The sequence below is a fragment of the Malaclemys terrapin genome, chromosome 4, assembly GCF_027887155.1.
Source record: "Malaclemys terrapin pileata isolate rMalTer1 chromosome 4, rMalTer1.hap1, whole genome shotgun sequence".
NCBI classification, from domain to species: Eukaryota; Metazoa; Chordata; order Testudines; family Emydidae; genus Malaclemys; species Malaclemys terrapin.
The window spans coordinates 6,534,947-6,599,397 of record NC_071508.1 but is presented as its reverse complement, the minus strand read 5'-3'; the positions used below and the strand labels follow the sequence as shown (position 1 = coordinate 6,599,397).

Here is a 64,451-nt window from a genome sequence, read left to right as displayed (position 1 = left end):
CGGCTACCCCCTGATACTTAAGGAGTTCTGTGTGTATTCTGCAAATTCGTTCTTAGTGTGTGTGTATCACAGCGGGAGGTTTCCTGTGTATTGACCTATGTATTGACGTCTCTCTCCCTTGGGATGGAAACTATACCCGTACGCTAACACTGCCGGCATACTTGCATAGGAAGTCAACAGAGAGATGTGAAGTGAACAGGGGAGAGCCCAGAGGAGGGTTATACTGTCTCCGAGGTCAGACAATGAATTTCGGGGATACAAGCAGAAGGCAAGAAAGACGCCCCTATATTCTGTGCCTATGTTACCGAAATATCGGGTCCACCTAGCTGAGAGCCAATAACAGCCAGACAGGGAGGGCTAAGGAAGAGTTGCTTTATTCTGCAGAAGAAAGGAGAGCTTTGCACCTTAGTACAAAAACTCTGTCTTACACACATTTTACAGATCCTTTATACACATTCAGGTCCTTGCAGTGTTAACACTTGATTGGTGGTTGTCAGACCCGTGCTTTTGCTATCTGGTCAGTGAAAACTGGCTTGGGACCAACTCCAACTACCTTAAGGCCTTGAAGGGAAGACAGTTGAAAAGTTCAGGCTACTGTGTACTTGAAAAAAGAACAGGAGTAAATTTGTTAGTCTCTAAGGTGCCACAAGTACTCCTGTTCTTTTTGCGGATACAGACTTAACACGGCTGCTATTCTGAAACCTGTGTACTTGAAGTGTCTGCTTCCCCCTAATGGCCACTGGTTGACATAAAGGCTGCTCTGTTAAGGGGGGGTCACTAGTAACTTTCACAGTCCCCCCTTCGGGCCTGACAAATTCAAAAATTGTCAGGCCCGTTACGCAATTTGCGATCAAGCTGGAGGGACAGATACTGGGTTTTCTTATGGACAGCAGAGCTTTTGATCATAGCATTACACAGGCATTTGGCACATTGTATCATTGTCCAAATAACACATAGAAAGAAAAGAATCCATTTAACAATTGTTTGAAAGAGCCTCGTAAACCATGACCCAAGGTCTGGAAGGAGGTCCTCAAAACTAAAGGTGTGATCAAGAGATAAAGCACGGAAAACAACAGCAGCATTCTTAATGGCTTGTAAATCCTGCTCAATTAAGCCAGAATGATTAACATAGAAACAACATTTTTCCCCGATGCGAGCACAAGTCCCCCCCTAATTGGTTCATATGCTTGGAAGGAGCATTGAGAATGTTTGTACTTCTACCCAGAAAGTTTCCAAGTATGTCTCCATGGCCACAGATCAGATGGTACTCCTGATGTGTCTGTAAGCGCAGTGGGCCAAGCCTGATGCTCTAGATCATTCCAAATGGCCATTAGCTGGTCATTCAGGAAATCCTGAATTTCTGAACATGCTAGATCCCACTGCAATGCCTTCCCAGCCTCAGTGATATTCAATACCATCTCTGTCAGCAACTTCTGGGTCATAGAACTAAGGGCAGAGATAACATGTAACTCACCATTTCCAGCCTGTACCTGGGTTAGCTGTGCTCCAATTTCTCATCATGTTCTTGGTTCTTAAAAATATTCCAAACTGCTGCTGCACTTTTGGCCCCATCCCATAGGGATCCGGTCAAGTCACTTTTCTTTCTAGAGGAAATAACCCAAGCCCTCTGTTGTGCTAATCTAATGGCAGCCCCCTGTGAGCAATTTGGGTATGTAGAGGTGATCTGGAAACTGAATAAGGGTAATGAAAATTTAACAGTCCCTAGTGTAGTGTTAATCACAGTTCATTGCTATCCTAATACATTTCTTTTTGGTGTATATTCTGTGCCTATGTTACCGAAATATCGGGTCCACCTAGCTGAGAGCCAATAACAGCCAGACAGGGATAAGGAAGAGTTGCTTTATTCTGCAGAAGCAGGGCCGGCTCCAGGCACCAGCCCACCAAGCTTGTGCTTGGGGCGGCACCTGGAGGGGGGCGGCGCAGCGCTCCGGCCCATGGGGAGAGCGGGGCCACGGCCGGGCTCGCCGCCCTCCCCCTGGCGCTCTGGCCGCCCTCCCCCCCCCGGCGCCCTCCCCCCGGCCACCGGGGGGAGAGCGGCGAGCCCTGGCTGGGGCTCGCCGCCCTCTCGCCGCCCTGCCCCCTGCGCTCTGGCCGCCGGGGGGAGAGCGGAGCCCCTGCCGGGGCTCGTCGCCCTCCTCCCAGGGCTCCGGCCGCCCTCCCCCCCGGCGCCCTCCCCCCCGGCCGCCAGGGGGAGAGCGGAGCCCCCGCCGGTGCTCGCCGCCCTCCCCCGGGGGCTCCGGCCGCCCTCCCCCCCCCCCCGCAGGGGGGGGGCGGCCGGCGGCTTTTTTGCCTGGAGCGGCAAAAAAGCCAGAGCCGGCCCTGTGCAGAAGAAAGGAGAGCTTGGGGCTCCAACTACCTTAAGCTCCAACTACCTTAAGGCCTTGAAAGGAAGCAGGGCCGGCTCCAGGCACCAGCCCACCCAGCTTGTGCTTGGGGCGGCACCTGGAGGGGGGCGGCGTGGTGCTCCGGCTCCGGCCGCCGGGGAAAGCGGAGCCCCGGCTGGGCTCTCTGGCCTCCCCCCCGGCACTGTGGCCGCCGGGGAGAGCGGAGCCCCGGCCGGCACTCCGCCCTCCCCCCGGCGCTCTGGCCGCCACTCCGCCCTCCCCCCGGCACTCTGGCCACGGGGGAGAGCGGAACCGCGGAGGGCTCGCCGCCCTCCCTCCGGCACTCTGGCCACCGGGAAGAGCGGAGCTACAGCGGACTCGCCGCCCTTCTCCTGGCGCTTTGGCCGCCGGGGAGAGTGGAGCCGCGGCGGGCTCTCCGCCCTCCCCCCGGCGCTCTGGCCGCCACTCCGCCCTCCCCCCAGCACTCTGGTCACGGGGGAGAGCGGAACCGCGGCGGGCTCGCCGCCCTCCCTCCGGCACTCTGGCCACCGGGAAGAGCAGAGTTACGGCGGACTCGCCGCCCTCCTCCCGGCGCTTTGGCTGCCGGGGAGAGTGGAGCCGCGGCGGGCTCTCCGCCCTCCCCCCGGCGCTCTGGCCGCCACTCCACCCTCCCCCCGGCGCTCTGGCCACCGGGGAGAGAGGAGCCGTGGCGGGCTTGCCGCCCTCTTCCTGGCGCTCTGGCCGCCTGGGAGAGCGGAGCCCCGGCCGGGCTCTCCGCCCTCCTCCCAGGGCTCCGGCCGCCAGCGGAGCCGCGGCAGGCTCGCCGCCCTCCCCCCGGCACTCTGGCCGGTTGGGGAGAGCGGCCTGCGGCCAGGCTCGGTGCCCTCTCCTGCCGCGCTGGGTGGAGCGGGGGGCGGTGGGAGGCTTTTTTGCCGCCCCAGGCAAAAAAGCCAGAGCCGGCCCTGAACGGAAGACAGTTGAAAAGTTCAGGCTACTGTGTACTTGAAGTGTCTGCTTCCCCCTAATGGCCACTGGTTGACATAAAGGCTGCTCTGTTAAGGGGGGGTCACTAGTAACTTTCACACCTAGGAGGCAAACGGGATCACAACCAGCCTTGGCTGAAGATGCTGCTGAAGGCTTTGGGTGAGATAAACCTTAGTCCCTAGAAAGCAAGTTAGGGATTTGGTTTATATGTAACCTTTTGTTTCCATGATCCTTGCCCAGCGTCTCTTGAATCTTGGTAATAAACTTCACAATTTGCCTGCCTGGTTTTGACCTGCCCCGACTAGGGTGACCAGACAGCAACTGTGAAAAATCGGGACAGAGGGTGGGGGGTAATAGGAGCCTATATAAGAAAAAGACCCAAAAATCGGGACTGTCCCTGTAAAATTGGGACATCTGGTCACCTACCCCTGACGCCAATGGTCCCTGTTGAACAGGTTCCGGACCAGGCAAGGTCTCTGTGCGGCCAACCAGTATCGCTGGGGCCTTCGTGACAGGCCTGTGTGCAGCTGTGACACAACACAGACGATGGTGCACATTGTCAATGAATGCCTGCTGACTAGGTTCAGCGGTAGCCTAGAAGAACTGTATCATGCCACTGAAGATGCCATCACTTGGCTAGACGACTATGCACATGCTAAATAAATCAACTTCCCCTTGTTTTCTCTATAAATTAGGGCTGTCGATTAATCGCAGTTAACTCACGCGATTAACTCAAAAAATTTAATCGCAATTAACAAAATTAATCGTGATTAACCGCAGTTTTAATCGCACGGTTGAACAATAGAATACCAATTGATATTTATTAAATATTTTTGATGTTTTTCTACATTTTCATATATACTGTATTCTGTGTTGTAATTGAAATCAACGTGTATATTATTTTAATTACAAATATTTACACTGCAAAAATGATAAAAGAAATAGTATTTTTCAATTCACCTCATACAAGTACTGCAGTGCAATCTCTTTGTCGAGAAAGTGCAACTTACAAATGCAGATTTATTTTGTTACATAACTGCACTCAAAACCAAAACAATGTAAAACTTCAGAGCCTACAAGTCAACCCAGTCCTACTTCTTGTTCAGCCATGTCCTGGGGAATGGTGGTTGAAGCATGAAGGGATATATGAATCTTTAGCGCATCTGGCACGTAAATATCTTGCGACACTGGCTACAACAGTACCATGCGAACGTCTGTTCTCACTTTCAGGTGACATTATAAACAAGAAGAGGGCAGCATTATCTCCTGTAAATGTAAACAAACTTGTTTGTCTGAGTGATTGGCTGAACAAGAAGTAGCACTGAGTGGACTTGCCGGCTCTAAAGTTTTACATTGTTTTATTTTTGAATACAGGTTTTTTGTACATAATTCTACATTTGTAAGTTCAACTTTCATGATCAAGAGATTGCACTACAGTACTTGTATTAGGTGAATAGAAAAATACTATTTATTTTGTTTTTTGTACAGTGCAAATACTTGTAATAAAAAAGAAATATAAAGTGAGCACTGTATGCTTTGTATTCTGTGTTGTAATTGAAATTAATATATTTGAAAATGTAGAAAACATCCAAAAATATTTAAATAAATGGTATTCCATTATTGTTTAACAGTGCGATTAATCGCGATTCATTTTTTAAATTGCTTGACAGCCCTACTATAAATACATCTCAGGGCTGTGATATTTACCAAGGAGCTGGTCCTAAGCAGAACCAGACAAGCTGGGGTATACACTGCTCCCTTGGGGATAGCAGCGCTGCTATTCCTGTGAGTGTCGGTGGACCAGGGGCTTGGCACGACAGGGGAACGCTTTACAGGGGCTCAGAGACTGGGGTGTCCCATTGTTAACCCGCAAGGCAGAGTAAAGGCTGGCAGAGCTCAGAGGAGAGTGTGAGGGTGGCTCACAGCCTGGTGGGGTCAGGGTGCTGACACCAGTTAAGCACAAGCAAGTCTCCCTCATGCTGGAGGCAAGGGGGGGTAGTAACAAAGGGGGGATGTTTCATAATATTTTGTATGACTACAGTGTGTGTATCAGTTCCCCTATGTGCTGCATGGTTAATTAGGTGGGGAGAAAAGGCTGTTTGCTCTTTGCAGAGACCCAGAGATACAGGTGTGACTGTCGCCTAGCTCTCTGGGGCCTGGGCCCAGACAATGGCTCAGCCATTTGGTACCTAGCAACTAACAACCACGGACAACAGACCCCCTCTGCAGGAAGCCGGCAGGTTTGGCCAGCTGGAGAACAAAGGGCCAGGTGACCAAGTTTGCCAGGAAACTAGAACAAAGGATGGAGGAGGGGCCCTTGGGGGGGTTGTTATGTGTGGGTCGCTGGAAGCAGGACACACTCTTCTGGACTGGGACTCAAGGCGGGTCAGAGAGAGAGCCCTGAGCTCTGGACTGACCCAGATGCTGGAACTGTCCGTTCTCGGTGCTAACCTAAGGAGTTTGTAGGCTGTGTTCCAGACATCTCAGAAACCCTTCTGCTTTAAAAGTCCCCCCTGATTCAGTTGGGGGTGCATCGTTCCCTTGGGGGGTACGAGTCTTCCCCAAGTGACCAATCCAGGTGGACTCGCTGCAGGGAGCTCACGGCGGCTCCGAGGTTCGGCCCCAGGAGGCGGTGAAGCCAGGGGCTCACCCCAGTGACCGAGTGTGACCCTACGGGGGCTGATGCACTGAAGGGCTTCTCCCAGGGACTGTACCAGAGCCAGATGAGAGCACCAGATCTGTTGATCCGTGACAGGGGTAACAAGGTGATTCACAGTCCTGAGTACCCCAAGAAACATCACACCCCTAGCATGGCCCCCGAGGTTGTCTCCCGCCCCATAGCTCATACCCTGCATGCTGGGCACTGGTGCAGACCCCCCCAACCAGGATCAGGACCCCCAATTCCCATTGTGCCAGGTGCTGTGCAGACCCCAGCTTAGATCAGAGGCCCGTTGTGCCAGGTGCTGCACAGACACATTGCAAGAGATAGCCCTTGCCCTAGCTGAGATCAGGGCCCTGCTGTGCTGGAAGCTGGACTGGAAGGAACATCAAGAGGTCATCAAGTCCAGCCCCCTGGCTGAGGCAGGACCAAGGAAAGCGAGACCATCCCTGGCTGGCATCTGTCCAACTGTTCTTAAAAGCCTCCAATGACGGGATTCCACAACCCCCCTTGGAAGCCTATTCCAGAGCTGAACTATCCTTATAGATAGAAAGTTTTTTTTCTAATGTCTAACTTAAATCTCCCTTGCTGCAGAATAAACCAAATTACTTCTTGTCCTATCTTCATGGAGAACAAGTGATCACTGTCCTCTTTATAAAAGCCCTTAACATATCTGAAGAGCGTTATCAGCTACCCTCCCTCCGTTTTCTTTTCTCAAGACTAAACACGTCCGTTTTTTTAGACCCCGAGTCTTTTACGTGGCAGCCCCAAGTACCATTCACTTAAGACACACTGCCTTTCAGAATGAATCTGCCAGGACTATGTGCTTGTCTAGAAAATACATACCCACCTTCACAGCTGGATGTCCTAACTCTAACCATAGACCCCACTCCTCTTTGAGAGTCGGGGAGAGAACCCAGGAGTCCTGACTTCCTCCAACTCAATAGAGCCCAATCCTCTCCCAGAGCTGGGAATAGAACCCAGGAAGCCTGAGCTCTATCATTCTACTGTTGTCTAACAAATAGTTGTCGTGTGACTCACTGGCAACGTGTGCTCTAGTGCTAATGAACGTATAGGGTAACAGCCTTCTAACACTATCTGTTTGCCGACTCCTAAGCTGGGGTACAAGGCCTTGCTCGGCAGTGAGAGGTGTGAAATGCACCGAATTATTAACCCAGGCAGCAGGAGAGCGGAGATTGGCCTACAGGCTCCCAGCTCAGTGCCCTTTCCCATTCTGAGAGGGGTAGGGGGGAATTGGATGCTACCACCCACTTCCCTCTGGTGCAGGGAGCTGTATTCTTGAGCAGCCCTTGACCTAAGAGCTCCATGTCAGTGCCTGTCCCAGAGGATGGAGCAAGCGGCGCAAATCAGAGCATATGTCCCCAGTGACTGCTGGTGCTCTGAGTTTCCTGCCCGAGGGGTAGATCAGACAACCTTCCCCCATGCCGGGGAGCACTTATTCATGCAGCAGTGGGGCTGCTCGCGTGAGTAAGAGCGACAGCTGCCCTGCCCAACCCTTGCTGAGCTCCTGCTGGGTCCCAGGAGGCCGCGGCTGCCTGCCCCTGTCCCCCACCCTCACCGGAGCAGTCCACACTGTGGCTGGGGGCAGAGCCTGCCCACAATGAATGGCAGGCAGTGGGCGCTGGCTGTTCCTATTGAGGACAAAACCCCAGCCCCAGCTGATCCCCTTCCACTTGGGCTTGTTCTCTCCCTCATGGGGTCACGTTGTAACCCAGGCCCTGGCCCCTGCTGCAGCTGGCAGAACACTGCCCAGGGAGAGAGACGCCCACGGAGAGGGCAGGGGCTGGGAATCTGCCTGAAGAGGCCGTGGGAAGGCGGCTAGAGATGAAGAGATGGTGCTGGGTGAAGAGGGGATTTGCTGAGGAAACTGGACCGCGAAGGGCCGTGTGCCAGGAGCCCGGCCACGGGGGCACAGTGCGTGTGACGAGGGAGGGTTACCCCGGTACCCCGGCGCCTGTGGAACGGGGGTGGCCCTGCAGGTCATTGGTGGGGGAGCTGCTTATAAGAGCTGCAATCATCGCAGCGGTGAAGCAAAGCAGCGTGGCAAGCCAGAGGGAGGCGAAAACGGGCCAGCAGGGGTGAAACTGGACTTCGCAGCCAGGGGACAGGACTTGAGTCCTTGGGGTGATGCAGCAGGGGGTGGAAAAACTCCTTGTCCTAGGATGGTATTTTACAGTTTAGTATTTTCCTAAGCAAGCACTTGATGTTACTTTCCATTATTTCTTGTCTATTATTATTCGATTATTTCTATTCTATTATTCTGCCTGCCAAATTTCTGGGGGGTTCCTCTATAAAGTTTAAAATATAAGGGTGTGTTGCTTTGCCTCTGCCTCTCTTCCCAGTAGGGGCAACAGGCAGCGGCAGGCCTGAGCTAACCCGCAGTGTGGACTCTGCTCCGAGGGCGATGGCGCCTCCTGCTGCCTCATTGCAGTCTGGCAGAGCTGCCTCCAGCAGGGGAGGGAACAAAATGATGGTTGTCTCCTAGCGCAGGGACAAGGGGGTGATCAATGGAAGAAAAAGGGGGCAAACTGAAAATCGCTACCAGGAAATCCCTTCTCCCCCAGCAGGTGATTGGCTTGTGGAACTCCCTGCCACAAGGTGTGAGGGCCAAGTGCTGAGCCAGGTTCAAGAGGGGACTGGATGTTTCTGTGCAGAACGAGAATATCCAGCATTGGACTAGCTGATGCTGGCACACATTCTGAGCCCCTCTTGCTTCAGGACGTGAGCCCAGTGCTGTGAGAGACCAGGATGAGACCTGTGGGAGGAGCAGATTATCCCGCAGCTGCTACGGTGGGGGTCCTACCCCTTTGCCTAAAGCACCTGGTTCTGGCCACTGTCAGGGATGGGATCCTGGACTGGATAGGCCTGGGGTCTGCTCCAGGTTGTCAGTGCTTATGCTGCCGAGAATCTGAGTGACTATTCATTCCATGTAATACAGCAGCACCCGATCTGCGTTGGGGCTCCTTGTGCCTGGCTCTGCATACCCGCAGAATAGAGACAGGCCCTGCCCACCTAGGGTTGGATGAGCCAAAATGCCCACCCTTCTCCTAGCCTGGTTAATAGCAGTGCCCTGCAGCAACTGCCTGACACAGCAATTCACCACGGGGTTACTGCAGCGTGTGTGGCTGGGAGCTCGGACTCCTGGGTCTTTTCCAGAGTCTGACACCCACGTGTGAGCTGGGACACGTAGCTCCAAGTGGACACCTGTCTGTGCTCCAGTCCCCCCTTTGAGAACTGGGGCAACGCACCTTGGTAAAGCGAGCTGCGATCCTGGCCTGGGAGATGCTCCGTCCGTTCAAAGTGTTATTATTAAAGGGGCAGGTGGAGAGCTCCTTACATCTGAGTGCCCGAACGTTTTCTGTTATGTTCGTCGGAGTGTTTTGGTGAAGAGCTCGAATGCCGCCATGGCGTGGTGCAGCGGGGATCTGGAGGGTTAGCAGGGGTTGGATACTCTTAGGGTCAGCGAGGTTACAGGTGCCTTTCGGGGGCACCGGAGAAAGCTGCTCTGATTTGCCAGCTGCTGAAAAGCACCATTTCCTGTCTGAGCTTCACTCAGTAGAGCTTGCTACTCAAATCCTCCAGTATCCCATCAGCACCTGCGTGCACTGCCCCAGTGGTTCCCTTCAGTGTGCCACACGTGGCTGGGGCAAATGCTTCCTGCTTCCCCACCAGCGACCTTCCTGGCTGAGGGGAAAGTGCACTAGGTTGGGAACCAGCAGACTATGAGTTTATGCCTCATGTCTCCTGACTGCTGTCCGAGCTCTGTGTCCTTCACAACCCTTGTAACTTACTGAGCCAGGTTAGCTATCCCACTGAGACGTTTCGCAGGGTTGGAATAGAAGTCTGCTTTCTGATGTGGGCCGGCCCAAGCCTCAGCCATGCTGTCAGCAAGAAGCTGCCAAATCTAAGTGCTTGGCTGTGTTGTCTGGAAAATGAGGCTGTTCACCGTTTCAATGTGTTACGCATTTTCCTCTTGTGGCAGCTCTGCAGATAACAACCTACACCTGCTGCCACCTATTGTAGATGATCCTTTAGTTCAGGTGGTAGAGGCCCGTGCTGAAAGCCCAGAATTCAAACCTTGCTAATCCAAAGGATGGAGGTTTATGGATCACCCATCACAGAAGGTTTTTAAATCAACCTAGGCAATTCTCTACAATTAAGTTCGTTAAAAGAATGTTCAAGTTGCAAAGTCCAACACTCAAAAGTTAGCAAATGTCAGAATAATAAGGGTTGCTTTTGCAACCTGTATTCAGCTGTCTGCATTATGAGACAGTCTATAACAGTGGTCCCCAAACTTTTTACCTTGCACCCCCCTTACTCTTGTCCATGCCGCCCCCTGAGCTGAGGCCGCGGCTACGGGGGTGGGGGGGCAGACAGGGATAAGGGGTCTGGGGCCACAGCTCGGGGTGGGCTTGGAGCTGGCTCTCCCTCTCTGGCACCCATGGGGGCTGGCCCAGGCCCTAGCCATGCCCCCCCCAAACATTCCTCTGTGCCCCCCGGGGACCTCTGGGCTATAATTACGTGATCACAGATTTCTTTTTCCCCTCAGGCCCTCTGCATCATTCAATGCACAAGCTGACCTTTTTTGTTTCAGATAAAACGCTTCAGCTGCTTCAGAGAATAATATGAGGGGGAAATACATTCTTTTGCCCTCAGGGCATCATTTCAGAAAAATTCTGGGGCAGGCAAAGAGAACATAATATGCGATTAGATTTGTGACGTTATTGACATAAACTGTGACCATATAGATCATTGTTGCAACCAGGGTCCTATGGTTGCACCAGGTCTTGTACAGAGGAGGCCAAGTGGGGTGTCTGCGGGAAGGTTGTAGTTTGCTGGTTATGATTATGCTGTCTGTGTTCTCATGTTTGTATTCGAAGTTATGAATATTGGCTATGTACTTGTTTGATTCTGAGTAGCTTCAGTGGAGCATTTGGTCAGCTTCTTGAGAAAGGACTAGTCTCAGTAAGTGCCCAGTCAAGAAACACTTAACTGACAATGGACTTTGGGAGACGCCAATCCACATCTGAGCTTTCCTGGGGAACGTTCAAACTAACATGTAAACAATGGCGTCGGCCTGCAAAAAGCTGATTCATTCATAGACATGTGACTTGCCCAGGTGACTGCAAACTCCATCTTGTTGAGGGGTGTGACGAACTGGGGGATTGTCTTGTTTTTTCTATGGTTTGCATGCAGAGGGGGTGGGACTCAGTTTCCCTGGGCGTTACTGGTTTAACGAGGTGAGGGGAGAGGGAGTTGTTACAGAGGACCAGCGAGGGAATTTGGGACCCCAGCCAATGGCCTGGAGAATGGATACCCCAGCGACTGGTGACCTGGTGACCCGGAGGCCCAGCGCAGGAGTCACAGCCGGTTCTGGCCAGTGGGAGGACAATGGGCTGTAAAGAGAGGACCCCGGTGACCTAACCAGCCGGTTCCAGCCAGAGGGGGAGAGAGAACAGAAGAGAGGAGAGGAGTCCCAGGCGACCCTGTTTACCTGGAGAGAAGACAATGGACAGAGGTGGGGTTTGGGGGAGGAGACATCAGATGCCCATCTGGGAAGCAGGGGGGCTCTTGGCTGGAGAGGGAGAGCAGGCAGAGCCCACCTGGATGCAGGGGAGACGTGGATGTGCCTGTGCTGAGGGAGGCCAGGCTTGAGGGCCCTGAGAGTTTCCTATGCTGTGTTCAAACGCTCAATAAACCCTCAAACACTCAGCTTTACGCTGGCTGAGTGTCACTCCAGTCTAGAGAACAGGGTTGCATTATTCCCTTTGGGAGTGGAGGCCCTGGGGGTCCAGAGCAAGTGGACTCCCTGAGGGGGCCCACGGAGAGAGACAGGCGTGCTAAGGCTCAGAGAGGTGCGACTCCAGGAGGCGGAGGGGCTTAACCCCTGAGAGAGAGTGGATCCCCGAGAAGGGCTGTCACACTGAAGGGGTTTTCCCCCACGGACCGCATGGGGCCAAGAGTGGGCACGACCTGTGAGTCCATGACAAGGGGATTTTACATGGGAGAACAAAGGGGTTTCCACCCACAAGAGAAATACTATATAAGGCCCTGGGAACCCCTCCATTTGGTCTTCAGCTAGCTCAAAAGATAGCCTCTCCTCCCCAAAGAGATGCCTTAAAGAAACTGGAACAAAGGACAGTAACTATGGGGGTGGGAGTGATTACTGGACCCAGACTAGGAAGGAGTCTAGTCTGTGAAAGAAGCTTATTGGAACATCTCTGAGGGGGAGATTTACCTGCATTTAGTTTCCTACTGTATTAGGCTTAGACTTGCGTGTTTTTGTTTTATTTTGCTTGGTAATTTACTTTGTTCTGTCTGTTATTACTTGGAACCACTTAAATCCTACTTTTTATACTTAATAAAATCACTTTTTGCTTATTAATTGACCCAGAGCAAGTAATTAATTCCTGGGGGAGCAAACAGCTGTGCATCTCTCTCTATCAGTGTTATAAAGGGTGGACAATTTACGAATTTATCCTGTATAAGCTTTATACAGAGTAAAATGGATTCATTTGGGGTTTGGATTCCATTGGGAACTGGGTGTCTGGGTGCTAGAGACGGGAACACTTCTTAAGCCGTTTTCAGTTAAATCTGCGGCTTTTGGGGGACGTGGTTCAGATCTGGGTCTGTGTTTGCAGCAGGCTAGCATGTCTGGCTCAACAAGACAGGATACTGAAATCTCAAGCTGCCAGGGAAAACAGGCTCAGAGGTAGTCTCAGCACATCAGGTGGCAGTCCCAAGGGGGTCTCTGTGACCCAACCCGTCACAATATTACAGTCTGCAAAGTTGGGAGCCGGGGGATCAGAAAGTGAGGCATGTAGACCTATGAAGAGTCAAGGAAGGAACCAAGGTCTTGGGGGAGGGGCAACTGCCCCCCCCCCCCGCACCATAGCAAATGACACCCCTGTTTTGCCCATGTAAAAAAATTCTTATAACTGTTTCATTGAGAAGCTCTAGCACTTCCATGTTTTGCACCAGAGGCTTGAAATGTGGCAGAGGGGAGGCCCGGATGGCTGTGCTATTCCGGCAAAAATCCACTTAAATCTGGCGCAATTATCAACCTTTTAAAAAAATCTCAGTTTGCACATGCTCAGTAGAGACTTGTTAGAGTTGGGCAGCTAAAATCTCAGCAGAGTCCATGCTCCAGCCAAGGGCTGCAGAACTGTCCCTACAATTGCTGCTCCTGTGGGGGACAGGGGAGAAGAATTGCAGACCACAGGGTGGGGAGGGGGACAAAGGCAGGAGCAGAGGGGGGCCGAAGCCAGGAGTGGGGGAGAGGATATAAGAGGGGAAGGAGTTGTAGAGGGGAGAGGCTAGGAGTCAGGGTGGGGAGGCTGAAGCAGGAGCTGGGGAGTGGAGATTGGAACAGAAGGGGATAGGGAGGGAAGAGGGGCAGAAGAATGTAACCACAAGACCCTCCTCTCCAGACCCTGGATTGGATCCCAGGATCCCTGAGTCTCTATATGCCTCTGCTGTGACCAAATAGCTATCAAAGCTACTGGTAAAGTCTGTGTCTCCATCCCCCTCTAGTGGCAGGTGCAAATATTGCACTGGGCATAGCACAGGAACGGGGGCACTGCCGGAGGAGCCCGTATAAAGGCGAGAACCCTGTAAATCGGTAACACTGAGCGCTCACAGCTGGAACTGCAGTCACTGGGACCTGTATTTTGAACATATCAACTGCTGTATAACGCTAAGTACTATGGAAGATCAGGCCCTGACTGGGCACCCAAAATTGGTGGGCACTTGGCAATGGTGGCCTTAATCTCTGTGTGCCTCAGTTTCCTGTGTGCGTACGGATAATGTCTTCAACCGGATCATTCATTAATGTTTGAGAGGCTCTCAGACACAACGCTGAGAGCACCACAGGAACGCCCAGGAGGAAACGCCCAGTGCTGCGTGTGGATGGGGCAGTAAATAATGCAGGGGCCACACACTGGATCGGGAGGCTAAAAAGCAGTGCCCAGGCACAGAAGGAGGCAGGGTCTCATGGAAACAGTAGCTCGTGATCATGCCATTAAAGGCTGTAGCATAATGCACATGGGCACGGGGGCAGACTTACAGCTGCATGGGCATCTCCTAATTTTCAAGGGCTTCACTTTGCAACCTGAATGTTCTTTCAAAGTAGGGTTTTTTATCACATTATCCCTAGACCTGCAGCATTGTTATTGCAGTGCATGGTATGCTGCTGTTTCTCTAAGGGAGAACTGCGGGGTGGAATTTCACTGCCTGTAGAACTCAGAGTCACTGGCAGAGTCGGTGTCACGGAGATGGGAAATTCGCCACACCACTAGAAGTATTGGCTTGCTGCGGAGTCTCTGCTGGGCTTGAATGATGGCAAGAGAGGGGAGAGCAGCGAATGATACTAATAAAGGGGATGGGATGAATATTAGCTGTAGTTTGAGCAATAGGAATTGCAGCAGTCTGAGCTGAAGGGAATTACTCTGAATTGCCAGTCCTATACCTCTGGCTTAGGAAGGCAGAGAAATGAAACTAGGATACAGGTGTGTTGTGTAGCACTGAGAGACCCCTGTTGTGCCAGGCGCTGCACAGACACACAGCAAGAGAGTCCCTGCCCCAGCTGAGATCAGGGGCCCCATTGTGCTGGGCGTTGCCCGGACACACAGCGAGAGACAGGCCCTGCCCCAGCTGAGATCAGGGCCCCGTAGTGCCAGGCACTGCCCAGACACACAGGGAGAGATAGGCCCTGCCCCAGCTGAGATCAGTGCCCCATTGTGTCAGGCGTTGCACAGACACACAGTTTAAACAGACAAGGGATGAGAGGGGAAGGCACTTGCCTGAGGTCACCCAAAAGGTCCATATTTCCCTTAGCTGGGTGCTCCCTCTACGCTTGGACTCTTTGGGTTAATCTGGTTTCACCAGAGACCCATGGCTAGTAAATGTTGTTCTGTAGCCTCATTCCCCCCACGAATCCCAGCGCTGCTCACACACTGCATTCACACAGCTTCGCTGTCTGTGCTCAGACCCTACGGCAACCAGCGCAGTGTTAGAACGTGGAACAGAACCAGGGCAAAGGCTGAGTCCCTGCTCTCTGCCTTCGCACCTGATTCTCCAGGGCACGGAGGTATTTGAAAGCTGATGTCACCAAGCTTTCTCCTTCAGGCCAGCACGGTCCCATACCCACCAGGGATGCACCTTGCCTTGCAGCTCCCACAAAACCAGGCACCAGAGACATACAAGGATGTCCTAGGCAGGGACTTGTCTCGGCACCCCCCCTCTGTGTAGAGTTTAGATCTGCAGCTGCAGGACCATGCCCACGGCGTGACTTGGCCAACCGAGGCGCTCTGGGGCTGGGAGATGGAGCTGCCGGCAGGGCAGGATTACCGCAATCCAGGGCTGCAGGCATACTCCAACACAGCTCCACCCTCACACTGTGGCCTGGCCCCACCCCACCTCTTGTTGGGGTGGTAATGGCAGGGGCCACCCTCACAAAAGCCATCTGGTGGGGCCTGCCCACCTCCCTGGGTCACTGCTTCCCTGGCTGCCTGTAGGAGAGGGTTTGTCTTGGAGGGGGAGGGCTTGGCTCCGCTAGGGTGACCAGATGTCCTGATTTTATAGGGACAGTCCCGATTTTTTGATCTTTTTCTTATATGGGTTCCTATTACTCCCCACCCCGTCCCGATTTTTCACATTTGCTGTCTCGTCACCCTAGGCTCCGCCCACCTGAGCATGGGGCTCTGTGTGGGGGCGCCAGCTGACCCCAGCTCAGTCACACTGGGCTGACGGCAGCCGGATTGCATCACGCGTCCTCTCCTGAGGTGGTGGCAGTGGGTTCCAGAGCTAATAGGGGCACCTCCCACTCCTCCCAGTGATGGGCTCTCTGCAGACCCAGACAGGGTGGCTGGGTCGATAACACCTAGGGTAGCTCCCCCCACCCCATTGATGGGCTCAGGCTCTCTGCAGACTCAGGCAGGGTTGTTGCCTGGGTCACACGGGGAGGGGCAGTTTCCTCCACCCAGCGATGGGCTTAGGCTCTCGGCCAACTCAGGCAGGGTGGCTGCTTGTCACTCACACCCACATGATCTCCCCTACTACCCCACCCAGCGATGGGCTCAGGCTCTCTGCAGACTCAGGCAGGGTGGTTGCCTGGGTCACACACGGGGGGGGGCCGTTTCCCCCACCCAGCGATGGGCTCAGGCTCTCTGCAGACTCAGGCAGGGTGGTTGCCTGGGTCACACACGGGGGGGGCCGTTTCCCCCACCCAGCGATGGGCTCAGGCTCTCTGCAGACTCAGGCAGGGTGGTTGCCTGGGTCACACACGGGGGGGGCCGTTTCCCCCACCCAGCGATGGGTTCAGGCTCTCTGCAGACTCAGGCAGGATGGTTCCTGGGTCACACGGGGGCGGGGGCAGTTTCCCCCACCCAGCGATGGGCTCAGGCAGGTGTTTGAGTCAGTCCCCTGTACCCGCTCCTGCCCCCGGCCCCACCTGCAGCCCGGGTAGCGGTCCCCGGGCGGGGAAGGGGCCGGCCCTGGCTCTGCGGCGGCGCGGCCCCGGCTCTCCCCCCGCCGGCGGGCGCTGGGGCTGCAGCCCGGCCGGACGCGGCGGCGGGCGGGCGGCGATGGCAGCAGCAGGCGCGGCGCGGGGCTGAGCCCGGAGCCCGCAGCCCGCAGCCCGCCCCGGCTCCCCGCCATGGCCAAGCAGTACGACGTGCTGTTCCGGCTGCTGCTGCTCGGGGACTCGGGCGTGGGCAAGACCTGTCTGCTCTGCCGCTTCACCGACAACGAGTTCCACCCCTCGCACATCTCCACCATCGGTACGGGCCGCGCCGGGCTCCTGGCGCATCTTCCCCACCGCCGGGGGGCCGGGCCTGGGGGTGATGGACCGGGTCTGGGGGTGCACTGGTGCCGGGGGGAGGCTGGGCATGGGGTGATGGTCCGGATCTGGGGGTGCACTGGTGCCGGGGGGAGGCTGGGCATGGGGTGATGGTCCGGGTCTGGGGGGAGGGGGCGCACTGATGCGGGGGGTGGGTGGGTTGGGCATGGGGGTGATGGACAGGGTCTGGGGGAGGGGCACGCTCATGCCGGGGGGCTGGGCATGGGGGTGATGGACCAGGTCTGGGGGGGTACACTGGTGCTGGGGGGGGAGCTGGGGGTAGGGGACCAGGTATGGGGGGGCGTGCATTGGTGCTGGGGGTAGGGGACCAGGTCTGGGGGGGTGCACTGGTGCTGGGGGGGCTGGGCTTGGGGGTAGGGGACCAAGTCTGGGGGGGTGTACTGGTGCTGGGGGGTGTCTGGGGGTAGGGGACCAGGTCTGGGGGGGTGCACTGGTGCTGGGTGGGCTGGGCTTGGGGGTAGGGGACCAAGTCTGGGGGGCGCACTGGTACTGGGGGGGGTGGGCATGGGGATAGGAGACCGGGGGGGGTGCACGGGGGTAGGAGACCGGGGGGGGTGCACTGGTTCTGGGGGCGGTGGGCATGGGGGTAGGAGACCGGGGGGGAGGGGTGCACTGGTGCGGGGGGGGGGGGCGCATTGGGATCCTGCCCGTTGTGCAGCGCCGTCGGCAGCGCGTTGGGTCCCTGCGAGGGCGCCCGGCCCAGGGACCCGCGGAGGCGGCTGCGGCTGAGTGCTCGGGAACCGGCTCTTTGTTCATCACCGCGCTGCCGCCAGTGCGGGCGGGGGATGGGGATCGATGTGGCCGGGCTGGGAGCGAGAAATGGGTGGGGCCAGGCTGGGAACCGCGGAGAAGGGAATCGATGGGGCCAGGCTGAGAGCCATGGGGTGGAGGGGGAACTCGGTGAGGCTGGGTTGGGAGCCCTGACCCCTTCCATAGAAGCTCTCCCAGCTCTGGGGTGAGGGGCTGCTGCTGGGGGCCCTGTCACCCATTGCCTGCTGTGAGCAGCCACCAGCCCCTGGGTGCACTGGGGGAACCTCGGCAAGGTTTTCTGGGGGCTCTCTACCCACAAAGGGGCCCCTCACGTCTGCCAGAAAACCTCCCAGTGTGGTTGGTGCAGTCAGTGCTCTGGGACCCTCCTGGGCACAGGGGAAAGGGGGGAGCAAAAATCTTGCAGGCCCTTGGCCTAATGTTGGGGGGAGGAATCCTGTGTACCCCGGTCCGGTGACTCCTAAGGGGGACTGGTGCTGCAGGCCCTGCTGCTGGAGATCCTGGATGTGGTGCTGTAGCTAGTCCCTCTTAATCGCTCCGGAACCTGCCTTCCCCTCCGGCGTGAGGGGCTGTGGAGAAGAGAAAAACAGAGGTCCTGGCCGCGCCATGCTCAGGAGAGGCCCTCTGATGTGTGGTGCTGGGGTTGTCAGCCTGGGTGCGGGGACCGGATTCCGAATTGGGTTTCTCCCCTTCCCAAACCAGGGCGTGGTGTGGCTGTGTGGTAGTGGAGCAGTCTCTGTGCTCCACACCTGAGACCTGGCTGCATGTCGGTGGCCGTTGGGTGAACTAACTGATTGGCTGGAAGGTGCTGTTTAAAGTCCATTATTCTATAAGTCCACCTCGCAGGCTGCCATCTTTTGCCAGGGAGCTTGCTCCCAGGGACGTGCCACGGAGGGGCTGTTTTCGGCCTTTAGCGTCTCGTCCTCCCGGCAGTGGGCTCTCAACTCAGCAGTTAACCGGTAGGTCCCTGTTCTGTGCTGGGGGATCCTTCGCCCTCCTTCGGTTCGGTGTGAATCCTGCCCCGAACGCAACAGATTGGCTGGGGCAGAGCATTCAGTCCCTGCCACATCAGCTTAGCAACTGAATCTTTGGGGCTCCCAGGGCATGGCTGCTGCTCCCCCTCCCGACACCTTCCCTCCCCCAGGAAAAGGCTCAGGGCCTTGGAGAGGCTCCTGTGTGAAGAGCTTGGGACAGCTTGGAATGGCCCGAGGAGAACAGCTGAGCTAGAGAGGAAACTGGGCGCCCCCCGTGACGGCTCAGCGAATGGGGCTTCGATTGCCCTGTGGTACCTGCCGCCACTGAGGCCAACCGCATAGCAGGACCCCAAAGGGCTGGCCAGGAGCGTGCCTAGTAAAAACATCCAGGGCTACATTAGATGGGATCATTTTGTACAGGGAACAGCAACCCTCCTGCTTCAGGGCAACGAACTGCTGGGAACTGTGGCCATGGGTCGCTGCGGCCTGAGAGCGGGCCGGCCTCTTCCAGGGAGTGCAGGCAGCAGGTGCGGTGCCATGGCCGTGGGCTGCAGTGTGCGGTTAGACTCCCCCCGGGCTGCAGCTCTCCTTGCCGTCCTGCAGTGAAGGGACAGAGGTTTTCCGGGCCTGGTCAGGAACGGGCAGAAGGTGCCCGGCAGTGGCTTCAGAAAACCGCTCCGTTCCCCGGGGCATGTCGCTGAGCCTGCCTTCGGCGGCGTCCTTTCCTGAGCCGCTGAAGGGATGAGGAGGCCTGCTCCTGGCTGGGGCAGCCCCCTCCCACAAGCCAGGGTAACTCCTTTGATATGCACTGCAGCCTTCTGGCTTAATAAGTTGGCCTCCTGCAGAGGGGAAGGGCTCAGATTCTGCCAGTTCTGATTTGGTCTGATCCGACCGCTCCAGGAGCTCCTCCCACACTGCACCTCTGGGCAGTGCCGCCTAGTGGACAGCGCCCTGGACGGGGACTCAGGAGACCAGGGTTCTATTTCTAGCTTGCCGCTGGCCTGCTGGATGACCACGGGCAAGTCACCTCCCTGCTCCGTGCCTCAGTTTCCCCATCCGTACAATGGGGATAATAATACTGGCCTGCGTGCTGTACAAGAACTAGGCGGTGTTATTTCCTATCTGCTCTTTTCCTTGGATAGTGTCACTTGCAACCTTGCATTCAATACCGTTGTGCAGGGTCTTGGTAGGTGAAACCCCAGCACGCTCTCCTGTACCCAGGGTTGTGAGCCTTCTCTGACAAAAGGCACAAGGGAAGCTGGTAGCTGGATCCCCGATCCATGAATATATGCTAAGAGAGAAATAGGCAGGAGCTGTGATCAGTTGACCGGACTAATTGAACATGGCTAGAAACACGGCGCTACAGAATTCCGCTCACTCCATCCGCAGCCCTGGGTTACTCTGCAGTGGGTGCTCTCCTCCCGAGACAGCTTTCAGAGAAGCAAAGGGCAACTGCTGTGCTGTGCCCAAGAGCAGTACGCTGCCCGTGTACAGGAGGTCAGATGCCTCTGGCGATTCAAGCAGCTCTGCCCCCCCTCTCTCTGTGCCCACTCAGGGCAGGGCAGCTGGAAATGCTCAGAGTTCCAGCAAACTGACGGGCTGAACGCTTAGAAACACAAAGCTGCCAATTACTTTCTTCCCTTCAGCAGTTTCTCCTTTCCAGGTGGAATGGCCTGCCCCCCTGCAGTATGGCCTACTGGCTAGTTCCGGAGTGTAAGGCGAGAAGGGAGTTCACCATCTAGACTGACCTCCCATATAGCACATTGCACCCAGTCTTGAGCCCCAAGGCTGGTTAGACTAAGGCATTTCAGTCCTCGGGAGGCTAACCTGCTGTGAGCCCCAGGCAGAGCCCCGGAGGGACTGAGGGGCCACCATCACCTAGCTGATTGCAGCAGACAACCTGTGCCCAATGCTGCAGAGGAAGGAGACTCCCCCACTAAGGTGATCAGATGTCCTGATTTTGGGGTCTTTTTCTTATATAGGCTCCTATTACCCCCCCACCCCTGTCCCGATTTTTCACATTTGCTGTCTAGTCACCCTCCCCAAGGGGGAACATTCCTGCCCGACGCCAGATCTGGTGATCAGCATAACTCAGAGCCTGTGAGCAAGAACCAGCCAGCTAAGAAAGAGGATTTTCTGGTCCATGTCAGAGCACCAGCCCACCGTATTCAGTGTGCTGTCTCTGGCGGTGGTCAATTCTTGATGCTCCAGAGGAAGGTGTTGGGGGGAACCCTGGCCAATTGTGCATTGGGGAGGAGGGGAAGAAGGCAGAGGAGGAATTTCTTCCTGACCTCTGTAGATGACTGGCGGAAGCCCTGAAGCATGAGGTTGAATTATAGTAATTGTCTTAATTCAGAGCTGCAAGTGTTAGGAGCAGGCAATTCTGTCCCCCCCCCCCCCATCCCTACCCCAGCGTCTGTGAAGCAAGGGGATGGATGGAGCACTTCTGCAGCAATATCCCCCCACGCGCACACACTCACACGCCAGCTGTAGAAGTTCTCCCACCAGCTGGATTAAAGCAAGGGCAGCTAGAACCAGGAACAGAACTCCTGACTATATATTTCCAGCTTTGCCATGGCGCTGTCAGGTGACCCGGGGTAAAGACCTTCCCGTCTCCATGCCTCAGTTTCCCTTCCCACCTGGTGTCTGTTTAGACTGCGAGCTCTTTGGGGCAGGGGCTGTTTCTGCACTCCGTGCAGTGCCCGGCACGATGGGAACCTGATCTGGGTTTAGATGCTCCAGACACTACTGCAATACCCCTAATAATGAATAGAACCACTCTTCTCTCCTCCCACACTTCTGTCTGCAACTGTCATATGGCTTGTGTTCCACACTCCTCTAATTTCTCGCTCCATTGCTGAGACTGAGCGTTTGCTGGCATCGATACGCTATCACTCTATCCAGATCCACCAGGCTGGGTGTCAACTTTCTGCTTCCCAGGGCAAAGGGAGGTTGAGTACGGATGGCTCAGTTAGAGGTTTTGAAATCTTCACAAACTGTTTTAGGAGCTCTGTAAATCAGGCAGTGAGTGTTACAATAATCATCTATCAGCTCCACCCATAATTAAGGTTGCCTGACACTTTCCATTATAAGACCCTTTTTCCAATTGCTTATAACTTTGCTAACCTTTAACCGATTGTGCTGAAACTTCCCATGCTGGGTGTCTGCCTCAAGCTGAATCCCTTTGGAAAGTTTCAGCAAAAAGCATTCAGCCATTTCCGAGAATGAGGCTGGGGAAAAAAATCTTGTTTTGCCCATGTTTTAAAAAAATCGTTTCATTGAGAAGCTCTAGCGCCTCCCGGCTTTGGAGCAGGGACTTGTGATTTGGCAGGGGGCTTGCCCAGATGTTGCGGAGCCTTTTGCTATCCTGGTGAAAATTGGTCTATTTTTGACCAAGTTATAAGCTCTTGAAAAAAATCTTTTTGCGGGGCACAATAGAGCCGTGAGTCTGGCAGCTAAACGCTCCAAAGATTCTGTCTGTCCTGAGCTGCCCCATTCACGGGCTGAGCGGGGGGGTCTCTTTGCAGTTGAATCGGCACCTTTAATTCTGGGATCACCTAAGCCTTGTGTGCTGGTGCAAGCCTTCCGGCGCTTTTGGTGTGTATTGATCATTTATATTGCAGTACTAGTGGCCTCAGGCAGGTCGGGCCCCACTGTGCTCGGTGCTGCACAAATATATAGAGAGCAGTGCCCAGCAGGAGCGTCCAATCCTCATAGCCCCTTCCTAGGCAGTTTGTCCACGGCTTGCACGTGGCCTGCAGGCCGCTGCGGTTCAAAGGATCCCTGCAGTCAGCGTGTCCTGAGCGGGCAGGGTCTGTCTGTGACCAGTAACCCTTCTCTCACTGGGCACTCGCTTCATGATGGGGTTACAGGCTCCTTGCTGGGCATCTCAGCCGTGTGCCCGGGCGGGGTGTATTCTGGGCAGTGCTGGTACATAAAGGAACCCGTGTGACTGGCACGCGGGAAGCTGCGGTTTCCCACAGTGACTTTTGTCAGCTCACTGTCGCTTAGCCCCTCCCTAAAGGCAGCTTGTGCTCCTCGCTACGACAGGGCTGTGCCGCTGCCCCTTGGATCGCCCAACTTTGGCCCTCCCCTGCGTGAAGCACGGGTGGCTGCGCCTATGCCAGGGTGTGCCGTCTCCCCGCGAGATCGCCAGGGAGGATAAGAGGCCGTGCGCAGGACAGAAAGGACCCTGTGATTTCTGGGCCCGCAGCAGGCAGGGGCAGAGAACTAGACTGGCATGAAGGCTGCCAAGAGAGGAAGATGAGTCCACTGGTCAGATCCAGGGAAAGGCTGGCTGGGCCGGCGACCTGCCTGGGCACTCGCTCCACCTCACTCTGGCGTCGCTTGCCAGCTCTGCGGAGCAGCCCCATTGTTCTGCAGCTGTACAGCGCTTGGCGCACCAAGGGCCAGCTCCTGGGCAGCATCGCAGTACAAGGGATCGGACCCGGCTGTAAAATGGGCTGCGATGGCGTTAATCCACGCTGCCTTGCAGAGGGCTCTGGGACTCCTGCCACGCGCTCGCTGGCGTGTGGGCTGGGCAGCGCTACAGAAGCATGGAGCAGTCCCTAGCCCCAGCTGGCTGAAGTCTCTCTCCTGGAACTGGCATAACCGCTCCCCAGAGCACTGCCTGAGTCCCTAGATAGCGCCACTGATGGGGGCTGTGCCCCGTAGCGTCGCCGCCTTGCGCTGTGCCGGTTAGCCTCTCTGGGGTCGAAGGAGGAGACCTGGCAAGGTGGGTGGTGTAGCTAGTCAGCTGGGAAAGGCCTTCTCCAGCTGAAGAGAGATGGGCGGGGGTCTGGTGGCACCACCTCTGTGAGCATGGCCCGAAGGAGTCAGATGTACTACATGGAATTCCCTAGAGCGATGGGTCCTGCCAAACAAGCGGGCTGGCTTGAGAAGTGAGGCCTTGTGAATGGTCAGGCCCCTGGAATGGCTGGCTGGAGAGAGCAATGCGCTACGGGATGGGTGTCCCACTGGTGAATGTCCGGAATCGCCCCTTCCTTCCCCAGGAACCCGTCCTGAAATGGACAGAGGAGACGTGAGAGATCTGGGCCCAGGCTCACGCTGATCACAGAGGCCCGGGCTGTTGCCCCTGGTATGAGCTCGGCTCATGGAGACATCTGGCACTCCCTTGCTGTCTGTTCTAGATAAGCTCTTATGCCGTGCTCATCACCGTCCTATCTGAGTGCCTTCCAGCTGTGTCTCAGCAATATGACTAACCTCTGTCAGGCGCTGGTGGTTCTCTCCTCTTCCGCACCCCTGCCCGGGGAGAAGAGAGTGCAGGGAGTGGCTTATTTTGGTCGGGTTTTTCAAACGGGACTTGTGTTTATGTTAATAGAGATGGTTCCTAGAAGTGTGCCTGGCCCTTGGAGCAGGGGTGGGGAAGGCTGGGACAGAGCTTCATGCCTGAGGGAGTTTCATCCCCAGGCTGGGACCGGCCCCAGAGGACGCTCTGTCTCCTGCACAGATGGGCTTTGCCCTGGTGGCTGCAAGTCCCGCTGGCCTGAGAAGTGGAGCTGTCTGTTCTGCCAGGCAGGCAGCTCCTAAGAGATTCCTAGAGTCCAAAGCCAGAAGGGACCAGTGTGATGATCTTGTCTGACCTCCTGTGTGACCCAGGCCAGAGACCTGCCCCCAAATCATTCCTAGCGCAGAGCTGTGAGAAAACCATCCAGTCTTGCTTTAAACACGGTCGGTGATGGAGAATCCAACACGACACTGAACATTATGACATATGGGGGTGGGATAGCTCAGTGGTTTGAACATTGGCCTGCTAAACCCAGGGTTGTGAGTTCAATCCTTGAGGGGGCCATTTAGGGATCTTGGGTAAAAATCTGTCGGGGGATTGGTCCTGCTTTGAGCAGGGGGTTGGACTAGATGGCCTCCTGAGGTCCCTTCCAACCCTGATATTCTATGATTGTCAAATATTGTATCGTGGGTATTGATCTCCGCTCATAGAGCCGTCGTGTGTACCCGTAAACTCCTGTGAGTGGCTGGAGGGCTCTTAACTTCCTACCAGGCTTAGAAATGCATAAAAACTAGCTTTGGAAGGACCCCAGGCCCCTGTGTGGGCGGGGGCAGTCCTGCCACAGCAGCGAGCATGAATCGTAGGGGCTTTCTTGAAACCCAAGCTGCAAAGAACACTCCGCTACTGCAGTCTCTAGCTACAGGGCACAACACAGCTGGGTCTGGCCCAGGTGAGGTGTGGCCACTCGCAGCCCTGTCTCTGGGATGGGCTGGTGCTGGCAATGGACTCTGTAGGGCTGCAGTGAACGGGATGCCGCTCGCACAAACCTCCGTCCATGGGCAGCCGTGCGGTGCGGATTCGTAGGGCACCAAAGTGGGTGGACCAAAGTTTTCCTGCCCATACACTTAGATTGGCTATATTCTAGCTTCCCTGGGTAAATTCCAAATGAAGCTAGATCGATGTCAGCTGATTTTAAGCAGCCACACCTGGGTTAACTCTGATTGAACTAATTCAACTGGGTACAATTTGAGTGTCGACGAGGCCTCGGGTTGGATTTCCACCTTCACTGAACTCAGACAAAGCAGAGGGTTTGTAAAAGTCCCTTTAAGCTGCTGGACGTTGGGCCTAAGCTAACTGGCAGCATCCCACTCAGAGGCTGCATTGATCTTTGGGCTCTGGCTCAGCCAGGAGTCCAGGGATCCCTGGGTGGGCATCTTGGGTCGTTCTAGATAGTCAGAATGGGCCCTTCTGGCCTGGCTCTCTAGAAAGCAATCAGGCCGGTGTCCTGGTACCGGGCATGGGAGGCACCTTGTATACCATTCCAAGTGACTGCGCGGAGCACGGGTTCCCTGATCTACAAGCACATAACGCAGGCTGGCTATTGCAGGTCCATCTTCTGCATGTCTTCGGAGGGTGATGGATGAGACATGACGAAGCTGTTTGTGATCAGAAACAGTGGCTGGGGCTATTTTTGGCTTCCCGGTTTGCTCTTGGGATGCTGAGCTGTGATTTATGGGAAAGGCAGCCGGGCTCGGCAGCTAAGGCATCTTGTAGCAAAAAGCAAAGGAAATGTGCATTTGCAGATGTGGTTACATTTAAGGTGTGTGTGTGGAGGGAAACAACCCCGGAGGGAACTAAAGACACTGAGTTTCCAGCAGAACAAATAACCTCTCGTTCAGTTTATTTTGTCTCCGAGCTGTGGTGTATCGAGGACTGGCTTAGAAGTGCAAACTGTCGCTTTAAGAGTTGGGGTGTTTCTTGGTCCTGCTTACCGGCTAAGGGGGTCAGCCTCAGCCTGGAAGAAGCTAGGCTAGTCCAGGGCAAGCGAATGGGCCGCTCTGCCCTAAGGAGCAGCCTGCATTGTGGGCAGCAATGTGCGTTATCGTTCGGGATTCTACGGCACACACGGTCATGTTACGGTTCAGCAAGAGGATCTAACTTCTCTGTGTGTGCTGTGAACATAACACACGCAGCCATTGACACGGGGCCGGTTTCCTAGGGGCCCGGGCAGTGAGGCCCAGCACTTCCCATGAAGACAGAGGGTAACGAGTTGCTTAACGCTTTGCAAAACTGTTCCCGTTGGGGCCCAGGCTTGGGGTGCGCTGCAGGCTGGATTTTACTGGAACGTCTCCGCACAAAGGGTGCAGCCTTACCTGAGAACAAAGCTAGGAAGGAAGAGGGGGCGTGGCCGGTGTCTAAATTAAGTTCCTGGTTTTAGCACTTCCCTGGTTTGGAGCCGGGACCCGAAATCTTTTAGAGCCCTGGGATCAGAGGGGCTCTTCGCCTTCTCTGTGACAATCTGTCCAGATCTGGCCCCGGTGCTGAGCCAGGGAACTGCCATTTGCACAGACACAGGAGAGCCTGTGCTTGCTCTTAACGCTCTGCCTACTCCAGTTGCACGGCACATGCTCCCAAACCTGTCTGAGCTGCCTGGGCCAGCCAGCCAGCCTGTCTCCTGCATCAACATACCCTCTAGCCCAGTGGTTCTCAAACTAGGGCTGCCGAATGTTCAGGGAAAGCCCCTGGTGGGCTGGGCCGGTTTGTTTACCTGCCACGTCCGCAGGTTCGGCCAATCGCAGCTCCCACTGGCTGCGTTTCGCCGCTCCAGGCCAATGGGGGCTGCAGGAAGGGCGGCCAGCACGTCATAGTCTGCATAGCCACCAGTTAGCATGGGTGGGTGAAAGGGGGCTTTTTTAGCACAGACGTTAGCCTCTTGTGCTGTGGAGGCGAAAGTTCTGGGTTCAAACTCGGGCTGAAACAAGTGTGTGATTGTGTGTGTCATAAGAGAAGGGGACACGATTGAGGTGGTCTAGGCAATTCCTGCCTCTTGAGAGCTTGACTCTGCACCCTTAACGTCTTTTGAAGTATTCTGGTTTTAATGGGTTGTGGAGCCACGCTATCTGCCGCAAAACCTGCAGCAGGGTTTGTTATAAGCCTAATGTCGTGTCCACTTTAAAACCCCGAAGGTCCTTTCTGCTTTGTAATCGGCGGGTCAGATCTGGAGCTGAGGTAGAGGGGTTTTCTGGAAAACCTGAGCTGATCTGGCCGGGGGATATTCCCAATAGACATCACCCCGAGCACAGAGGCGATTCTTCACAATCCCCTCTCTCAAAGCAGCTTTGTGGAGAGCTGCTGTTGGTAGCAGGTAGCTCATTTCTGAGCTGGGTGTGGCCCCTTCGCACAACCAAAGTCGACATGATGCTTTCAGCAAAATGTCAGAGGTGGTTGTTATTGTTGGACCCCCGTTGTGCTAGGCGCTGTACAACCACCGCACAGAGACCGACCTGAGCCTCTCTCCCTCTCTGAAAAAGTGGGCAAGGCGTGAGCTCAAGTCCAGGGCGTCACAAGACCTGCATCCCCCTGCCCTCCTCTAACCACTGCACATGCTGCCCCCAAAGGGAATGCGCTGCTGGAGTTGAGCAGAACCCAGTCCACTCTCCTGTCCATGCCCTGGCCCTTGCCCCGGTATCCCAGAATGGCCATGAGCTGGAGAGGAGACACTGGGCTGTGTCCAGCAGGTGTGGCTTCCACTGACTCCAGTTATACCAAGGCACCTTTCTAGCCCTCAGTGCCCTGGGTGGTGGTGGGGTGTGTGTGAATGCATGGGGTGGGAGGGGCGAGAGGCTGGGTAGAGCTTCCCAATTCAGTCTCTAGTCTAGCACAGCCCGGGTGACGTGGGACGCACAGGCCAATGGAAGTCTCTGCTCTCCGTGCCAAACCCATGTGCCGAGAGATCGTGGCTACCAATTGGCTGGGACGCCTCCCCGTGCCATGCACGTCCCGTGCCGCGGTTCCTGCAGAGCGCTTGCTAGCAGCAAGGCAGCGCCGCTCCCATAAGGCCTCTCTTCTCGCCCCTCTCCCCAGGGGTCGACTTCAAGATGAAGACCATAGAAGTGGATGGTATCAAAGTGCGAATACAGATCTGGTGAGTGCTGAAGCCGAGGGCCGCAGGGTGCGGTGATCCAGGGCCGGGACCCTGCTGAAGCTCACCAGCTGAGGTCCTGCTGGGCCAGTACTTTGTTTCAAGACCTCTACAGAACATGTGGCTGCTGCCGCGAGGGGTGACAGTCAGTAGGGGGTGCTCTTCTCTCCCAGTGCCCCTGGGGTGGTTACAGATACCCTGGCAATCTCTGCAAGAGCAGGCGTGTTGGTCTGGGTTTCCTGGCCCAATTTCATCGCGGGTGTGTCTTCCTGAATCCCGCTGCCCAGTCTCCATCAGTTGCAGCATTCCAGTTCGCTTCCCACCCTAGGCTGTCCTGTAGTGTTCAGCTGCCATGTCCCTCCGCAGAGGTGGCAGCGTTGCAGTGGTGATGGAGGTTGTGTATGTAGTGTGTGAACTGCTCTGGGACCGAAGGTGCCACAGTAGGCAGAAGTCTCTCATTTGGGCGGTGGGGGTTGCGGATGAACTGCGGCAGCTGGGGCTAGGAAAGCTCCACCACCACAGATCGGCTGCTGCAGGCTTGTCGTGGGCCGCACACCCTCCCGCTGCTGGCCAGTGCTGGAAGCAGGCTGCAAAACTGGGTGGGCCATTGGCCTCAGCCCGCCGTGCCCATGCAGCTGCTTTAAAGGGCCTGGCGCCGAGCTGCAGGCCCCAGCGTACCAGCCAGCTGGAGGGCAGCAATCCGGTCCCAGGGCACTCTCTGTGCTGTCTCTGTAGAGCGCTGGGGTCGCAGCCCTCCCCACCCTCCTGCTGACAGACCCTGCCAGGTCACAGAGAGGGGCTGGGGAAGGACAGAGCCAGAGATGGGAGCTGCTGGCTGCAGCGCTCCCTGGCAGAGGTGGCAGTGGCCACAGCTGTCCAGTGTCCATCCTGGCACTACCCACCCACCGGCCGGGTAGCCAGGTGACACAGCAGCTAATGGCACTGGGACAGAGCGCTCAGATAGGGGCATCCTCTGCCATCGAAGGTGGAGAGTGTGTGTGTTTGGGGTGTCTGGGATGAGCCCTGCTATGTGTGCCCATCCGACACCCTCCGGCTCCATTTGGCACCAATGACCAGCTCCCACTGATGCCCCACGAGTCACTTGCCCCATGGCTTGTGCCCACCTTGGGTTTGCAGCTGCTCCCCCAGCCCTGGTGCTGTTTGTTCTGTGGCTCTTGGTCCCGCCCTGTGGCAGGAGGAGGCGCTGTATCCCCATCCATCGGGGGTCATGGCGCCCAGGGAATGCCCGCAACTGACATGAACTCTGCTCCGCTGCAGGGACACGGCGGGCCAGGAGCGGTACCAGACGATAACGAAGCAGTACTACAGACGAGCCCAGGTAATGGCGCCGCCCTGACTGTGACGGCGATACCGGGGGTGGGCAGCACACTTCTCTCTAGGCCCCGTAACGGGGGCTGGATCGGACTCCGTCCCCTGTGGGCCTGGCGCTGAGTGGGATCTGTAAGACCTGCTGCTCAGTGGGTCACGCGACTTGGCAGATTCCTGGTGTCCCTCTGGCGCCATTCCAGGCCAGTGTTTGGGCCCCCGCCTTTCACTGCCCAAGGCAAGATCTGCTCTGCCAGAGACCGAGGGAGAGGCTGGGTAGTCGAGAGGGCAAATGGCACTGTGCCACCGAGAGCGGGAGTGTGGGAATCACTGCCCTTCAGGGTTTCTGCCCCAGGGCTAGGCTGATGGGGCCAGGGCAGGATCCTCCCCACCCCTCCGAGCCAGCCCTGCCCCCAAGAGCTCAATAGACAAAGGGTGGGAGGAGACACTGAGGCGCAGGGATGGGGAAGGGATCCACCCAGGGTCACCCAGCAGGTGCTGGCAGAGCTGGAGATGGAACCCAGGTGTCCGGAGTCTCAGGCCCTACCCCCTAGGCCACGCTGGGTTCCCTTAAGGCTAACTGTGGCCTCTCCTAGGAGGCCACCTGGGCTTGTCACTGGGATGGTGGAGTGACTAGGTTAGATAGGTGTGCTCAGCTGACCCTGCTCCCGGTGCCTCCCAGAGGGCTCGACACCAGGGGTCCCTGCCCACGCCCCGGTGCCTCCCGGAGACCGGGGCTCCCTGCCCACGCCCCGGTGCCTCCCGGAGACCAGGAGTCCCTGCCCATGACCCGGTGCCTCCCGGGAACCGGGGGTCCCTGCCCACGCCCTGGTGCCTCTCGGAGGGCAGGTGCATAGGAGCACATGGTATGAGGGACGGTGGCCTCTTCTCTGCCCCAGTGCACTGTGGGTAAGACTGTCCTCTGCTCCCCCACCCCATCCCCTGTGTGCTGGGTCTCGTTGCAGGGGATATTCTTGGTCTACGACATCAGCAGCGAGCGCTCCTACCAACACATCGTGAAATGGGCCAGCGACGTGGACGAGGTGGGAGTCGGCTCGGAGCCACTTGTCTTCCCTGGTGGCCTCTGGCTCCTGAGCGCATGTGGGGAGGGGGGTCCCTGCTGCCTGAGGCCGTGACCTGGTCTGGACGGGCCCAGGCTGAGTGGGCGGCCTGCATTGGGGCTGAGCCCTGAGCAGCGAGACGTGGCAAGGCCCCCAGCGGGGCAGTGACGGGGCTCGGAATAAGCTTGGAGCAAACAGACTGATGAGCCTCTGGGAAATGAACAGCTGGAGTCTGGCTGCCAAGCAGGGGACCCTGAACAGGTCTGCGGGGCGGGGGGGGGACGACAGCAGGGGCATGGGGCTCTGCCAGTGCGTGGAGTGGATCTGCAGTGGCAGTGAGTGGGCAGCAGGGGCATGGGGCTCTGCCAGTGCGTGGGGTGGATCTGCAGTGGCAGTGAGTGGGCAGCAGGGGGCATGGGGCTCTGCCAGTGCGTGGGGTGGATCTGCAGTGGCAGTGAGTGGGCAGCAGGGGCATGGGGCTCTGCCAGTGCGTGGGGTGGATCTGCAGTGGCAGTGAGTGGGCAGCAGGGGGTATGGGGCTCTGCCAGTGGGTGGGGTGGATCTGCAGTGGCAGTGAGTGGGCAGCAGGGGGCATGGGGCTCTGCCAGTGGGTGGGGTGGATCTGCAGTGGCAGTGAGTGGGCAGCAGGGGCATGGGGCTCTGCCAGTGCGTGGGGTGGATCTGCAGTGGCAGTGAGTGGGCAGCAGGGGGCATGGGGCTCTGCCAGTGCGTGGGGTGGATCTGCAGTGGCAGTGAGTGGGCAGCAGGGGGCATGGGGCTCTGCCAGTGCGTGGGGTGGATCTGCAGTGGCAGTGAGTGGGCAGCAGGGGGCATGGGGCTCTGCCAGTGGGTGGGGTGGATCTGCAGTGGCAGTGAGTGGGCAGCAGGGGGCATGGGGCTCTGCCAGTGCGTGGGGTGGATCTGCAGTGGCAGTGAGTGGGCAGCAGGGGGCATGGGGCTCTGCCAGTGCGTGGGGTGGATCTGCAGTGGCAGTGAGTGGGCAGCAGGGGCATGGGGCTCTGCCAGTGCGTGGGGTGGATCTGCAGTGGCAGTGAGTGGGCAGCAGGGGGCATGGGGCTCTGCCAGTGCGTGGGGTGGATCTGCAGTGGCAGTGAGTGGGCAGCAGGGGCATGGGGCTCTGCCAGTGCGTGGGGTGGGTTGGCGATGGCCTGCAGTGTGGGGGATGGGCAGTAGGGGGCTCTGCCAGCATGTGCAGTGGATCTGCAGTGGCGGGCAGTGGGCAGCACGCAGCGCAGATTGCCAATGGCACGTGGCCCATGCCGTGGGTTGCAGCCGACGTGCACGCGTGGCTGGAGAGTTGGGAGCGGACGTGGGTGCAGGGCACAAATCAGCCCTATGGGAACTGAGGGGCCTGTGGCAATGAGTCGTGTAGAGCGGCTGGTTTGTATTGGCTGCCTCGTCACCCGGTGGGAACAGCTCAGGCACTCCCCCCAGGGATAGGGTGCAGGGCACCTGTGCTCTGCCAATAGCCCCGGGGCAGTAACTCAGCCACATGGCATCCAGAACGGGCCCTCATGGGGGCTGGGTCCCCCTGCAGCAGCCAGGGCCGTTGATTGAAGACCTGACCCCTTGAAATGCCCTCCCTGCAGCAGGCCAGGGGCTCGGGGCAGGCCTGCTGCCCAGCCTGTGCCCTGCCGTGTGGGCGTCGCTCCCAGCAAATGCTACTGGGGGTTGAGCCATCGTGGCCAAGGCCATCGTGAGCAACGGGTGATCCTGGGTGCCCAGTGGAGACCCCTTGAAAGGGCTCAGCTGTCGGACGGTGCTGAGCGCCGCCCTCTGGGTCAGGCCCCTTCAAGGGGTCTTAGCTGGGCCACCGGGTCACCTGTCGCTCCCGGGCATCTTGGCCTGTCGCTGCTGGGAGCCTGGGGTGGGTCCCTGGTGCAGCGAGGCTGGAGGGAGGCAGCGGTACTGGGCAGTGCCCCAGTGCATGCTGGGAGCCCTGGGTTTGGTCCCTGCGGTGGGGTTGGGGCTGGCAGGGGGTGGCTGGGAGCCCTGGGGTCATTCTCTGTGGTGTGGTGGTGCTGGGGGGTGCTAGGCAGTGCCCCAGTGCATTCTGGGAGCCCCGGGGTCATTCCCTGTGGTGCTATGGAGCTTCAGGAGGGGGCCAGGCAGTGCCCCACTGCATGCTGGGTGCCCCGGGGTCCTGTGGTGGAGCTATGGGAGGGCTGGGCAGTGCCCCAGTGCATGCTGGGAGCACCGGAGTCCTGTGGTGGAGCTATGGGAGGGCTGGGCAGTGCCCCAGTGCATGCTGGGAGCACCGGAGTCCTGTGGTGGAGCTATGGGAGGGCTGGACAGTGCCCCAGTGCATGCTGGGATGGGCTAACGAGTCTTCCCTCCCTCCCTAGTATGCGCCGGATGGGGTCCAGAAGATCCTCATCGGGAACAAAGCGGACGAGGAGCAGAAGAGACAAGTGGGCAGGGAACAAGGCCTGCAGGTGAGCGGGCCTCACACCGCAGAGCATGTCCTGCTCCCCTCAACAGGTGCCCATCCCCCCTGGGGCCCATGCCCTTGCTCTTTGTGGGGGCCATGCCCCACATACTCTGTCTTCCCGGCCCCACCCTACCCCCTGGTCGGCCTCAGCTACCCACGTGCTCCCAGCACTCAGGAGTGAGCGTACGTGTCTGGAGAGGGAGGGTGGACGTGTCTGGAGAGGGAGGGTGGACTTGTCTCCACTGTGCTGAGGTTGGCAATCAGTGCCCGGCTCAGTGACTGTCTAAGGGACTCTCTTGCTTTTCAGCTGGCTAAGGAGTACGGGATGGACTTCTACGAAACAAGTGCCTGCACCAACTTCAACATTAAGGAGGTGAGAGCCCAGCAGTGTTCTGAGATGGGAGGGCGGGGGTGGGGGGCGGGCGCCTTTCCTTGCCATCAGACGAGCAAACCTTGAAAAAGGGCCCAGAGCCGGTGGCTTCCCCTGCTCTCTCCAGACTGGATTTCAAGCTGATCCCTCCACCGGCCCCACCAGTCTCCCAGGAGTTCTGCTTTGGCCCAGGTCAGAGTTGTTGTTGTCTTGTCCCACAATTGTTATCTCAGGCCAGGAATCTGGAATGAATTTGTCAACGTGTACAAGGTCCTTGGTAACAACTTGATCCAAGGTGTCCAACTCTAAATAGCTTCACTTTCCTTACAATAAGAACATCAGACCAATGGTCCGTCTCACCCAGTATCCTGTCTTCCAACAGTGGCTGGTGCCAGGTGCTTCAGAGGGAATGAACAGGACGGGGCAATTATCGAGTGATCCACCCCCAGTCATCCAGTCCCAGCGTCTGGCAGTCAGAGGTTTAGGGACACCCAGAGCACGCGGTTGCATCCCAGACCATCTTGGCTAAAAGCCATTGATGGACATAACTTCCATGAACTTATCTCGTTCTTTTTTGAACCCAGTTACACTTTTGGTCTTGACAACATCCCCGGGCAATGAGTTCCACAGGTTGACTGCGCGTTGGGTGAAGAAATACTTCCTTTTGTTTGTTTTAAACCTGTTGCCTATTAATTTAATGGGGTGCCTCTGGTTCTTCGTGTGTTCTGTGAAGGAGTAAAGAAAACTTCCTTATTCCCTTTCTCCATCCCACTCATGATTTGATAGGCCTCTGTCACATCCCCCCTTAGTCGTCTCTTTTCTAAGCTGAACAGTCCCAATCTCTTTAATCTCTCCTCCTACAGAAGCTGCTCCTTACTCCAAATCATTTTTGTTGCCCTTCTCTGCACCTTTTCCATTTCTAATCTATGTTTTTTGAGATGGGGTGACCAGAACTGCAGGCAGTATTGCAGGTGTGGGCATACCATGGATTTATGTAGTGACGTTCTGATATTGTCTGTCTTATCATCTCTCCCTTTCCTAATGGTTCCTATCGTTGTTAGCTCTTTTGACTGCTGCTGCACGTTGAGAGGATTATTTTTAGGCAATGACTCCAAGGTCTTTCTCGAGTGGTAACAGCTAATTTACATCCCATCATTGTATGTGTATAGTTGGGATTATGTTTTCCACTGTGTATTACTTTGCATTTATCAACATCAAATTTCATCTGCCATTTTGTTGCCCAGTCACCCAGTTTTGTGAGATCCCTTTGTAACTCTTCATAATCAGCTTTGAACTTCACTATCTTGAGTATTTTTGTATCATCTGCAAACTTTGCCATCTCCCTGTTTACTCCCTTTACTAGATCATTTATGAATATGTTGAACAGCACAGGTCCCAGTACAGATCCTTGGGGGACCCCACTATTTACCTCTCTCCATTCTGAAAATGACAATTTATTCCTACCTTTTGCTTCCTATCTTTTAACCAGTTACTGATCCATGAGAGAACCCTCCCTCTTATCCCATGACTGCTTACTTTGCGTAAGAGCCTTTGGTGAGGAACCTTGTCAAAGGCTTTCTGAACATCCAAGTACACTATATCCACTGGATCACCCTTGTCCACATGCTTGTTGCCTCCCTCAAAGAACCCTAATAGATTGGTGAGGCGTGATTTTCCTTTACAAAAGCCATGTTGACTCTTCCCAACAAATCGTGTTAATCTCGGTGTCTGATAATTCTGTTCTTTACTATAGTTTCAACCAATTTGCCTGGTACTGAGGTTAGCCTTACCAGTCTGTAATTGCTGGGATTGCCTCTGTAGGCCTTTTTAAAAATCGCTGTTACATTAACTACCTTCCAGTCACTTAAATGAGGCTGATTTAAGTGATAGATTATATACCACACTTAGTAGTTCTGCAATTTCATATCTGAGTTTCTTCAGAACTCTTGGGTGAATACCATCTGGTCCTGGTGACTCATTACTGTTTAGTTTATCATTTTGTTCCAAAACTTCCTCTAATGACACCTCAAGCTGGGACAGTTTCTCAGATTTGTCACCTAAAAAGCATGGCTCAGGTGTGGTAATCTCCCTCACATCCTGAGCCGTGAAGACCAATGCAAAGAATTCATTTAACGTCTCCTCAATGATCTTGTCTTCCTTGAGCATCTCGATCATCCAGTGGCCACACTGACTGTTTGGCAGACTTCCTGCTGCTGATGTACTTAAAAACAATTTACTGTTAGTTTTTGTGTCTTTTGCTAATTGCTCTTCAAAGTCTTCTTTGGCCTGCCTTGTATTATACTGTTATGCTTGACTCGCCAGAGTTTATACTACAGTCCAAAACATGGGCAGGGATTAAAGTCTGCTCCCGACATTTCTTGCAGAGTGGATATATTGTGGTCCCATCTCTATTGATTTTCATTCCTGTCCACAATCTCATGGTCGAGGATGTGATTTTCCGAGATGCTCTGATATCAGTCAGCGGATCTGTCATCTTTTGACCGTGAATTTCAGCCAACATTTCCCTTGATAGGGCGTCAATGTCCTCAACTGTCAGTCCGACCTGAGTTCCTGATCTTTCAGCTTTGGCCGGGTCATCGGCTGCTTCGCTCCCACGTTCACCAACCAGTGATGGAATCCATTGATAAGTCAGGGTATTGCCTTGTTTTCCAGTCCTCTGAGCCGTCTTATGACTCTCCCTGTAGATAGCATGGAGTGAGTTCTGCCAGCGTTCCCTGGTCAGAGCCCGGATGGGTGGAGGGGCAGGAAGGGGGGTCTAGCTAGGAAGAGTGGGATGAAAGGAGAACACAATGGTGAATGTCAGGAACTCTCCATTGTTTGCATCACAATAGCACCAAGAGCCAGCCGGCAGGTGACAGACAATGGGGAGGGAGGGGTCCCTGAGGGAAGACGGGGAGACCAGCATCTGAATCCCCCAGGTGCCTGCCTTATTGGCTGGCACCTTCCAGCAGCATGGGCTGGAGGAGGGCAGGGTGAGGGGGTGCTGCCAGGCTGGCCAGGGTGCCTGACGCTGGGCTCTCTCCCGCAGTCCTTCACCCGGCTGACGGAGCTGGTCCTGCAAGCTCACAAGAAGGAGCTGGACGGGCTGTGCTCGTATGCGGCGGACGAACTGAACTTGGCCGAGCTGGAGGAGGAGGAGTGCAAACCCGAGGGGGCGGAGAACTCTCCCAAAGCCTGCTGGTGCTGAAGGGCCTCTCTGCTGCCCGGGTCCCCCTACCCTGCCGCCGGCCTGCTCCGCTCCCTGCGCTGCTGGACTCTCCTCGGGCTCCCCGGTGTGTCTCCTTTGCTGTCCCCTGGGTCTGCCGTGCTCTGTAGGTTCCTCCCGACGTGCTGTGTGTGCCAGATGTCCCGGTGTCACTCTGCCCATCCTGGTGCATTTGTGGTTCCCCCCCCAGCCCCGCAACCGGAGCAGGATCAGTCTCGCGTGCGGCCTTCCTAGGAGGCACCCACAGGCGCCGGCTGGACTTCGGCTCTGGCTGCGCTATCCAGGGATTGTTCCTTGTGCTCGCAAGGACTCCGCTTCGCTTCAGTGAGTGAGGCGGCCGGGACTGCTGGGCAGGCAGTGCCAGGCCTGGCCCACAGTAACCTGAGCAGAGAGACTCTGGGAATCGCCTCTCCTGCCGTTCCACTGCCAACGTGCCCTTCTCCAGGTGGGGCGTCCACAGCTGCGGCTTCACAGCGGGGCTTTGTGTACATGCGGCTCTGGCTGTCTCAAACACTCTGCCGCCTCCTGCCAGTGTCCCCTGAAGGCTCCCGGCTGGGAGCGGCACTGCTGCAGACGCCTGTCCGTGTGGTGGGTGACGCTGGGGCTGCCTGGGAGCAATAACCTCAGCTAAACTCTCCCCACCCGCTCGGCTGCCTGCAGTCTGGTGCCCCAACAGGAATCCGGGAGCCCCAGCGAAGGGGCTGATCCCTTCCAGCTCTCGGCGGGAGCTGCGGCTGGCCAGTGCCTCTGCGAATGGGGCCCCTCCTCTAGGTGCCCATGCTGGGGGTAGGGGCCTTGCGGCCGGCTGCTGGGCTCCCCTAGGCCGCTCAGTGCCAACATGGGCCCTGAGGCCATCCTGGGCCCTAATGGGGTCACTGCTGTATTGCCCGGAAACTCCCAAGAGCTCTGGCAGCTAGTGGAAGATGTCCCTTGGCTCATCTCGGGTTGACTGGGCTGGGAGGCAGCCAGATACCGGATTGTGGGGGCAGCCAGTCTGCTCACGCCTGGCCAGAGGGGCTAACGATCTCCGGAGGTTGGTTTGGCCGCGTCCCCCACAGGCCCGGGTAGAGGTGAACCCCTTGGGAGGACGTACACCAAGGCCTTCCTCCGCTCTGGACTGGCCGAGGAGAGTCATGTCAGGAGACGCTCAGGCCACGTATCCAGTTGGCTGGATCCCGGAGGAGCTATCGGCCACCTATCACCCGCCCCGCCGGCCAGCCGGAACGTGGCAGAATCTAGAGCCAGTGCTGGCTCAACCCACCCTGTTCCTGGCTCCTGCCTGGCCGGCCTGAGGCCTGGTGCACTTGGTACGTTCCCAGGCTCTTGGGGCTGATCCGCCATCTTCCCCTGTGGGACTGGGCCTGGCCCAGCCAGGGGGTGTGAGAGCATCTCCAGTCCAGTCTCTGCACTGCATGGTTCCAAGTCCAGTTCCCAGCCCGCGTCCAGGAGCTTCTGCAGGGTGGCCTGCATTTACACGCAGGGCAGTGAAACGGGGGCTGCCTGGTCCATGCCACTGGGAGCTGAGCTGTGAGGCATATCCCTGCTGGCACTGCTCCTGGCCAGCCAGTGCCTGGCTGGCAGACGGACCCTCCTTGCTTTGTGCTCTGCCCCTCCGTCCATTTCTTAGGAGGCTCTTCGGAGCCGGCAGACACCACTTAACCAGCCGGGAAATGGGTTTGTGCCCCCTCCGCCCCCCGGAATGTGTTAAATCGTGCTCTTCATTTTCCACCCCTTCCCCCTTCTGGTGTCCGAGGAGCAGGGGATGTGGGCGCCTCGGGTGGGGTGGGGGTCTCACTTTGCAAGTATTAACCCTTTCTGTGCCGGTGCTGGCGGTGTCAGATGTATGGGCAGGACTGAGTGTCTTCCACATGCCCTGCTGGGCTAATCAGAGGCCTTGGCTATGGCCCTCCCCCACCATCCCTGGTTGTCTGTGGCGCTGAGCAGGGCAGGCCTGGGAGAGCACTGCCTATTGTCCCGCCACAAGGGGGCGCTCACCGTCAAACCCAGCGGGGACATGGGGCAGCAGCGCGTGTTCAGGAGTCCTGCAGGAAAGCAGGCGCTGAAAGCGGAGGGCTGGGATGCGATCAGCTCAGCTCTCCTGCCTCTCGCTGCCCCGGGGCCCTCGTCTGAAACGAGGGGGAACAGGGACTCGCGGAGCGCTGCAAAGAGGAGAACGCTGCAGGCAAAGGCTCTCGGTGCCCCTGCCAACGGGCAGCGGACGGGGGCGGAGCGTGCTGCTGTGGGAGGGGGAGAGGGCACCCGTCCGATCCTTCCTTCCTGCTGGGGTCGCCCCGTCCAGCAGGAAACCGCCCGTGTGTTTCCACGCTCAGCCCCAAGGTGCAGAGGCTGTGCTCTGAACCGAGCTAGGAACTGCTGCTGCTGGAGGACGTTAGACTCCGGCTCACCCTCCCCTCGCTGCATGGCTTCTGGGGGGCTCCACGTGTCCGCGAAGGCAGCACTGACTGCCCCACGCAGGAAGCTGTGGCTCTGTGGGGCGGCGGGCCTGCTTCTCTTACGCACCGCCTGGGTAGGTCCTGTTGCTGGAACTGGACCGAGAGGCGAGGGTCGCTGAGCTGGCTTGGTGCAGAGCGCCGTGAGTTCCCTGATGCCAGGTGGCAGTAAAATTGCGCTATGGGCATTCCTAGAGAAATGCTCCCAGCTCCTGGACCCAACACCTCCATTGCTAGTGGACCAGGCTTCCTCCGGTGCATGGATACCACAAGGCCCCTCTGAGCGGGGCGTCCTGCCTGCCCCATGTCGTGTTAGCCAGGGATCTTTGTCTCCAGCAGCGACTGTCTGCGCATCCCGTCCTGAGGTCCTGTTTGAAAACACAAAGCTGCCCCCCCCGTGAGTCCTCGGCTGTGTGTCCCCTCTGCCCGCCCGGGGGGGGGGCCTCATGTGACCTATTCCCGGAGTTCATTCTTTTAGACACAAATGTTTACAAAATAAAGGTGATTTCAAACCGGTGAGGGAGCTGCCTCGTTCCTGCCGCTTCTCTCTGGGATCTCGCCTCCTGGAGCCGGGGCCCTGAGCGGCGGAATGGGACTGCAGTGAGTTTGAGGGTCTGGCCCGGCTGGGTGCACGGATGGTCAGATATTGCTGCTGTCTCTCGCTGGCGCCACCTGCTCTCGGGCTGGGTGGGCAATGCAGGCCTGCCATGCACGTCTCTCCTGGCCCTGGGGGCCCTGGAGCACAGCAGCTGACCTGTGAAGCGGTGCAGTGAGCTGTTCCTTGCCAGCCTGTGCCCAGCTGGCAGATGGACAGGGAGGGTGGGGGGACGGCGCTGCCCTGGTTCTGCAGTAGCTGGGAGCTGTCTGTTCTTACTGGGCAGATTCGCCGCGCAGGGGGTCGGGAACACAGACGGGAGTCTGGCCTGGAGACACCCCATCTTGTGAGACGTTCTGAGTGCAGGCTAAGAACCTTTCCCCCGCGCCTCCCTGCCCCAGCGCCTGGGCAAAGCAAGGACTTGGATGCTAGAGACGGTGACCACAGCCCTGGCACTGTTGTGTCTGCACTGGCCTGGGGCAGCTGTCCATGGGCACTAGCAGCAGTCAGGAAAAGACAAAGCCGGACGTCAAACCCTCGTCAGCCCGGGCTCTGGTTTCTCCGCTGCCCCAGGGGCGGCTCTGGTTCCAGGCAGCTGCACAAGGGCCCGGTGGGCCGGCAATCGGATCCCGCTGTCAGTAATTCCAGCTGCTTTTGCCTGGGGCGGGAGGGGCTGAGCACCTGGGGGACGTTCCCTTTTGGGGGGGCGGGGCAGGCACCCCAGGGTGTTCCCGTTCCTCGAGGGTGGGGTGTCAGACGGGCTGAGTGCCCGCCCAGGGGCAGTCGCTTGTGCTGAAACTCAGGCCTGAGCTGGATTTTGGCTCCCAAGCAAGCCTTGAACCTGGGTCTCCGACAGCGTGTAGGTGAGAGCGCCCGGGAGCCGGGCAGAGGCACCACTTGCAGCTGCTGCAGCGGGGTTTGTGGTTCCCCAGCACCGGAGGCGACAGCAGGACAGAGCTCCGGGCGGTGGGGCACTGGCCCCCTGAGAGCAGATGCACTGATGTCCACTTGCAGGAAATGAGCCGAGCTCCTTGCACACCTGCCTGGGCACACGGTCAGAGCCCTGGGCATCCACAGGGGCGGCCTGCGGGCACCTTGGCTCACCCAGCTGCCTTCCCCGACTGGCCGTGAGCTGCAGCTCCCCCCAGCAGCCCTGGCCCAGTCTAGACTGGCTAGAAAACTCCTTTGCTGGACCATCTGCCTTGGCGTCAGGAGCAGAGCCCGCTCCTGGCAGTGTGTGTGGGGGTGCGGGGCGGGGGTCTGGTACCACATGAGCCTCCCACAGGGGTGTTGTCACCCATGGCAGCAGAGGCTGAGGCAGGAGGCCAGCCTGGCATGACAGCACGGGGGCAGGTGAGGAGCTGGGGGGATGGAGGGAGCTGGGCCAGGCCCAGCCAGTCCCTGACCACACACCGGCTCAGCATTTCTCTCAAGCTGCTGGCTCCGGCTCTGGCTCCGGCATCTCAGCTTGTTTGTTTAAAGTCGGGCTCCAGCTGAAGTGGTTGCAAGAAAAACCTTCCTCCTCTCCTCAGCCCTGCAGGTTGGAGAGATCTGAGCTGTCCCATCTGTCTCCTGTGGGGGGTGAACTTCACCCACCCAGTGCTGTGAGGATTGTGAATGTCTCTCCCATTCACAAGTTAGTTGCTCTGAGTGAAGCTGAGCTCTCCTCTGACATCCAGCAACCCCGGGGGGGGGATTTGCATAGACACACCCACTCTGCCTAGGTGGTCTGCGGGCAGAGCTGCATTAGGAAGTGATCAATGTTGGCTGGTTTGGGGTTATAAATCACTTTATTGAGCCCAGAGATAACAACATGTGGTTGTCCTTAGTGTCTGAGTAAAGGACAGCAGAACTGTGCCTAGCATCACCTGAGTGGGGTGGGAGGAGGGTGTCACCCTCAGCTGAACCTCGCTCACAAAGCCAGCAATAGGGATGCCAAGTGCCACTGAAAATGAGTGTGTGGGCTGTGGTGTTTCTACTTGGCTGTTTGCATTCTGGGTTGAGCTTTACGGTGCATCTACAGGGCTGGTAAATACCTGGGGCTGGCCTGTGACAGATGGCTCAGGCTAAGGGGTGTTTAATTGAAGTGTAGAGCTGATGGCGGGAGATCTTGCTGCTTTGTGAGGTCCCAGAGCCAGGACCCCACCCCAAGCCTGAATGCTTCACTGCACCTTAGCCTGAGCCCCATGAGCCTGAGTCAACTGGCACAAACCCGCCCCAGCTGTTCCACTGTGATGTAGACATAGCCCGAGCTGCAATTTGACCCTCCCCTTTCCAGTGCTTAAAGACAGAGCTGATTGGACACAAGTGAGAGTCCTTGTTTCTGTGCCGTGATGGGTAGAGCTGAAATCCCTGATGAGTAAGTGTAGGGGCTCTGGCTTAGTCATGGTGTGGGGGCGGCGTTGCAGTGAAAGGCGACGAAAGGGCAGCAGCGCAGAGATTCCTAGCTAGCCAGTGAAATCACCGAGAGCTGGGGGATCTCGGAACACGACATTGTGGAAGTAGCAGTGAGCAGCAAGTGTCAACAGAGGCAGGGCTGACCGCGGCGGTGAGCCAGTGAGCAGAGGGGGCGGTAGCAGTGAGGGGGGTGTTGCTTGGGGTGCATGGGGTGATGCAGAGTTAGACGGGAGCGGTGTGTTAAAGGGACGTTTGTTTGGGCTTTCACACCAGGAGGTGGGAAACTGAGGCAAAGGCCCCTGTTGAGCTTTCCCAGATCAGGGGGTGGGGTTTGAGCCAGTTCTGTTTTGTACTGTGAAGAGGAACTGACCCTGTCCTGTTGCGGCCAACGCCACCTGGTAGAAGGGTTATATGCCCTCCCCATTCAGCTGAGCATGGCCCTGTTCCAGCCCCACAGGGAGAGTCCCGAGAAAACCTGCCCCTGTTTTGATCAGCTGCATTGGCTAATGTGAGTGGGTGGGTGGCTCTGGGAAGGGCTCCCAGCTCTTTTCCCTCCATCTGAGCCCTGGAGCTAGAAGAGGTTGGATGCGTGGACACTTGATGAGGGGCTGAGGAGAGGGGCATGGAGAAGAGCGTGCCAGGGGGCCGTGCCCCGCTCCCATGCGGTCTAGTCTCATCTAATCTCTGCCTACTGCCATGAGGCCATGCCATCTGCGCACTGCTGGGCCAGGGGGCTGCATGAAGCCCACAGTAGCTGGGCTGAGTGCCCAGTAATGGCCCCACACTGGGATGGCCGGGCTCTCTGCGCCTGGGCCGCACTGCTGGAGGAGTCCAGAAGAAGCTAGGAAGCCCTGTTATAAACAATTACATCCTGCCCCATTTACCATAAATACCCCAGTGAGAGACGGGCCCTGCCCCTAAGAGCTCACAGCCTCCATAGACAGTGGGTGGAGGGGAAACTGAGGCCTGGAGGTGGCAGGGCCCTGCCTTGCCCTGCCCCCACCAATTTCCTACCCAGTTAGTTCCTATGACCTGCAGCCGGCAGCTAACTGATCCACTGTGGCCAGAGCCTGCTCAGGTGCCTCTGAGAGCCGCTGCCTTGGAAACCCCGCAAGGGCCGGGGGCTGTGCCTGCCGGGTCCTGTTCCCAGGGCGGTGAGACGCCAGCCTCAGAACCTGCTGTGGGCGCCGAGCCCAGCCAGCCTGGATGGAGGGACACACACACACACGCATACACACACACACGTGGGGCTGTGGCAAGGATGGGGCCACCCCCGCCCCCGAGAGGATTACTAACAAAAGGGGGGTGGGGGGGGCTCCGTTTACCGCGAGGAGGCAGCGTAGTGAGTAGCTAGAACACTGGCCTGGGCCCCCGGAGCCCTGGGTTCTAGCCCCAGCTGTCACTGGCCTGCTGGGGAAGGCCCCGCCTCATGCCTTAGTTTCCCCCTGGGGGTAATGGTACTGCCCGGCTTCGAGAGCGACAGATGAAAAGCGTTCCATGTGCTCATTTGATTGGCTCACTGCTGTAGCCCAGGAACAGACAGTCTGTTTTCCCCGGCGGGCTCTGCCGCGCCCAGCGAGAGTGCGCACAGCTCAATGGAAAGCGTGCATTTGTGCTCCAACTTCCTTTCTCCCCTGTGAACATTGGAATCAAATTGTCCCGGGCGAGATTTAAAGCCAACCCCTCTACCGTGTCTGAGTGGAGCCCCCCGCCTCACCGGCTGGGCTTTGGGCAGCTCATTGCACGGACACCAGCTGAGTTTCCAGTGTGCAGCCCATCTGTTAGCTAAGGCCCTCTGAATACCTCATCCAGATGCAAGCCTGGCACAAGCCCCATCTATCCACTGCCTTGCCAGGCCCCTGTTCACACAGTATCTGAGTGTGTCACCCTCAGTCACAGAATTACCCTTGTGCCCCCTGGGAGGTGGGGAAGGAGCAGCCCCATTTCATGAGAGAGGCACCAGATGGATTAAATGACTTAGCCAAGGTCACCCAGTAGGTCAGTGGCACAGTCGGGCCTAGAACCCAGGTGTCCTGAGGCCCAGGCCAGCTTTCCTTCCTCCCCGAGGCCTTTGCAGGTCACCCCCTGCCTGGCCTGGCCTGGCCTGGCCTGAGAGCAGGAAGGTGCAAACCAAACTCAAGGTGCCTTTTCTCTTTCCCTTGCCCGTGTCTGTTAGCGTTGGGCAGGCAGTGAACCAGCGAGCCAGGGCAGGTCTGCAGGGAAATGCCACAGGCAGCAGAGCTTGGCTGTTGTGTCCTCGACTGGGCATTACCAGCAAAGCCAAGCCCTGGGAAGAGGGAAATTTGGGCATTGGTGCCAGCGGGGCGGGAGATTCCTGGAGTCCCCAGCGGTGTTGTGCAGAGCAGGTGAACATTTTCCTCCAAGGCAGCAGCGCGGGGCCAGGCAGGGAACCCGAGACCCAGCCCCCAGTCTGACAGCTTTGAAACGCATTTTTAAAAGTTTGTTTATATATTTTTATATTACAATAGGGTTTAGTTATTTTGTTATAATATAACATTAAATTAAAAATACCAATGAACCAAACGCTGAAGCACGGTCATTTCAAAATGAAAAAGTGAAAGGTTCCGTTCTGAGAAAGTCAAAATGCTTTGTCAATTCTCTTCTATGCACGTCATTGAAATCGACGTTACCGCAGAATGTTTTCATTTAGTCAGATTCACTTTTTCTGATGGTATCAAGTATCAGGGGGTCGCCGTGTTAGTCTGTATCTACAAAAACAACAAGGAGTCTGGTGGCCCAGATAAATCTGTTAGTCTTTAAGGTGATACCAGACTCCTTGTTGTTTTTCTGATGGAAAACGGTTGTCAGAAAATTTTCCACATACTCAGATAGAAGGAGAAAGAAAAGGAAACAAAAATGTTGCCTTGTTATGTTTTAAATCTCATGAAGTTTTAAAGAAATCTCCTAATTTTTGAACACTTGTGGGTAGGGATGCTGAAACGGGCCCGTCGCTCCCTGTGTGTCTGTGCAGTGCCCAGCCCAATGGGGTCCTGATCTCAGCTGGGGCAAGGCCTGTCGCTCACTGTGTGTCTGTGCAGTACCTGGCCCCTGCTCTCAGCTGGGGCAGGATCTGTCTCTTGCTGTGTGTCTGTGCAGCGCCTGGCACAACAGGGCCCTGATCTTGGGATGTCTAGGGGCCAGTGGAAGGCACATACTACCAGTCACTATCTGATTCTTCCCTCTCAGTTGCATCCCCCAGTGCTAGAGGAGCTAACCGACTTGAATTACTGAGAGCTAGCGGGAGTATCAGGTTGGCCTGAATTTCCTTCCTGCGCAAGCCGGCTTTGCAACGAGACCTGTGCAGGCCTGACCTGCTGCTTTGTTCTGCGGCTGGAAAGAGTTGGCTCACTGACAGGTGAGCGCTCTGATTTCCTTCCAGGCGGTGCCAGGAACAGAGAGACCTTTGGAGCAGCAGATCACGTGGGGCGTGGGGCGTGGGGCGTGGGGCTAGCCTTAAGCCAGCGCCTGCCAGCAGGCAAGGCTCACTGTGCGGCTGCAGCCATGGCTCACATCGCCAAGTCCTTCTACGACCTGAGCGCCACCGACATCCATGGGGAGAAGGTGGATTTCAACAACTTCCGGGGCCGGGTGGTTTTGATTGAGAACGTGGCATCCCTCTGAGGCACGACGGTGCGGGATTACACCCAGCTCAACCAGCTGCAGGCCCGGTACCCACGGCGGCTGGTCGTGCTGGGCTTCCCTTGCAACCAGTTTGGCTACCAGGTATGTGGCACCTGTATCCCCCCACCCCGTGTCCTCTGCCTCACCAAAGAGCCCTGGAGGTTGCAGGCCCTGCAGGATCAGCCCCCTCCAGCGTGCTGGGCATGCAGCGGGTGCTGGCTCGGTGCTCGGAGAGCTCCCGCCAGCCAGGGGCTGGGAACAAGAAATGTGTGCGGCCCCGGCTCCTCCTATGGCGTCTCGCCTGGGCACGTGGGATAGGGTCAGAGCAGCCGCTGGGGTAGGAATTGCGTGTGTGGGGGGGTGGCACTGCCCCTCTGGGATGGCCACGCAGCAGCACGGCGACATGGGACCGGTGCCCCCAATCCAGCCCAGAGATCAGTTCCAAAGCCAGGCAGTGACCCAAGGGATCGGCTGCCCACTGCCCTGTTGCTTACACCAGTGATGCTCTGCCGTGCACCAGGGTGTGGGGTGGGAACACCCTGCCCTTTGATTCTCCCTCCTGCGTGGCACAGGCAGGAATGATTTAAGTAGCTGATGCTGGCCTCAGCTGCACCTGTAAGACCCAATGGCCCAGGTGGGTCTATGCTGAATGGAGCGCATTTTGCACCCTCCTACCCCAGGCTGGGCTCCCTCCTCCCAGCCTGCCTCCTGCTGTCCGGGCTGGGTGCCCTCCTGCCCACGTAAAGCCTCCTTGGCGACCCCTCAGTGGCAGCCTGAGCACTGCCCAGAGGGGGGCATTGGAGCAGCTGCACCCTAGAGGTGGCGGAGACGGGCCCCAGCGTGCGAATCTCTCACCTGGCTGCAGCCTGACGGGCAGGGCCCAGGCTGCCCCCACAACCAGAGCAGCGTGAGAGCAGCTAGAGACAGAGAAGGGTGGCTGGGTCCCTTCCAGGGGCCAGGGCAGGGTTCTTGCTTGGAGAACCTTCTTTGCTGCTGGGACCGTACAATCCAGCTGCTGGTCAGGACGTTTCCCCTGCTCCCACCTGGTGGCCCGGCAGGGAGGTCAATGAACAGGGACACAGGACGCCTGGGTTCTCTTCGCAGCCCTGCCACAGCTCTACTGGGTGACCTTCGGCAAGTCACTTCCCTGCCCAGTGCCTCAGTTTCCCCTTTACCTGTGTTGTCTATTCAGACTGTGGGCTCCCTGGGGCAGGGACTAGCGCTCGCTCCGGGTCTGTGCAGCACCTGGCACGAGGGGGGGAGGTGATCTCCGCCAGGGTCGAAGCAGTGCCAGGACAATGCCCCCACCCCAATCTCAGCAGGGATCTGTGCAGCTCAGGACACAACGGGCGGCGAGGGGTGGGGGGGATCTCAGTCACACCCTGAATTCCTCACTGTGTGCTTGCGGGAAGGCAAATAAATGACGAAGTGGCAGAACAGGCCAGTCCAGCGCGGTGGGGGCTGGGACCATCCATGAGTCACTAAGGAGCAGCGGGAGGCGGGGGGACAGGGCTGGGCGGGCTCCAGTCCATCCCTGGACGCCATTGCTCTGTGGCCCGACACGCCCTGTCCTCTCCCCGGCAGGAGAATTGCACCAATGAGGAGATCCTCAACAGCCTGAAATACGTGCGGCCCGGGGCCGGCTTCGAGCCCAACTTCACCCTCTTCCAGAAATGCCAGGTGAATGGGCCAGATGTGCACCCCGTCTTCGCCTACCTGAAGGCCCACCTGCCCACCCCGGCCGACGAGCCCTCCGCCTTGATGGGCGACCCCAAGTTCGTCGTGTGGAGCCCCGTGCGCCGCGACGACCTCTCCTGGAACTTCGAGAAGTTCCTGGTGGGGCCCGAGGGGGAGCCCTTCAAACGCTACAGCCCCAAGTTCCAGACCATTGCCATCGAGCCCGACATCCAGCGCCTCCTCAAGCTAACCAAATAGGGGGGCAGTAATGGGAGTCCGGCTGCAGCGCCCCCTGCTGGAGGGGCACGGCGTCAGCGCTTTACCGGGTGACGGCCCCCTTCTAAACCACACGGGAGGGGGCCCGAAGGGGGTAAAGGCACTGAATGCTCGACCCTCTGGGCACCGGGCACCGCCTGGGGCCAATAAACAAGCCTGAAGGGAGCTGGGTCTCTGTGTATTTTTTACCCCTGCCCCCCGCCATTGCAAAGCCTGGCGCTAGGACAACAGCGTCGGCTGCCTCCCCCTGGCCAGAGCAGGGAGGCCCAGCCTTCCCAGGTGACGAGAGGAGACAGCCAGGGCACTTCGGCCCCGGGTCTTGCGCCAGCCTCCGCCCTGTTGGCAGAGAGACCCGAGTCCTTGCTGCTGCAGGGGTGGCAGATGTGGGGGGGACTGGCAGGGCCTGAACGCCCATGGGGGCTGTGCTGGAGGGAGCCCGGCGCAGAGTGGTGGGTGCCCAGGGCAGCGAGCTGGGCAGAGGGCAGGGAGTGAGTGTTAATATTCCTCCTGCCTAAAGGGGCCTCGCCCATTAAAATGGCTGGGAGGGTAGGTGCCCCTCGTGGCAAAGCGGGTTCACAGCTCTTTGTGAGCAGGGGCCCAGAGACGGCCTGGACCTCAGGGCACTGCGCAACCCGCCCCTCTGAAACGTCCCGGGAGCAGCCCAGCTGGGGGCCATGCCCCATGGCAACCCGCCCCTCTGCCGTGCCCCTGGAGCAGCCCAGCCAGGGGCCGTGCCCCATTGCAAACCCAGCCTGTGTGCTGCCCAGGGAGCAGACCCAGCTGCAGGGGAGGTCGGGGGGCATCGCCGACAGCAAACCCAGCCCCTCTGCAAAGCATCAGGCCAGGTGGGGGCGCTGCATCCCAAGCCAGGAAGCCCCCTGACAAGTGGCTTGGGGGGGCGGGCTGCCTCCAACTGCTTCCTGGCCCCCACAGAAATCACTGCAGCAATGTCCTCTGCGGGGGGTGGGACAGACGGACTGTGTCTGCCTTCTTCCCCCCCCCCACCCCCACTGGACGGGACCGGGAAGTTACCCCCTCCCATGGGCTCTTCATTCCTCTGCCAGCCTCCTATCTGGCAGGGCACCCCACCCCCGCATCGACAGCTGAGGACCTGCCTTCCAGGAGCACCAGGAGGAGCTGCTTCCCCATGCCACAAGCCCTCACAGGGCCATCGGTGAGCTGCTCTGCCACCCGTGGGGCCCATCTGGCCTGCTCTGGGATGGCTGGAACTGCCCGTGGCAGAACGAGTCTATTGCCCAGCCCCCTTCACCCGCCCCAGCCCAAGGATTGGTTCCTCGCTGCAGAATTACAGCCCCAGCCCGGCTGCGTGTGCCGAGCCTCAAAAACATGCCCCGAGTGGGACTGAGGCTGCCTGAGGCTGCCGAGAGCCTGAGCCCGTTGCTGGGAGGGAGCTGCCCCGGGCGTGACTGACACAGCGACGCCGCCTGAGGCTACAGAGAACCTGAGGGGCAGATTCCCTGCCCAATTCAGGGGCCTGGGTGGCTCCTGGCTCCAGCTAAGGCAGCTCAACTTGTGTCCCTGCTGCAATGGCCCCATGGTGCTTTGCAGGGGGTAGGTCTGCCCTAGCCACACCCCCTCCCGCCTGCCCTGCCTCCAGCCACAGCCCATGGCAGCCAAGGTGGCTCCGTGGCTAGGGTGGGAGTCACTGATGGCAGGTTATGCTGGGAGCTGTGGCGTGGTCTAGTGGCTAGAGCACTGGGCTAGGACTCAGAAGACCTGGGTTCCACCCCCAGCTCTGCTGCAAAGTGACAGCCCTGCTCAGTACCTCAGTTTCCCCACCCTTTGCCTTCAGCATGAGCCCTATGGGGAAGACAGCATCTCCAGCTGTGTACCTGCAGCACCTGGCGCAACAGGGCCTCTGGGCATGATCATAATAGTGATGACTCTCAGCGGGGAGGGATCGCTCAGTGGTTTGAGCGTTGGCCTGCTAAACCCAGGGTTGTGAGTTCAATCCTTGGTCACTCTTCTGACCCCTCTGCAGGCAATCCCTGGCACTGCCGCTGGGTGACCTTTGACAAGTCACTTTCCTGCTTGTAATAATGGGGGGGGGTGTGTGTGTGTGTGTGTGTGTGTTTGTTTGTTTGTTTGTTTTCTTGAGACTCCTCCGTACAGCGCCTGGAGATGGCTGGCGGAAAAGCCCCAGCAAGGCGCTCCGTATGAAAGCCAAGCGAAAGCACCCAGCTAGTCACAGAAGCACTGGCAGAAACGCCCGGCCTTGGCCGCCCCTCAGGGTGCGGGGCCAGAGGAGGCTGCACTGCTGTGCTTTCACTTCCTCTGCAGGGGTCGGCATGGCTCTCACCACAGTGGCAGGGAGCCGCCTGGGTCTAATGCTGTGGATCCACGTGGCTTCCTTCTGTGACACATCACCCATTTCACTGCCCGCCCCCGCATGCCGGGCTGGAACAGGTGTGGGCACCTCACTCAGCAGAGCCCCTGTCCCAGGGGGCACAGGAAACAGCCCAGCGAGCCCTGCGCAGTCCTTCATGAACGCCTGCCCCGGGCAAACCCTCCCAGGAATTTCATTCCGTCTAGCCCAGAACCTGCCCTAGGAGCAATCAGGATTCTGCGGCAGGGCCAGCACTGTTCACACGGGGCCACAGGGCGCTGGGCTCCCAGCAGCAGAGCAGACAGACATGTCCATAGCACCCCGTGTTGGCGAGGCTGCAGACAGCAAACACTGCAATCGACAGGCCCCGCTCTTTGCCCCACCGGTGAGCGGGACAGGCAGCAGAAGGGCTGACTCACCGCAGGGCCCCACCAGAGCCCGGGGCGGGGGGAGGAAGTGGGTTATAAAGGAGAGCAGACCTCTGCTGGGATGAGCCAGTTCCTGGAGAAATCCCCGCTCCCCCAGGGCCAGGCTGGCTGCAGGTGGCACGGTGAGGCTGCAGCAGCACCAGGCAACGATCGGGGCCCCACCACGCTCGACACGGGACAGACGCCTCTGAAGACACCGCCAGTGCCCCAAAGCACTCCCAGTTTATTGCCCACCCATGCACACGAACAACTTGTCAGCTGTGCTCTTCTCCTGCAGGGGACCACCACCCTGCAGCTGGTCACCCCCCGGTGAAGGCTGGCCAGGAGATCCGGAGCCACCTTCCCCTTCCATTCCGAGGGAGACTACAGGTCCTTGCCTGTTAGCCCAAACAGCCTGGCCCCAGCTGCTGACAAGTCTCCCGATACGGCTCTAACCTGGGCCCGGTTTGGGTGGGGGAGGATTGCGAGTGACCGCAGCACAGCTGAGACAGGGACAGCTGGGCGGAGAGCAGGTGTACCAGCCTCCGGACTCCTATGGGGGGCACGCTGGGGTGTGCCTCGCGGGGCTCTGCTACTGTCAGCCGGCTCTGATTTCATTAGAAACTATAGATCCACGCAGTGCCCCTGCGCGTCGGCTGTAAAATTACTTTCCGAGGCTGGGGTGGAGGATCCCAGGCCGGGCACCGTGGACATGACAGCAGGTTTGTGCCAAGGACCGACCCACTCCCTGCCCCTCAGCATGCACCAGTCCTCCAGGCAGCCCGGCTTACACCCCCCTCCCCGCTCATTCCTCCAGGCAGGGGCCAGGGGCCTGAGCCTCTGTGATGCCGAGTCTGGGGAGGAGCGGCGGGCCGGACTGTGGGGCGACTCACGTTCACAACACAGGGCACGTGTTTAATGACTGTAACCCGCCATCGCTCTGCCAACGGCCTGGCGAGGCTGGACGCAAACCGGCCCCGCGGCGGCGGCCAAAGCTTCAGAACAAGGGGGCCGCCTGGCGAGGGTCGTCGGGCAGGATGCTGATGGAGTCCTCGGCCCTGCCGCACAGCAGGCACAGCATGGTGTACTCCTGCAACGAGACAGAGGGCGCTCACGCGGGGGCCAGGAGGCGCTCGCTTCCGGACGCAGGGCTGGGAATCCAGGCTATGACGCTCCTTTGTCCCGGGGGTGTGTGTGTGCGTGCGTGTGCGTGTGTGTGTGTGAGAGAGAGAGAGAGAGATGGGGTATGCACCTACACCCTGGCCCAGAGAGAGAGAGAGATGGGGTATGCACCTACACCCTGGCCAAAATTCAGGCCTGGCGGGAGGAGCTAAAAGGGGGACAGCCCAGCTGTGGGGGTGGGGGAAGCCGATCTCCAGCTCTCACTGGGTGCAGGTCAGGGCCTCCCTGAGGGAAGGGGGGTTGGGCCTGAAGCTGAGAGCCCAGGCAAGTGTTAACAAGAAAAGGGACCCTGAGTAGAATGGGGGTCCAGCCCCGGCCAACCCTCCTTTCTGAGTTCCTTGTATTTGTTTTGCAACTTGGCTACCCCCGCAGGGGCAGAGCTTTGGTGTGATTTAGCCGGAGGGCCGAGCCACCATGGCACCAGACCATACCGGAGATGGCGCTGACCCATGAAGACCTGGAGGGAAACTGAGGCCAGAGGAGTAGTGCCACAGTGGGCCACAAGGGGGCGCAGATGCCAGCCCTGCCACGTGGCGAGACAGCGTTCAGTCCCTTCCAATGCGGCCCAGCAGGGCGCCCAGCCGAGAGTCATGCTGGAGAGGGACTCACGCAGGCTGGCCTGAGAGATCACGGCAGGAGAGCCAGACACGGACGGGGCACCTGGCCCTGAGTGAGGGCAAGCTTCGAAAGGCCTCGCTGGTGACCAGACATACAGGGCCAGGGCCGGATTGCTCCCTCTCGGACAGTCATTGGGGTAGTCGCTCATTCAAACATCCCAAGAGCTGGGGCATCCATGGCTCCCCCAGGGAGACTAGTCCACAGCTCGGGATCAGCCCAGCGGGCTGTCTCCATCCTCCCTTCGTCAGCACTGTCCTCACCCTACAAACCAAACCACCAGCCCTCCCCCGCAGAGCCAGGCAGGCAGAGGAGCTGCACATTCGCTGTGCGTCTTCCGTCAGCTCCGAGCAAGATCAGGGCTCCGTCCCCTCCCGCCCCAGCGAGGGGGATGGGTTAACACAATCAGGGCATGCACAGCGCCCGCCAGCCTGGGCGCAGCTACTGACCAGGGCTCTGGGGACGGAAGCGAGCAGGAAAAGGGACCTGCCCTTGGACATTTCAAGGCCAGAAGGGACTGTTCTGCTCAGCTAGTCTGGCCTCCTGTATAAGCCAGGCCAGAGAGCCTCCCGTGACTCCCGCGTCCAGACCAGAACTCCGCTCTGAGCCAGAGCAGAGCTTGAGAGAGACAATCCAACCTGGACTTACAAACGCCATGTCCAAGGCCACCCAGAGGATTCAGGGGGCCTGGGGCAAAGTGGGGGAGCTGCGGTGCTTGTACTCACCTGGCCGCGGTCCGGGTCTTCGGCAGCATTTCGGCGGCGGGGGGCCCTTCAGTCGCTCCGCGTCTTCGGCAGCACTGAAGGGCCTGCCGCCAAAGTCCTGGAGCGACTGAAGGGCCCCCCACCGCCGAAATGCCGCTGAAGACCCGGAGCGACTGAAGGGCCCCCCACCGCCAAAATGCTGCCGAAGACCCGGACCGCCGCCGGGCGAGGGCTCGCGGGGCCCGGGGCCTATTGCCCCACTTGCCCCCCCCGGTGGCCCTGGCCATGTGACAGAGAACCTGCCCCGTCCCTGGGTCAGTGGTTCTGATGGTTAATGTCCCTCCCTGTTAAACATTGGCACCTTATCTCTACTCTCAATGTGCCTCCCTTCAGCTCCTAGCCCCGGATCTCGCTCGGCCAGTCTCTGGTAGATCACAGAGTCCTCTGCTAGCAGAAATCTCTTCCCTGGAAGTGTGATCCAGTCATCCCTCAGCCTTCTCTTGGCTAAACTGAACAGATTGGGCTCCTTTAAGTCTCTCGCTAGAAGGCAGGTTGTTCAGAACTCAACTCCTCCTCTTAGCTCTCTTCTGAGCCCTGTCCCCTTTGTAACATCCTTCGTGCAGGGTGGGCACCAGCACTGGGCAGTCTCCAGCGCCAAAGAGGTCACATCACCTCCTTACTCGTGTTGGACATTCCCGAGCTCGCCCGACGAAGGATCACGCACACCCCCTCGGCTGCGGCACTGCGGTGGGACTCAGACACCTGGTTTGCACCAGGAGTGCGAAGGCTTTTTAGTCGCCGCTTTCCAGGATGCAGGTCCCCATCCCATAGGTGCGACCTGCACTCCTTGTCCCTAGTCGTCTGATCTTGCATTTGGCTGCGTTACAACCCACGCTGCTCAGGTGAGCCCCCTTGCCAAGACCTGGTGCAGAAAGCAGGGTTTGCTCACAGATTTCTGGTTCAAATCGTTACAGGACTGCAGGTCTCGCCTCCCAAATCATTAAATATGGACCAGGAAATCTGATAAGATGCTTCCTTAATGGAGGTGTCAGGCTTAAAAGCTTAAGGAATGTAACTAGCTCTGTTTTCCTTTTCCCTAACCCCACTCCTCCTAGTTATACCTCCTGGGACATGAAACAGGGTATCTGACTGATGGAGTCTGTCCGCCCCACCCCCAGCAGACGTGCATGGTAACTTTTCAACGCCCTCCTGTGCTTCACACCGGCAGCGCCCTGAAGCCCACGGCTGCATTTCCCCAATAGGTGCTCACACTTTCACCAGGCGCTGCAGACTGCTAGTCTTACTCTCCGCAGCGGCTTGCCAAGGGACCGACAGGCTGTCCCATCCCGCCCCGGGCAATGCAGGTACAACCACCGCAAGGCGGGAAGGGAAAGGCCGCTGGAGTTTTTCACACTACAGACTGCAAACCGCTGGCCTTGTTTTCACTCATCCAACGCCAGTTTCAAAAGGAGTCAGACTCGCTCCCACCCCCAGACACTGGTGCTGCCCAACGCCGATATCAGAGGAGAGCTCCTGAAATGGACCGGCAGAGAGGCCTCCAGGTAGTCAGGGCCTGGCCCTCCAGGGGGCGGCCACTGAAAACACGCCCCTCCAAGCCCGCTAGCTCCCTCTGGTGGTTATAAAGAGCATAGGACACCCGGAATGGGAGCACACTCCGGCAACTGCAGGTTTGGAACAGAAAGGCGGTAAACTTCAGCTTGCAGAGGCATCGGTTTAGGAACCTCAGACCCAGAGCAGCTCCATCAGCCCTCCCCTGCTTTGCCCCCCTGAGAGGGCAGCTTGGAGGTGTGGCTAATGCATGCTCGTATCTCAGAGCGTCTCGGAACTGTCCTGCAGCTCTGGTTGGTGGACTATGCCCAACGCTGGTCTTTCAAGCCGATCCATTGCAAAACTCTGTAATCTGGCTCCCTTTGTTGCTCTGAAGCCGTGCTGACTGTCAGGGTGTGATCCAGGGTCTGCCAGAGAACTCCCCCCCTCCTCCCCATCTGCTTCCACCGGCCTTGTCATCTCACCTACGGCTCTGCAGGCAGGTATGATAAAACCCAGCTGCCGAGGTAGAGGGAGAACACAACTAGCAAGGTCAGGGATCGGGCCACACCCATCCTGCCAGTGGCTCGGGGGCCTGGGTCTGCCTCCTAAGCTGGACCGGGGCTGAAGAGCCCTGTGGACCTTCCTGTGCAGAAGAAATTAACAGCTGTGGTTCTTCCAGCAATTGTCCCACGGCCTTGCTGTGTGTCTGCTTTAAAACACTGATTCAGCAGGGTCCTGCGCACCCTCAGCGCTGCAGGGCTTCATGTGGGGTGGAAGGTACTCAGCCCTGCACCCCATGGCATCGGGTCCTAAAGCACTCAGGCTGGAATTCTCTACGGAACCTAAGGGAGTTAGAACCCCAAGTCCTATTAAAAGTCAGTGGGAAGTGCTTTTGAAAATTACCCCCTCCCAAACCCCATTGACTTGTGCTCCTAAGTCGAGGTGCTTTTCAAAATGCCAACCTAAAGCCAGAGCTGTAGGCAGTCATGCTAAATGAGGGGTTCTCAAACTGGGAGTTGGGACCCGTCGGGGGTCGTGAGGTTGTTACATGGAGGGTCATGAGCTGTCAGTCTCCACCCCTTTAAACTCCACTTCTCCTCCAGCATTTATAATAGTGTTAAATATAAAAAGTGGTGGGGGGGGGGGTCGCACTCAGAGGCCTGCTGTGTGAAAGGGGTCACCAATGCAAAAGTTTGAGAACTACTGCGCTAAATGCTACATCCATGCACGGGAGCCAGGCTCCGCTTGTGCATACAGAATCTCAACCCTCGTGTTGCATGGACGTCCCCTTGCCTGATCCGACAGTGTCAGATCGGCCCAAAGTGTTGGGAGCTGGAGAGACGCTAATCAGCGGGATGCACCCGTCACCTACCTCGGGCACCATGCCCAGCAGGTGGAAGTGCGGCTGTGGCAGCTTGGAATCCACAGCTGGGAAGTCAAGCCACGTTTTACAGTGAAGCTGGCCCTACAAAAGCACAGCAGGTTTGGCAGTGACTTGAATCCCTCCCCTAGCTGAAGCAGTAGACGGGCTGCTCAGGACACAATCCCACACGTACTGTGGCAACAGTAGCCTGCAGAATCCAAGAGCACCTCCAGATGGAAACCCACAGAGCAGAACTTTCTACTCCGGCCGCCGGGGTTCCTTGTGCTTCCGTGACAGCACTCCCAGGGCTTTCCAAGTCTCGGGGCGTTCGTATGAAGGAATAAAGGAGTGCGTATTTGTGATCTGTGTACGTGCACGTGTGATGAAGTGGAATTTTCGGTGACATTTTTATGCCCCTATGCGTGCCTCAGTTTCCCCTACATTTTGCATGGCAATCCAGTAGGGAAAAAGGACTGTTTGCTCTCAGGGCAGGCTTGAGAGACAGAGGCATGAATGGCATCTAGCTGTCTGAGCCTGAATGGGTCGTTAAAAAGGACTGGCTGAGGCTCACCCCATATCAATGAAGAATCCAAGACGACAATGGGAAAGCCAATCACCAGGACACGGACACCTAGTAGCCTGCGCCCCAGAGGGGGATGGATTTCGCTCAGCAGGGAGGCTGAGCAAACCCCCCAGCTGGAGAACAAAGGGCTGGGAAGGTGGAAGGTGGGGTTAGGAGCTGGCTGTGGGAAGGAGTCGGGGCTCTCACCTGGGAACTGACCACGGAGGTCAGACTGAGACAGAGCCCGAACAGAGGTGTTCACCGCAGCTTGGCTGGGCTCTGGGCGGAGCAGGACAGACTTGGGCCGGGCTTTAACCTTCATTTCTCTGTGCTCACCTACGGCCCTCCTGTGCTGTGCGACAGCTGACTGCTGAACCCGGCTGTTTTAACACTGAGTGTCACTGCAAATACTGCGGAGGTGCATGGTCCCTGAAGAGGGGACACGTCTCTCCCAGGGGTCTGGCTCAGTGGGACTTGCTGGGCAGAGCTCAGGGTGTGAAGCAGGAGGGCTGGAGCTGCCAAGGTGTAGCCAAAGGAGGCGGTGAAGCCGGCTGGCCCGCGCTGCAGGAAGAGTGAGACCCCTGGGGGGCCAGCACGCTGAAGGGCTGGTTCCAAAGCTGGGGGCGTAGCCATAGGTGCCAACTTTTCCCAGGGCTGGTGGGTGCTGGCCCCTGGCCCTGCCCTGACTCTACCCCTGCCCCGCCCCCATTCCAACCCCTTCCTCAAAGTCCCCACCTCAACTCCGCCCCCTCCCTGCCCCTATTGGACTCCTTCCCCAAATCCCCGCCCCAGCCCTTCCCAGAGCGGGCTGCGTTCCCCCTCCTCCCTCCCAGCGCTTGCTGCCATGAAACAACTGTTTCGCGGCGGCAAGCGCTGGGAGCTAGGGGGAGAAGCGGGGCCGCGACGCGCTCAGGGGAGGAGGTGAGCTGGGGCGGGGAGCTGCTGGTGGGTGCAGAGCACCCATCGACTTTTCCCCGTGGGTGCTCCAACCCCGGAGCACCCACGGAGTCGGCGCCTCTGGCCGTAGCACTGATCCTGGGGCTCCGTGACAGCATGTAAGACAACATACCTGGTAATCGTCCACCACGCTGAATGTATATTCGTGCCTGGCTATCATGTGATGACAGTTCTTACACACATCTGGAACGAAAACCAGAGATTCACAAGGATCGCCTGCTTGGAGGGAGACCTCACTTTCCACAACCTGGGGGCGGGGGAATCGCACTGATCTGAGATCAAGGACCTGCTATCCTGCGTCAGTGACAAAAAGTCCTCCTGGTCCAAGAGGGCAGCCAAATATCTTTGGATCCCCCCTGACTAGATCCCCCCCAGTTTTCTAATACATTTTGTGGATTCACCAAAGCAATTCAAAAATTTGTATTTCGCAGCCCCACGAATGCCTGGAGAATTTGTTTTACTACATAAGGTTTCACCTTCGCTGTACGGGCCAGGGCCATTTCTGGCTGGGAGCAGGGCAAATAGTTCAAAAGTAGTCAACTTTTCTAACCACCGGAGCCTGGGCATTGAACAGAAAAGGAGACCTTTCACTTCCTGATATTCCCTGAAGCAGCACGCTCACTGGGTCCTCTACACCACAACCTGTAATCACTGGGGAAACCTGTATAAACTCAGGGGACTAATGGAAACATGCCACCTTTAACCATTCCCAACTCAGCTCCTGTGTCAACCTACAAAGCATATTTATTTAATCTATTCACGCTCGAGCGCAATTCCGGCTCTGACCCTGCAATTGGCTGGAGCGCCACCAAAGTCATTAACTTGGCCGTTTAAATCCGGCAGAAATTGTTTCCCGCTTGTGGTTATTTGTAGGCCTCTGTGAAATGAGTTGAGGGGCATAAGATAAGCTCCCACGTAGCAAAAGCCACCTGCACTTCAGTCTCAGCAGGGAGGCCCAAGGTGCCGAATGGGCTAGGGCAAATGATTCTTGCAGCCCTGCAGATGGTTGCCTGGTGGTCGGGGGCCAGGCAGGGGATGAGGGAGAAGTCTGGACTGGCACTGGATTTTAGAATCCAGGGGGGTCAATCTAGGCCCTTCCACGAGCACCAATGCAGATGGAAATGATCCGTTCACTCCAAAGAGTGTAAATGGAACATACACAAATAAATGCCAAGCTGAGAACTCTTTCCTGCATTTTAAAAAAGAGACAGGGATACTGACAATCCAACACAACCCCATTCTCTCCACATCCCTTCAGTCCTCTTTCCTCACATTTTACCTGGCTTTAAAAAAAAAAAAAAATCGACGCACACGTGGCAAGCAGGAGGTTTACTCTGGTGATTAGGGAGAGCTAAGCTATCAATTGCTGGAGAATTTTGGCTCTAAAAACAAAACAATAACCTGGCATGGTTGCAAAACGTGAACAGATACAGAGCTGCTTCCCTGAGTCTGCAGGCCAGTTAGCTTCAGTTCCTCTGCTGGTGTGAGCAGCCCTAGATCGACATTCACAAGACTCTGGTCAGTTTCACAGCGGCTGTTCACAACACTATGAGTATCAGTGAAGCATTTCAGGCAGGGCTTCTTGGGGGCAGTGGGCAGCAGCAGAGGCAGGCACTGGAGCTAATCACAGGTGAGGATGACACACAAACAGAGGCAGGGGAGAGATTCTGGACACCAGCCCTGTCTCAGCAGCGCAGCGGAGAGGTTGGGGGTGAGGAGGGAGCGTTCAGCAGCAGACACTCCTCCAGCACTGGAGTAGGGAGGGGAGCTCCAGCCTCAGGCCCGGATTCTGAGAACAGTTAGGCACGTGCTTACGAAGCTGTAGCCATACCACACAGGTTTTGTACTGCTGTAACTAGGTTAGCTAGGGGATGTGATTTCTTTTAAACCAACATAGTTCTACTGATACAACCCCTCAGGTAGACAGTTATACCAGAATAGATCCTTCCCCTTCCCGGAGAGACGCTGTATACTGGTATAAACACCTTTGTACTGGTATAGCTGCATCCACGCTAGGGGGTTGTGCCATATTCATAGATTCCTAGCTTAAGGCCAGGGGGGACCATTAGATCATCTCATCTGACCTCCTGTATAGCCCAGGACAGAGAATTTCGCTCAGTTCTCTCTGGACTGAGCCCAGTAACTTGCGTTTGGCTAAAGCAGATCTTCCCGAAAGGCCTCCAGTCTGGATCTGAAGCCTTTGAGAGGGAGCAGCGACCCCTTCCCTTGGCTCCTCCGATGGGCATGGTTAGAAATGTGGGCCTTATTGGTAATTTTGAATTTGTCTGGCTTTAACCCCCAGCGACTGGTATAGGAACCCCACTGGGATAATTTAAACCGTACAACTTTTGTGGGTAGACAAGGCCTTAGACACTTTCCAGCCAGGGACTTATGTGAAAGCGGCACACATGAGGAAGGTCACAGGATAGCAGCAAAGTAAAAATTTCAGCAACCTTCTCCTTCCCCACAGCTGGGGACCTGGGTCACTGCCTTAGATCTCTTTAGGGAGCTCCAGCCATCTTTCCTACTACTCTCTGGCTAAGAGATGCCTGGGAACTTTTTCAAGTCAAGTATTAAACTCTATCCCTCCCCACAACAGGTACACCTCTACCTCGATATAACGCTGTCCTCGGGAGCCAAAAAATCTTACCGCGTTATAGGTGAAACCGCATTATATTGAACTTGCTTTGATCCACCGGAGTGTGCAGCCCCCTCCCCCCCCGGAGCGCTGCTTTACCGCGTTATATCCGAATTCGTGTTATATCGGGTCGCGTTATATCGAGGTAGCAGTGTATAATAAGAAGCAAACATGAACCTGTGGCTCCGTGCACACTCAATGGAGGGGACAAACAAGGGGAACTCCTTACGGTCATAAGTGATGATTTCTTCTCCATCCTCCTCCTCCGTTGCTCTGTTTGCGATCAGCACAAAGTCCCTCTTGTTGCACTCCACACACCCCACGTAGTTGAGCAGGAAAGATCCGTTCTCCAGGCAGGTGTTACCCTACAGTATTGAGAGGAAAACTATCCACCTCCGTTCCTATGCTATTGTCAAACACCCATCCCCGCCCCTTCAATTTGTCCCAACGTTGTATTTAGTGGAAATTATTGACAGCACATGCAAGGGCTAGGACAGGGGTCCCCAAACTGTGGGGCACGCCCCCCTGCTCCAGGAAGTATGTGGGAGTTTGGGAGGCAAATTGTTCACCAGCTGCTAACTGACATAGCAGAGTTTCCCTGCAGGCCCCTGAGCAGGAGTCACAGAATATGAGGGTTGGAAGGGACCTCAGGATGTCATCTAGTCCAACCCCCTGCTCAAAGCAGGACCAATCCCCAGACAGATTTTTGCCCCAGATCCCTAAATGGCCCCCTCAAGAACACAGAGGTAAACAAGAACATCTGAAATGTCACCCCAGAGTCAGTGGGACATCTAGTCCAGTAACACATACTTCAGAGAAAAGTGCAAGGAAGCCAGCAGTAGACAATTCGGGAATAACCTTCCCCTGAGTGGAGTTTCATGATAACCCAGTCAGTTAGTGACCGGCTTATGCCTTGAAACATGAGGGCTTATATCCCTCAGGGGCAGGTCACGTCAATCTCCTTACCTGAGTTTCCCCAACTGTAAAATTGGGGTAATGATATTGACCTGCTTTGAGATCTCTGGCTGAAAAGCCCTATACCTGAATGGAGATTGTTCGTAACCCTGAACAAAACATTAAGATTGTTCTTTCAAAGGTTAACAAATTATCCTTGTCTTCATACAGCTTTGAATATGTACTATGCAGAAGAAAAATGCTGCTTTCCCTTTATGGTGTTAGTAGTTTACATTTAACACAGTACTGTATTGGCTTTTTTGTTGTTGTCTCTGCTACTGCCTGATTGCGTACTTCTGGCTCCAAACGAGGTGCGTGGTTGACTGGTCAGTTTGTAAGTCTGAGGTTCTACTGTAACTGCGTATGAGCTCATTAGCCATGTGTCTAATTCTTTGAATTCCTCTAAGCTCTTGGTCTCAGCAATACTTTGTTGCAATGAGTTCCACAGGTTTTTACATAGCATAATTATTTCCTTTTATAATTTTAAATGTATTGTATTTCAACTCCATTGAATGTTCCTTTGTTCTTGTGTTACTTACTACAAAGAAGGCCGTGACTTGCCTTCTCTTATTGTTAATATTTTTGCATATCTCGATTGTGTTCCCTCTTATTTAACTCCCCGCTAAACTGTCCCATCTTTTCAGTCTCTTCTCACAGAGCAGTCTTTCTATGCCCCCATTGTTTTTGTTACCATCTCAGTACGCTGTTCTTTCTGCTCTATCTTTTTCAAGATAACACTATCCCAGGGGCAGGGGCACGGCTGGTTTATGTACCGGCATTGCATTGTCTGCAGTATTATGTCCTATCCCTTAGGCAGCTTCACAGTGCCTTTGCCCCCTGCTACGACATGGGCAGAAGTTTGCATCAGGCCGTGCAGGGACATCAGAATCCTGACACCTGGCAGGTCCCGACAAGGGAGGGATTTTCAGAAGTGCCTGGCATTGGCCTGGGTCTGCACTCATTAAAATCACAAGGAGTTTTACCAGTGACTTTGGTGGGAGTAGTTAGGCTTGAAAACCACACCCTTAAAACCCCGCAGAGAGCAGGACTACCCCCCACACAGGGTGCATCCAGAGGTGCTGGAACTAGGGGTGCTGCCACACCCCCTGGCTTGAAGTGGTTTCCATCACATACAGGGCTTACAATTCGGTTCAATGGCTCTCAGCATCCCCAGTATACAAATTGTTCCAGCAGCACCCCTGGGTGCATCTGGGTGCCAAAGGTACCCAGGGCAGCCTCTAGCCCCCCTGGCGGGGGGGGGGGAGCCCACTCTACAGAGGGAGATGGGAGCGACTCATCCTAAGTATCAAGTCAGAAACCGAACCCAGGAGTCCTGGCTCCAGCCCCCACCCCCCGCCCAGAGCTGGGGAGAGAACCCAGGAGTCCGGGCTCCCAGCCCCCCCCGCCCAGAGCTGGGGAGAGAACCCAGGAGTCCGGGCTCCAGCCCCCCACCGCCCAGAGCTGGGGAGAGAACCCAGGAGTCCGGGCTCCAGCCCCCCACCGCCCAGAGCTGGGGAGAGAACCCAGGAGTCCGGGCTCCAGCCCCCCACCGCCCAGAGCTGGGGAGAGAACCCAGGAGTCCCGGCTCCAGCCCACCACCCCCCGCCCAGAGCTGGGGAGAGAACCCAGGAGTCCGGGCTCCAGCCCCCAACCAGAGCTGGGGAGAGAACCCAGGAGTCCGGGCTCCAGCCCCCCACCGCCCAGAGCTGGGGAGAGAACTCAGGAGTCCCGGCTCCGGCTCCAGCCCACCACCCACCGCCCAGAGCTGGGGAGAGAACCCAGGAGTCCCGGCTCCAGCCCCCCACCGCCCAGAGCTGGGGAGAGAACCCAGGAGTCCCGGCTCCAGCCCACCACCCCCCGCCCAGAGCTGGGGAGAGAACCCAGGAGTCCGGGCTCCAGCCCAGAGCTGGGGAGAGAACCCAGGAGTCCGGGCTCCAGCCCCCCACCGCCCAGAGCTGGGGAGAGAACTCAGGAGTCCCGGCTCCGGCTCCAGCCCACCACCCACCGCCCAGAGCTGGGGAGAGAACCCAGGAGTCCGGGCTCCAGCCCCCCACCGCCCAGAGCTGGGGAGAGAACCCAGGAGTCCGGGCTCCAGCCCCCCACCGCCCAGAGCTGGGGAGAGAACCCAGGAGTCCGGGCTCCAGCCCCCAACCAGAGCTGGGGAGAGAACCCAGGAGTCCGGGCTCCCAGCCCCCCACAGCCCAGAGCTGGGGAGAGAACCCAGGAGTCCGGGCTCCAGCCCAGAGCTGGGGAGAGAACCCAGGAGTCCGGGCTCCAGCCCCCCACCGCCCAGAGCTGGGGAGAGAACTCAGGAGTCCCGGCTCCGGCTCCAGCCCACCACCCACCGCCCAGAGCTGGGGAGAGAACCCAGGAGTCCGGGCTCCAGCCCCCCACCGCCCAGAGCTGGGGAGAGAACCCAGGAGTCCGGGCTCCAGCCCCCCACCGCCCAGAGCTGGGGAGAGAACCCAGGAGTCCGGGCTCCAGCCCCCAACCAGAGCTGGGGAGAGAACCCAGGAGTCCGGGCTCCCAGCCCCCCACAGCCCAGAGCTGGGGAGAGAACCCAGGAGTCCGGGCTCCAGCCCAGAGCTGGGGAGAGAACCCAGGAGTCCGGGCTCCAGCCCCCCACCGCCCAGAGCTGGGGAGAGAACCCAGGAGTCCCGGCTCCGGCTCCAGCCCCCGCTCCCGGGTGGGGATCCAGGGGCGGGGCGGGGCGGGGCGGGGCCAGGCCCCGCCCCCTTACCCGGGACGGGTACTCGGTCTCCACGCAGCCCCCGCACATGACGCCGCCGCGGCCACCGCCTCTTCCGGCTTCCAGGAGTATCGCGTCTCGCGAGAGCTGCCAGTCCCGCCCCGCGCGCCCGGGAGGGTTTAGGGGCGGGGCCTGGGAGGAGCCGGGAGGCTGGGTGGGCGGGGCCTGAGGGTGTGGGCGGGGCCTGAAGGGTTGGAACTGGGCTCTGGGGAGTCGCTCAGGACCTAGGGTGGGGTCTGAGGAGAGCAGGGTGGGGTCTGGAGGAGTGGGGGCGTTGCCTGTGGATGAGTAGGCGTGGCCTATGGGGAGTGGGGCGTGGCCTGCAGGGTCAGGGTGGGGGGTCTTTGGGGAGGGGGTGTGGCCTGTGGGGCGTGGCCTGCAGCATCAAGGGGGCGGGTCTATTGGGAATGGGGCATGGCCGATGGGCAGTGGGATGTGGCCTGTGGGGCCAGGCCAGGGTGGGGCAAGGGGGGGAGGCGTTAGGCAGCGGGGTGGGGGTTGTAGCTTGTCTGAAGCAGGGCTTTCAGGTGTGTGTCTCTCTGTGCGTGTTTAACGGACCGTGAAGACATATGGTATGTGCGGACAGCTGCAGCAGGAGGGGCTCTGCCATGCCAGCGCCAGTGACCCATAACCCCTTCCCTGCCCCGATCCCTGTTTTTGTTCTTTTAACAGCAGCCCCAGCCTCCTCTTCCAGCAGCAAAGGCATGGCAAGCCCCCTCCCCTAGAGTCACAGGACTGGGACAGACGGGGCTCGGTCCACCCAAGACTAAAGGCCCAGCCTCTCAGCTAAAGGGCAGGAACGACTAGACCGGGGTGGGCAAAATCCGACCTGCGGCCCGAATCCGGCCCACCTAACATTTCTGTCTGGCCTCCTCATCCCCATCGCGATCTCCGAGTCTGAGCTGCTAAAAGTCCCGTGGGACAGTGGCTGCCTGCCTGCCATGGCGCCACG

General features: G+C 57.7%; 3 protein-coding genes across 4 annotated transcripts; 2 read left to right on the top strand and 1 right to left on the bottom strand.

Annotated features, from left to right (window-relative positions):
• The first annotated feature begins 16,633 nt into the window (after positions 1 to 16,633).
• On the top strand, positions 16,634 to 38,261 carry RAB15 (RAB15, member RAS oncogene family). 2 transcript variants are annotated; one of them, XM_054025075.1, is made up of 7 exons: positions 16,634 to 16,787; positions 27,941 to 28,001; positions 29,277 to 29,337; positions 30,290 to 30,367; positions 32,752 to 32,841; positions 33,145 to 33,210; positions 36,257 to 38,261. In XM_054025075.1, the coding sequence occupies exons 1-7, from the start codon at positions 16,664 to 16,666 to the stop codon at positions 36,413 to 36,415; spliced, it is 639 nt and encodes a 212-aa protein (XP_053881050.1). In that variant the 5' UTR covers positions 16,634 to 16,663; the 3' UTR covers positions 36,416 to 38,261. The 2 variants fall into 2 exon arrangements, with proteins under 2 accessions (XP_053881050.1, XP_053881051.1); XM_054025076.1 differs by lacking the exon at positions 16,634 to 16,787 and adding an exon at positions 26,052 to 26,118.
• A 7,085-nt stretch (positions 38,262 to 45,346) lies between these two features.
• Positions 45,347 to 47,635, top strand: GPX2 (glutathione peroxidase 2). Its single transcript, XM_054025077.1, has 2 exons — positions 45,347 to 45,619; positions 47,102 to 47,635. Exons 1-2 carry the CDS (start codon positions 45,398 to 45,400, stop codon positions 47,450 to 47,452), a joined length of 573 nt encoding a protein of 190 aa, XP_053881052.1. The 5' UTR covers positions 45,347 to 45,397; the 3' UTR covers positions 47,453 to 47,635.
• Positions 47,636 to 51,118: 3,483 nt separating this feature from the next.
• On the bottom strand, positions 51,119 to 63,592 carry CHURC1 (churchill domain containing 1). The gene is made up of 4 exons (XM_054025078.1): positions 63,491 to 63,592; positions 60,026 to 60,161; positions 57,271 to 57,341; positions 51,119 to 51,314 (listed from the first exon to the last, which is right to left on the bottom strand). Exons 1-4 carry the CDS (start codon positions 63,527 to 63,529, stop codon positions 51,222 to 51,224), a joined length of 339 nt encoding a protein of 112 aa, XP_053881053.1. The 5' UTR covers positions 63,530 to 63,592; the 3' UTR covers positions 51,119 to 51,221.
• Positions 63,593 to 64,451: the final 859 nt, after the last annotated feature.

Bases quoted from the DNA above. Each gene is read 5' to 3' on its own strand.
- RAB15 (XM_054025075.1), top strand. From the start codon at position 16,664: ATGGCCAAGCAGTACGACGTGCTGTTCCGGCTGCTGCTGCTCGGGGAC. The intron at 28,002-29,276 runs GTGAGTGCTGAA...GCTCCGCTGCAG, and splicing joins AAAGTGCGAATACAGATCTG to GGACACGGCGGGCCAGGAGC. The intron at 32,842-33,144 runs GTGAGCGGGCCT...CTTGCTTTTCAG, and splicing joins GCAGGGAACAAGGCCTGCAG to CTGGCTAAGGAGTACGGGAT.
- CHURC1 (XM_054025078.1), bottom strand. From the start codon at position 63,529: ATGTGCGGGGGCTGCGTGGAGACCGAGTACCCGTCCCGG. The intron at 60,162-63,490 runs GTAAGGGGGCGG...TCAATACTGTAG, and splicing joins AGACCGAGTACCCGTCCCGG to GGTAACACCTGCCTGGAGAA. The intron at 51,315-57,270 runs GTATGTTGTCTT...GTCTCGTTGCAG, and splicing joins GCGTGGTGGACGATTACCAG to GAGTACACCATGCTGTGCCT.